Raw genomic sequence first — 71,829 nt, forward strand, 5'->3', positions numbered from 1 at the left:
GGTTTTTTAAAAATATTTTATTTGAGACACAGAGTGGGGGAGCAAAGGGAGAGGGAGAGAGAGAATCTCAAGCAGACCCTGCCGAGTGTGGAGCCTCAGGCAGGGCTCAATTTCACGATCCCAAGATCACGACTGGAGTCAAAAATCAAGAGTCAGAAGGCCAAGTGGCTGAGCCACCCAGGTGCCCCTATAGTCAATGATAGTGTAATAGTGATGTATGGGCACAGACGGCGGCTACACTTGTGAACAGAGTCTAATGTGTAAGCTTGTCTAATCACTATGTTATATACCTGAAACTTATATACATTGTGTCAACTATATTCAAAAAAAAAAAATCTGAAGATTTGAAAAAAAGAGGGAACCAACCCTCTCAACACCTAGATTTCAGACTTCTAGCCTCCGGAACTGTGAGACAATATGTTTCTGTTGTTTAAGCCACCCAGTTTGTGATTCTTTGTTACTAATATATCCTCATTTGTTAATTTGTTACAGTTCCTTGTTACTAACACAGTTAATTAAATAACTAACACAGCAACTCATTGATAAGCTGCCTCCACTCCCAGCCCCTAATAGAGAAGGTAGAACACCCTTGTAACCTCCCACTTGGGTCAAAGCTATGGGGAAGAATGCAAGGAGTTCTGAGCCAAGAATAACCAATCTTAAAGTTGACGGGGACCTAGGATTGCTGCAGCCTGGCTCAGTGAGTGACACAGGACCATCAAAGCAATTCTCAGACAGTAAGAAGCTGTCATGGATGCTAAGTTAGGAGCCCAGGTAGACCCTAGCACGTGGTTGCCCTTTTGGGTTGTGTACAGGATGAATAAGCAAAAAAAGCTGGTCAAGAAAAGGTAAGAAGAACGAAGAGAGGCAAGCTGACGAAAGAGACTGAAGAGAGAGACAGAGACAGGGAGACTGGCTGCACCTTGGAGGTGTCTTGTCTCTGCTCTTCCTGAAGCCAAATTTCTCTGGGTTCCCTCATGCATACCCTTTAATAAATTCCCCCCTTCACCCTCTGGTAACTTGTTATTCTTTTCCTTGGACCTAGAGCCAAGTGAGTATGACAGCTCGGAAAGGCAACTTCAGTCCCTGGAGAAGAACACACATAGCCAAGTAGTGACTGGGACATTTCACTTGGTCCAGCTGCCCATGTTCTCCTGTCTTAATCTGAGCAATAGCAGAGTGAGTTAAAAACTAAAAAACAAACAAACAAACAAACAAAAAAACCCCCTGCTTTTTCTAAAAGCCCTAAGATATTAGACACAAGGTAGAATTGTTCTGGAACCCTGTCACAAACCATAGTCTAAAAAATGGAGAGAAAGGTGGGGGCAGGGGTAAGGCAACGAGCATAGAGATGGAGCTAGAGCCAGGAAGGGTTCTGGGGACCCGGTCCTGAAGGGCTTACAGATCTGCTGAAGCAGTTTGCTCTTTTCCCAGAGAAGACAGAGTGGCCCAAACTGGTAGGCATTTCAGAAACACGAGGATACCAAGAGCGTGTGGGGATGGATTTCAGGGGAACAAGACTGGAGGTAAGGGGACGCCTGGGTGGCTCAGTTGGTTAAGCCGCTGCCTTCAGCTCAGGTCATGATTCAAGCGTCCTGGGATCGAGTCCCACATCTGGCTCCTTGCTCCGCAGGGAGCCTGCTTCTCCCTCTGACTCTGCCTGCCACTCTGTCTGCCTGTGCTTGATCTCCCTCTCTCTCTCTATCTCTGTCAAATAAATAAGTGAAATCTTAAAAAAAAAAAAAAAAATTTAAAAATTAAAAAAAAAAAAAAAAGACTGGAGGTAGGGAATATGACTAAGAGGCTGTCGCAGGATCCAGCCACGAGGTGATTCAGGTGGGCTGAGACGAGGACAGGACCCCGGAATTGGAGAGAGGAAGGGACTGAGGGAAGAGACGCTGAGGGGATGACACTGAGCCCACCCGGTGACCGCGCTGCGGGGGGCGAGGAATCGATAAGGACTTACTCACTGAGGTGAACGGCGGGCAGAGAGGAGTCCCTGGGCCAGCGACCAAGGCCGCCCATTGACCCTCATCCCTCTGAGAACCAGTTCCTCACACTGGAGACCCGGGTCCTCCAGCTCGGCCCGCAGCCCTCGGGGCTGAAGCACACGCTAACCGCGCGGCAGCAGGAAGGCTCCTCCCCGGGCTGCTGCCGGCTCCGAGCCGTGCGCCAGAGCTCTGTGCTTACACATTGTGGAGAATCGAATCTCACATAATCACATGTGTGACAAAGGCCTCAGCTATAAGCAACATTAATGAAGACAAATGAAGGGGCCGAGCGCGGCAGCCCGCAAGGCGGCTCCCAGGGCCCTGCCAGGCCCCAAGGCTGCTGGGGCGGGGGCGGGGCAGGGCGGCTCACTTTGGGCTCCTGCCTGGTGGGTAGAGATGGCGGAGATCCCTGTCATGTAGGGGGCGCCTCAGAGGCTGCTCGAGAGCCTGGGCTGGAGGACAGGTCGTGGCAGGGGGCTTTGAGGGAAGTCTGAGGCCATTCCAAGAGCATGTTCACACAATTTTATGAAAGCTATCTTAGGGCAGATATGCGAGGAGAGTTCAGTCGGATATGGCCTCATCGTGTGAAATAAACGAGCTCCCTGCATCCTGGTGGTTGCTGTTTGGGAGCGTACCTCTCAGAATTTTAATTCCAGCCGATGAGTAACCATACCCCGACAGGCATCCAAGGGAGTGCCACGAATCGGTCCTGCATCCAGGATGGGGGTGGCTCTTAGCTCAATTCCCTTCTCCCCTCTAGGGCCACTTGTATCTGCCCATCCATTCTTTTTGTGACAGAACAGAAAACATTCAACTTTGGGAAGGTTTTTTTTTTTTTTTTTTTTTTAAGTCTTCTATTTTTTTTTTTTTTTAAAGATTTTATTGATCTATTACAGAGAGAGAGAGAGAGGGCACAAGCAGCTGGGAGAGGGAGAGGGAGAAACAGACTCCCCACTGAGCAGGGAGCCTGATGCAAGGCTCTATCCCAGGACCCTGGGATCACCAAGTGAGCAGAAGGCAGATGCTTAACTGACAGAGCCACCCAGGCATCCCCAGCTTTGAGAGTTTCGCTCCCCGCCCTCTCCTGAGGGGATCACAGCCAATAGACAAAAAAGCAGACATTTACAAATCAAGCAGCCTGTGACTAGGGCTGGTGAAGTGGCCATGGCTCTGTCCTAGCCCTGACTGAAGGGAAATGGGATGGGGGTGTGGGTAGGGGGCGGCCCCACCTTACAGGCTGGGTTTTGATACCTAGAACCAGCTTAAACAACTTCTGGAGGTGGAGAAGACAGGTGAGAGGACATAAAAACTGCCCTATCCATAGGCAGAAGTGTCTGTTGTGAAAGCATCCAGACCTGGCAGCAGGGAGAGTCTCACCACCATTTCAGGATCTGCTCTGTGAAATTCAAGAGACTGCAAGGAAGACAACCTCTCTCCCTAGGGAGGGCTCCAACAGGACACTAAAAGAAAGACCCCTCATCAGAGTCCAAATGAAACATTCTCAGAATTCCCAACATGAATTAAACAAGCCGATTTTATTAGATCAATATGAAGGGATTTGAAACTAATTAATCAGTGTAGAGATCAGATCAGCCGCTGACAATGAGACAATGGAATGAGGACTTGGCATATCCATAAAAGGCCTGCCTGAATTCAGACAGTGTAATAACACAGGGTCTCACCCCTCTGTGGAGGAAATTCCAATTGCTCAGTGAAAGAAAGTAAGTTGGGTGACAAATCCACTGTCACCAGCAATCTTCTTCGGGGAATATCCTCTTAATGACATTCAGATTGATTTTCCATTCCTGGAAGGAACAGAAGGAAGAAGAAGTGATCAGAAAACATAAATATCTTTTAATAAAGCCAGGCAGGCTGCTGGAAGAATACATGTATACAAGAGAAATAAACAAGAAAAATAATGCACTTGGGAAAATGAGTTTCCAGCATCCACAGGGTGGCGGAATCAATAAAACTGGGGTGGGAAACAACATGGAACCTCTTACCACATACTTACCTGGCAACCACACCCTCAAGGCAAAGGCAGGGGAAGCTTACGTGTGGAGGGGCCAGTTTCTTCCTCTCCTGAAACACATATTTGGGTCAGATGAACTTTAAGTTCCCTTCTGTCGCCAAGATGCTATGATTTGTGACTACAGTAGTGCCCCCTTCTCTACGGTTTTGCTTTCTGAGGTTTTTGTTCCCCTGGTCAGCAGCAGTCTGTGGTCAGCAGCAGTCCAGAAGCACACAGTTCTCCTTCTGAAGGTCGACAGTATCTTCTTGTAGACTTACTTTCTCCTGTCGCTGAAGGTCAGTAGTACCCTAACACTATGTCACAATGCCTACATCGTTCACCTCACTCATCTCATCGTGTAGGCGGTTTACCATCTCATGTCATCACCAGAAGAATGAGTTCAGTACAATAAGATCTTTTGAGAGAGACACCATATTCACATCACTTTTATTACAGTATATTGTTATAATTGCTCTATTTTATGATTACTCTCTTACTGTGCATAATTTATAAATAAAGCTTTATCACAACTATGCATGTATAAGAAAATATATATAGTTTTTGATGCTTATATAAGTATTTTATATATATATATATATATATATATATATAGTTTTGATGCTTAGATAGTACTGTCCATGGTTTCAGGCATCCACTGGGGGGCCTGGAACATATCCCCTGTGGATCAGGGGTGACTACCGCATTCCAGAGCTACCCTGAGAGAGGCCCAGGTCGGCGTTGACAGAGAACTGGTGATCTCTGCATTGTGGGAAGACAGAGTGAGGACTCTAAATCAGGGCTAGACCAAACTTCCACCCACTCTCTTCACTTCATTCATCAGAATCTCCTCAGGACCCAGTCAGGTTGTAGTATACTATTTTATATTAGCCCAGCATTGTGCTGTCCAGGCAGTGACTCAAAATGTACACATTCCTCATGTCTCCTGAAGTGGTGAAAAGCCCTCAGCTTTTGGAATCAAAAAGAACTGGACTCAAATCACTACTACATCATCAGCTGGTTGTGTGATTCTAGACTAGTCACTTCCATGTAACAGAATATTAGGCAGCTCTGTAAGAACTCACATGGAAAAATGTCCACAATGTGTTACTTAATAGTACACCAAAAGTGGAAGCAACCCAACTGTCCATCAATGGATGAATAGATGAACAAAATATATATACACTCAATGGGATGTTATTCAGCCTCTAAAAGAAAGGAAATTCTGACATATCCTATAACATAGATGAACCTTGAAGACATTATGTTAAGCGAAATAGCCAGTCATAAAAGGACAAATCTTGTATGGCCCATTTATATGAGGTGGTCAGATTCATAAAAATAGAAAGGAGAGTGGTGGCTGCTAGAGCTGGAGTGGAAGGGGAGACTATGGAGGCAGTGTTTAACTAGTAGAGCATTTCAGTTTGGGAAGACAAAAAGTTCTGGAGATGGATGGTGCACATTCCACAACAACGTAAATGTACTTAATGCCACTCAACTGTATACTTTAAAGTGGTTAAAATGGTAAAAATTTTATGTGATGTATGCTTTCTACAATAAAAAACATAAATAGGAGAACAGTAAATATGATATGATCGCATTTTTGTTACAGTTTTTTACATCTCTCTATATTGTCTATGAAGGATACATACCACACTGGTCACAGTGGTTACTTTGGGGGAGTAGGGTTGGAAAGGGCTGCTAATGGATAATATGATTTAGAAGTTACATGTGTCTCAAAGCCCAAGAGCTTGCATTCTGATTTGACAGGGCAATGACGATCAATTCCGACTCTCAAAATTCCTCTGTTTCCAGAAGAAGAGGTATTATTCATCATGACTCAGGTTACTCCGTGGAATGGGGTCTGTGGCTTTCCACTTTTTACCAAGTTCAGCCCAAACCCCTTAGCCTAGTATTTAAAGCCCTGCAACCAGCCTCTTATCCTTCCCTTTTAACAGCCTCCATGCACCTGTACTGCAACCATTCCATGCTCCCCAAGCAGTTCTTCACCACCATGCCTTTGACCAAGTCGCTCACTCTCCACTGTAGTTCCCCTCAGTCTCTGCCTCCAGATACCTCGTCCATTCTTCTGGGACACAGAGGCTGAATCCCACAGGTGGAAGTGATTTCTCCTTCCTCCCTCAAGGCCAGCATGACATCGAGCTCATCTCTGATCTGTTGGTGTATACACATCTTCTCTCCCCCATGGACCCTATGCTCCCTGAGACACGGGACCAGGCTTTATGCAGCCTGGTGTGTAAGGCACTTACCGCAGTGTAATCATATATCAGCAACAATGGGGATGGAGGGGAGAGCTGCACACAGTGCAACCCGCATGACCCCAAGCACAAGTGCCTCCTTAAAAGTCGTGCCCTCGGCACCTGGCTCACCTCCCTTCGTCCCAGCCACTACCACTCATGGCACGCCTGCATGCCAAGCACCGACCTCACCAGATTTCTGTGGGATCAGTGGTATTATCCCCATTTTGCAAATGAAGAAACCATGACGTAGAGATTAGATCACTTGCCTAAGATCATATTGCAAAGAATGGGAATGTGAACTCAGGCTTGACTTTCTAAAACACCCGAGATCCCAGGAATTACAATCGACCGCCTCACCAGTAAGCTTGCATATGCAGCCAGCGCTCAGTACTTCAGTAGGAGAGAGGGCAGCGGGTGGCCGGGAGAGCATGGTGACAATTGAGGCAGTGCTGTGAAAACTGCGGTGTTCTGGGCTCCTTTGCCAGGTGAAGCACTCAAAACATCCGCTCATTCCCGCCAGCTGCACTCAAAAGAAAACTGCATCCTAGTTCTGCTCTCTTCAAACACAGCTTTCACTTAACTCTCTTCTTGATCAGTTCCAACACCCATTTTCTCTCCGACAAAAGCCACATCCTCTCCTTGTAACAGCCAGGCTCTGACCTATAGAACCTCCTGGATCCTGTCCTCAGACGCGCAGACATCATTGGGCCACCCCACTTCCTGTGCTCTCCAGAGCATGGCTGGTACAGAACGTGGGAGAGGCTCTCAGACACTGAGAAGAGGTTCCAGGGCCTCTAGGAAGGGCAGGAAGAAGGAGCTGCCCACTGTGGAGAGAAGTAGGTACCAGTGTGCATCAGCCCCTCCTGAGAAGCCAGAGGCCCCAGCATCTGGGGAACCCAGACCTGTGCTGCGTACCTGCAGCCCCTGACAAAGGTGGCTAGTCTAAATGGAAATATGCTCTAGGTATAAAAACGGATTCCAAGACCTAGCAGGAAAAAAAGACTGCAGACTCTCTCATGAATAATTTTTAATGTTAATCACATGTTAAAATGGTAAGATTTTGGATAACTAGATTCAATATACATATGGCTAAAGCTAATCTCACAGTTTCTTTCTAGTTTTTTTTTTTTTTTCTAAAGATTTTATTTATTTATTTGACAGAGAGAATGAGGGAGAGAGAGTGTGCACATGCAAGTAGGAGGAGTGGAGGGTAGAAGGAGAGGGAGAAACAGACTCCTCACTGAGTAGGGGGCTCAATCCTAGGACCCTAGGATCATGACCTGAGCCAAAGGCTTAACGACTGAGCCACCCTGGCATCCCTCTTTCTGTTTTTTTTTTTTTTTTTTTTTTTAATGTAGCTAGAAAATAGGAAATTACACATGGGACACGTTTCTCGTCCGAGCCCATCCAGACCCAAGACTCTGTGTCAGACCCACACCTTCCTCAATCACTGGGAGGTCTGGCTACCTGGACTCAATTTTACCCCCTTAGACTTCCTGCTTAGCTGCAGCTACAGTGACCCAGGAGCTTAGAAGTGGCTTCTGAAGCCAGTGGCAGAATTTGAGAGTAAGAAATAGCTGGATCTTTGTATATACACTCATATTTCCCTCTCCAGCCCAACTCCCCAGCTTCTTTCATTTAGGACGGCGGTTCTCAACATGCGGTCCCTGGACCAACAGCTTTGCATCACCTCGGAACTTGAACTTGTTAGAAATGCAATTATCAAGCATCATCCAGAAATTCTGATTTAGAGACTATGGGGATAGGGTCCGGCAATCTGATTTTTAATGAGCCCCAATGTTATTCTGATACATGTTAATGTTTTCTATTTTTTGCCCCTTTTCCAAGTTTTCATTTAAATTCCAGTTAGTTAATATACAGGATAATATTTGTTTCAGGTATAGAATTTAGTGATCCATTGCTTACCTAAAACACCTAGTGCTCATCCCAACAAATGCTCTTCTTAATGCCCATCAGCCACTTAGTCTACCCCCACTCACCTCCCCTCCAACAATCTTTCAGTTTGTTCTCTATAGTTAAGAACCCATTTTCTGGTTTGCCTCTCTCCTTTCTCCCCACTATGTTCCAACTGTTTTGTTTCTTAAAATTCCACATGAGTGAAATCATATGCTATTTGTCTTTCTCTTATTTATTTTGCTTAGCATAATATACTCTAGCTCCATCCACATCACTGGAAATGGCAAGATTTCATTCTTTTTGATGGTTGAGTGATATTCCATTATATATCTATATCTATCTATATATATATATAAACACACACATACACACACACACACACACCACGTCTTCTTTATCCATTCATCTATTGATGGACACTTGGGCTTTTTCCATAATTTGGCTATTATTGATAAGGCTGTCATAAACATCAGGGTAAACGTACTCCTTCAAATCAGTATTTTTGTATCATTTGGGTAAATACCTAGTAGTGCAATTGCTGGATCATAGGGTAGTTTAATGCCAATGTTTTCAAACCACTGTCTTAGCTCACTGTTTCTCAAACTTTGCTGCATGTTAAGACCACCCAGGGAGCTTTTGATATGGGTTTTCCCAATGCCCAGATCACATTCCATGGCAAATAAATCAGAATCTTAAGGGGCAGGACCTAGACATCAATTTGGTTTTGTTGTTGTTGTTGTTTTTATTAACATATAATGTATTATTTGCCCCAAGGGTACAGGTCTGTGAATCTATCAGTCTTACACATTTCATAGCACTCACTGTAGCACATACCCTCCCCAGTGTCTATAATCCAGCCACCCCAGCCCCTCACTGACCCCCCCAGCAACCCTCAGTTTGTTTTGTGAGATTAAGAGTCTCTTAGGGTGTGTCTCGCTCCCAATCCAATCTTGTTTCATTCTTTCCCTTCTCTTCCCAACCCTTGCCCTGCCTCTCAAATTCCTCATATCAGAGAGATCATGTGATAATTGTCTTTCTCTGATTGGCTTATTTCACTTAGCATAATACCCTCTAGTTCCATCCACATCACCGGCATCAGTTTTCTAAAAACCCCTCCCTTGATTCCAGTGTACAGCCAGGGTTGAGCACCATTGTCTAATGGTAAAGGACTTGAGAATATCAGCCAGAGTGGGGCAGGCTGCAGTATGTAAGTGAGATAGCCTTACTGGGGGAGTTGGTGGGGAAACACGGGGCTGTACATTTTCTAATGGCATGAGAAAGAGGCTGAACTGCGCACACCCAACCTAGAAGGTCTCTTTCAGTAGGTCAGCCACTGTAATGAAACAGGGTTTAGTCTCTAGATTTTCTGAAGTTGAAATGACATGTGGAAAGGGAACAGATCTTCCTACAGTCCACCAAGAGGCAAGGTGAAGAGAGGCCTGAGTCCAGGTATGTTAAAATGAAGAGATTACTAAATAGGGTTCCAAAAATTGTGGTACATTTTAGAAACTTACATTTATTAAATTAAGGCTTGTAACACATGTAAAATTTAAAACATACCCAAGGCAATGTAATCATCCTATTCACAATGTAATAGCGGGATTTATTTTTAAAATTCATGGGCATGGTACCAAAATTTGGCAGAAGTTTAAAGCTGATGATAATTTCCTTCTTCCAGTCCTATTAGCATATCTCTGGGGACAAAATTTTCAAAAATCCAAGTCTGAGGCCTTCGGCGATCGCGAGATCCATGGGTGAAAGGCCCTCCTTTGGTATGCCTCGGGATAGGAGGGAAGTGGGGGCTCTGCAGGTATGCACAAGCAATTCCAGCCTCTCCCGACCCCCACCTACAGACACACAACCTGGGTGGTATCTGCTGGCCTCTGGTACCCCCTGTCCATAGGCATACTTGGCTGCTGGCCACAGGAAGTAGAGCAGTGACAGTAACAAGACCCCCTCCACTCACCTTATCAAAGTAATTCCTCCAGTTTGATACACAGTTGTCTGTGTTTCTGAATACTTTCTTCAGAAAGCACCTGCAAGCACATATTCTTCTGTTCCAGAGGCTAGGTTGGGCTCAGGACTCCATGTGTCATAATGCAAGAAGAGAAAGGAGTCCCAGAATGCACAACAGTTATTGTCTGAGGAGCAGGCACATCAGTTAGGAGCCACAGTTGGTCTCAGTGGCATATGCTTTCTCCTCTGGGAGGTGAACTCAGAGACGTGTCCACCAAAGAGACCCCTGGCCACATGCATCAGAGGTCTCTAAGAAGGCCCATGGCAAGGTCTGTGGGATCCAGCCTGGGCACCATAGGATGAGGGGGGTTGGGGGAGGGATGGGGCAGGGAAGAAACAGCAGCCCTGTTGTCACTGGCCGGTTTCAATTCTTGGTTGCCACCATCTTCCTGTTTCCTAGAGATACAAGACCAGGCCTCATGCCATCCTCTCTCCTGGAGACCAAAGCTTCTAGGGAAGGAGGTCCACACCCAGACAGAGGAGGGTGAGCACTGGGATTCAAAGTCCAAGGCCAGCTCTTACATTTAACAGTCAGAGAGATCATCCACTGTAAACCCATGGTATCCTCAACCAGAGCAAAGTCCAATCCCCTGGTCTCATTTGCCCCATTACTTTCCCTCTGGGTCCATAGGTGCCTGAGTTTCTTTAGCCTGTGGAAAATATGCAAAGGAGGGGGAAGAAAGAGGAAGGTGGGAGGGGCAAATAAGCACATGGCCTGCCCACAGCCCCAGGGCACCAGGGTGGTAAACACTTGGAGGGAAGCCAGCTGTCTTGCACCTCAAATCTTCTGCACCTCCCCAGCCAAGACTCAGACTTGTATATCCTGGGCTCTTTCTGCCTCATTTCACCCAGGCCTTAACTTACCCAGAGCTAGGTCTAGGTTATTCCGTCCAAAACTTTACTCTGGAAATCTAGATTGTAATGCAAGATGTACGTTCTCAGAATTAGATTTCTGAGACCTCAATTCAGGACGGCGCGGGTTTAGCAGTCTGGCTACATTCCATTTCCATCAGCCCATCCGATGAATACCAATGAGGTGTTCATTGCTTCCGCAGGATTCAGGAGACTGCAATGGCCCAGGTAAATCGGAAGGACCCAGCCAGAGCTCAGATGGTTGGCTATTTAGGGAGCATAAGGAGGGCATAGAGGGTCTGACATGATTGGAGGAATCAATCCTGAGGCTGTCATATTGCTTTTCCATTGGCCGTACAGCTACAGGTCCTAAAATCCACCCCTTGATTCTGTAGGATGGAAGAACTTTTTCAAAAGACAACCCGAGACAAATCCCAGAGCGTCTTGCAACAAGTACTACAATAATAATAGTAACATTAGTAATCATGGTTGACATGCATTGCTTCCTGTGGGCCAGGTATGATTCTAATGCTCTGCACGGAGGTGCTTGGCATAGGATCTCTGGGGCAAGGTAAGGACCAGCCTCTCCAAGGTGGCCCCAGGCAGCTCCCTGGGGAAAGTCCCTTCCACACTGCTGGGTCCCTTTCACACGATGGGTCAGTGACTCTTCAACTTTAACCTGTTAACTCAAGGCTTAGCCTGCTGTAGGGACCTGGGCGGACCCCTCATCCCAGGGAAAGGGGAGCAAGCACCTGACAGCTGTGCTAAATGAGCTGGCCTTTTGGAGAAACGCAGGAAGGAGGGTGCGTGAGCATCTCCAGGAAGCAAACACTGTCTGCTCCTTGCTATTGCTCCCCTAAGGAGCTGTGGTGGGAGGAGGTTGTCTCGTTTCATGAAAATATGATATATAAAAAGCCTAAATTAAAAGGATTCAGGAAAGTATTATTATCTCTATAAAGCAACCTGCTCTGGAGTACCTTTTGGTATTTCCCTAAGTATATTTCAAGCAAGATTTCAACATTAGGCTTATTGAAACCTCAGCTAGCACACATACGGTGCACGCCGCGCAAGTGCTCCTAAACCACTAGTTAGCAAGAACCTTATTTTTCGAGGAGTGTGGCCCATAGTGGGGAGGGGAGAAGGGAGTAAAAACAACATCACCAGCTGCTGACCGCGTGTTGGACCTGGGCGTTTTGGCATCAACATGTGGTCATCACAACACGCCTGTGGGGGAGGTGCCACCATCTCCATTTACAGATGAGGAAACCGAAGCTAAGGGTTCGAATGCCATCCTCTGTACTGCACAGCCTTTCATAGCAGAGCTTTGTTGGAAACCAGGCTTTTCTGACCCTGATGACCAAAACTACAGACAAGGCGCAAAGCCAGACGAGGTCCAGCCATTCTCCACAGTTAGTCCTATGGCTCCCTAATTACAGATGTGGTTGCAGAATCCCCACACACTTTTTTTTTTTTTTTTTAATTTCCCTTCTTTTTGGCCTTCTTTGTCTTCTCCATCCAGTCAGAATGAATTTTAGCTGCTAAGAGCAACTTGGTCACTGGGACCAGCCCAGCTGGTAGGTCTGTGAATAAATGCGAGTTCTGGAACCATTCTTCAAAAACCACAGCTTGACTAGGAGGATTCAAATGCCTGCGCCTGTCCGCAAGGGCCATCCCACCAAGGTGCCAGGTTGACCAAGAGGGGCACTGGCAGTGGAACCACACAGGTGCTCTGGGGTTCAGAGGAGCACAACAGGAAGTTCTCAGGAAGCCCCCCCCCCTCATTCAGAGGAGTTGAGCTCCACGTGGATTCGGCATCCTGACGTGCCAACAACCATCGCAGACCTGGCATGTCTAAGAAATGCAGCGCTCGACCCCAAGACGCCGAAATTGTTACCTCATGTTGAAACAGACCCAAAGCTGCAAGCAATTAGCACTGCATCTGTGAGGCTAAGGAAAGACAACCAAGAGAACGGGGGCTTAAAAGAACTATTTTGGTCCACATGGAAAATTGATAAATTTTGTGCATGGTAAAAATCCTTTCAGATATGTTTTTAAACCTTAAATTTTAAAATTCAGGTTTTAAATATTATTCTGGGAAAAGCAGCAAGATTCCCTGAACATCAGGAGATCTGTAAGTAAACTAAAAAGCAGTTGGAGTCTTCAGTAAAAGAATTAATGTAATAAATGAACTCAGGCGTTGGTGCAAATTAATCAAACTGCATAAATTACAAACTTTAATCAGTCATGGAATTTCAATACTCGAAGGGATCTTGGAAATCATCTGTTCCAAGAGCAGGAATTAGGGGAAATAGTCAAGTGTCTCTGCCTGGAGAGACACACAAAGAAACAAAGAGATGCAATCAGGAGGCAGTGTGTGCAAGGGTTTGCAGAGACAGCCTGGGTTCAAAGCTCACACCTGCTTCCTGATGGCAGTAAAAACCTGGCTGAGATGTTTGACCTTAGCAAGCATTTATACCTCTGTAAATCAGGTAGGTCCAACACAAGGTTACTCTGAGGCCTAAGGGAGACAATGCACAGAAAAGGCTTAGCATGGTGCTTGGGGCGCCATATGGTGCCTAGGACAACAGCCCTCTGTAAATATTAGCTCCATAGACAAGGCAACTCTACAAACAGAATCTAAGTGTGCCAAACTAACACACTGTGTATCACTGGCCTTTCTCTTATGTGTTTATAAAAGAAAAAGCAATATGCAGTAGACCTAAGTACTCAGACCTCTGGCTATGAGAACAGGACATGGTACCCAAGGTCTTCTTTGAATTAAAAAAAAAAAAAAATGATCTTCATAGAAGGGATCCACATCTCTGTTAAGAAAGAAGCCAGGGGCGCCTGGGTGGCTCAGTGGGTTAAGCTGCTGCCTTCGGCTCAGGTCATGATCTCAGGGTCCTGGGATCGAGTCCCGCATCGGGCTCTCTGCTCGGCAGGGAGCCTGCTTCCCTCTCTCTCTCTCTCTCTGCCTGCCTCTCCATCTACTTGTGATTTCTCTCTGTCAAATAAATAAATAAAATCTTTAAAAAAAAAAAAAAAAAAGAAAGAAGCCAGACCCGATAAGCAAGGCAAGAGGACCCATGAAGATGGCGACTCTCCTCTTTTATAAGGGTAAGTGAAAACTTCCTGCAATGGCCGTTAATACAAAGCTATCCCAAAGTTACGTAACTCTGGGCAAGGTAAATACCTGAGGTCCACAGTGAGCCTCAGTGGTGTTCAGTTTTAGCCTGGAGTTGAACCAGTGTTGTACAGTGGACTGACTGCAAAAGTTAAAGATTAACCAATAAGACATAAGTCAGAATTCGTGTGTCTTTATGTCTTTACATAAAGTTAATTTGGCCTTATCATGTAACATTTATTAATTATGCTGAGGAGGGCAGCATAAAATCACAGGAGAAATCCTGGTTCTATCCATTGGTACTGTGAGATCTTGGATAAGAGATATAATCTCTTACCCCTCAGTGTTCCCATATGTAAAATGGGGATAACCATGCCTGCCTCATGGTGAAGGGCCGGCACAGTCTCTGCCTCATAATTGTAACTAACAAGTATTTATTAGTTTCATCAGTGGCTCTATTTGTGAATGAAAAAGAGGGCTGTCCTTCCCTTACTCAGTTTCCCACACTGATAGGAAATCTAGCTACTTCAGACCAAAGCCAAGGAATAGACAGCACTCTTTTCAGCAACAATGCACCTGAATTATACACATGGTATTTTTGAGGGGATGTGCTCTGGAGTATTTAACTTCCCAAATCTGAACCTACAGAAAAGACAGCCGGACTTGAAGCAAGAGAAAGAGTTCTCACCCCCTTTCCACAGCTAGCTAGTTTTCTGTGTTTTGTTTGCTTGGTTTTGTTTTGAATTCAGGTGAGTCACTTAACACTTAACCGGTGTCTCCGGTTCCAAATCATAAAATACGAGGGATTGTTTTTAGACTAGACAGTATCCGAAGTCCCTCAGAGCTTTAGAAATTCCATGTTGCTATAGCTGGTTCATGCTGTTTGTTAAACTGTGTGACTATACTCTGCACCAAAAGCCACAGGGCCCTGCTCTGTCGTGGTTTGAGTCACAATTTGTTTCTTCAGTTAGTGGTTCCCTGTAAATAGCAATGGCACAAATAGAATCACAGTGAACCGGATGCCCTTGTGCTCATTCTGGAGTTCAGCAAAAGCCAGGTGAGCTGAGAGGAAACAGATTGGCCATGAAGACAGGATTTTACTATGAAAATGAGTTTTCTGACAAGTTTAAAGCGGCAAAAATGCTCTGAAGACTATTTTATACCTAAATAATGCCACGCGGATTAAAAAACAAAACGCAACCTTCCCTACCTTGGCAGGTTTTCGTTTCCTGGGGCTGATAATATATTTCACTTGATTCCAAACTGATCCCTCACCCTGGAAAAAATTTCGGTCAGAATTAAAAATAAAATGAGGGCACGTGCCAATCAAACCAGTGGGGAGAAGCGCTTCAGTTTTACAGACTGTTCATGTCTCACAAAACTAAGTAGTTGATTTATCATTGTAATTTTCCCAATACTTAGCAGTGTCTTGTACCTGGCAGGCTGGGAGCGCTTTGAAGGCAGAGATGATATTCCCATCTCTAGCACTGCGTCCTGGTGTATTACAGATGCTTGTTTTAATTTGTTAGGGCTATCTGAACCAAGGACCACAGACAGAAATGTATCTGCTCACCATGTGGGAGGCTAGAAGCCTAAGATCAAGGTGTCAAAAGGGCTGCTTTGTTTTGGCCTCTAATCCCTCTGTCCTTCGCTTGTGAAGGATGGTCTCCCTCTTCTGTCTTTATAGGTCTTTCCTCTGAATGTCTTGGTCCAAATCTCCTCTTCATTAAGGACTCGGGTCATATTCTCTTAGGGCCCACCTACTAATCTCATTTTAACCCTATCTCCAAATACAGTCACATTCTGAGGTATTGGAATTTAGGACTTCAACATACATAGAATTGGCAGTGTGGGGTTACACAGTTCTGCCCATGACAGTGCTCGATAATGTTGGATGAGATAATGGTGGAAGGATAAGTTGATGAGCAGATGGACTAGATGGATAAAAAACCAACTGGTCAATAAATTCTTGGTGAATTGAGTGAACTCATAGTCACTTGTGAAGACTGGCTTTTGCTGTAATATCATCTCAAAGGTTCTTATGTTATATATTTTATTCCAGCCTTACAGGCTCTTCTTGGGCTCCCCTGGGCCAAGGATGTTGCCTCCAGTACCCTTTGTCCCTCCTCTATGTGTCCCCATTGCAGAGAAGGGGACTGGGACCAAAGGGGTGGGGATAATGGGGAGCCCCATTTCTGGCCCTGCATCCAACTGGGCTTCCTCTCACCTTCCCACCCAGTTTAATTGTGCTTAGAGCCCTGGAAGATTGGGACCTAGCACTAGGAATAAACCTTTCATAAAAGAAAAAAAAAAATCTAAAAATTACTACTACCAAATTCTATCAAGCTGACAAAAAATAGCTATGCCCAGACTTATGAATGCCATTTCCCCTGTCCCCTGTCATTCTTACTTGTAATGACTTCCTGGACCCAAGAGAATATCAGTATTTGCCTGCAACAAATAACTCTCACCCCCCCCCCCATAATTAACTTCATCCTTAGAAACTATACATTAAGGGAGCAGAAAGAGCTAAGAAAATAGTTTTAGTTAGATCTGTTGCCTGATGGTTCATGGTTTGTGCCTGGTTCGGTTTGCTTTTAATTGAAGAACCTGTCTTGTACTTAGTTCCTCGGTTGTCTTAGCACTGGGATTCCATGACGTAAAGTTCCCTATACAGTTGTAGGGAAGGCAGAAAATGCTCACCGGGGACCTCAGTGAATCTCTCCTCTGATTCCTTTGGTCACTTTGAGCATCTACCACGTCTCTAGTGGCATAGAAATTCACGAGCCCAACCTCTCCTGCCAAAGTTCCTTCTCTATCTTTCCACCTGGCTGTAGAATGAATTTGATCAGATGTAATTCTAGCAAGGTGGTTGTAGGTGTGTGTCTGGATGGAGTCAGCGAGGTCATTGTGCTCCTTGCCTTCCCCACGACATCCTGAGTCATGCTGCTGGCTGCCAGTGTGACTCAGAACTACCCTAGTGTCAGCCTTCATTAGAGCAGGAAGCACAGCCTAAGAACACACCCAGCCTTAATGAATGAGCTGTCTGTGGCACAGCTCGTGTGAGATAGGTGCACAGGTGTTAGGGGACACGCAGCCCTCATTCATTCATTCCTTGCTCATCTCTTCCCAATTGGAAATCTTGTTCAGCAGATAAGCCATAACAAAAGCCTCCCTTGAAACAGTGTATTAATTTTAAAAGATTCCATTATGATTTTTACCAATTCTGGGCTTAAAAATAATAACACAGAGATAAAGGAACAGTGTGAATTCTAGCTGTATAACATGTGAATTAGGTATTAAAATTTAAAGACAAATTTATTGTGGTCCTTTGTCAATGACAGTGATGAATTATCCTGGCTATGACCCTTGAACAGACTGGCTACTCTCAATTTAGAACAAATCCAAGTCCCTCGGCTGCCCTCCTCTGAGGCTTTCTGAGATGAGATAGTATTCATGAGTATTTCCATACATGGCACAAGGCATGATACCATTTATTTTGATTACACGTATATAACGGGCCCTGCTGTCCTAGGTTCTCTTGATAAGCAGAGGTCTTTACCCATTCCCACACACTTAGATGTTTGTATTGGGAATTAATCAAATACATTCATGTGCTATAAAACTTCTTGTCAGGAATTCAAACCAAGTGATTTCTGACCTCTCTCTGTCTGCCTTGCTTTTTAAAATGTGTTTTAACTGTCCTGTTTTAGACATGTTTTATTGTAAACCATTTTATATTCTATTCAAGAATAGGTGGCATATAAATCATAGTTGAAGAAAAACCTTCAAAACAACATAATATTCCCAGAGTGTGAAAAGCTCAGTGGGGAAGCAGCAAGATGGAAGTTCGGTTCCCCTCAGGCCCACCCAGCTAGGTGCACCTGTCACTTGACCATCAGGCCCTATTTTCCATGGGCCACAGAATGATGGCTGGACCATTCAGCAGTCTGTTTGGAACCCTAATCTGCCAGAAGTACAGCATGTAATTCATTCAAGTCTTGCTCTGATGACAGTCACATGACAAAAGGACAAGGACCTATTTTTAGCCAATGAAGGAGAACTACATGAATGACAGTGTGGAGGTGACTGGCACTTGGAGAGACAAGGAACATTGTCATCATACGATTTGTAAAAGCCAAAGAAGGAAATATAAGCATTTTGTGTTCCTGAAACTATAAGCAAGCACAACTCCACAGGTCCAGAGAGAAGAAGGGGTGAGTCAGTGGACTTAAACTTGGAAAGCAGCATACTGTGGAGGTCAAAGGGCAGGCTAAGGAATCTGGACAGACCTGAATCAGGCTCCTGACACTGCCCTCACAGCTATGTAGACGTCACTTCCCTGTATCTCAGGTTCCCCAGTAGGATCATGAGTAATAGGACCTACATTCAATGTTGGCCATGTGAAGTCAATGAAGTAAGATATATAAAAGCTTCTAGCATGATGCCTGAATCAAGTAAAGACCTGCTATCATTGTTGATGTTACCACCATGATTGCAGGCCTTCTATGTGGAAGGCATTAGGCTAGATGCTCTTTGGTCTGACAGTCAGAGACTCTACTCATATAGAAATTGACTCCAGAAATACTAGAGGCTCCATATAATTTTGACTATCCACTCACACATAATTCCAGAGAGGAAGAAGAGAGGAAATGATTCAAAGAAACCACTGTCTTCAATTAGCTTATATTTTATAAGTATAGTTACAAAGGCAGGAAGGAGGAATTTGTAAGAGCAGATACAAAGGAATGGCACCAAATGAAGAATAAAGTCAAGAGGCTGGGGCCTGGGACTAATGCATTACATTGAACACCCACAAGAGCCACTGGGGTATGCTCAGAACAAGAAAAAAACACAAGAGAAGAGTTGGCCTACTGCTTGGGGCAGATGATGCAGTTACCTTAGAAGTGATAGAGTGAAACAGAATTACTCAATTCCTAGTTTGTTCCATCTTCTCTATCAAGAATAACAATCTGCAAGCCTGAAAGGAGAGCAAAAACATGGCCAAGAGGAAATTAAAGTCTGAGATATGGGGAGATAGGAAGAGAGCACCTAGCTGCTGTCTTTAAGTCTCCAGGCTCTGGTGAATTACATCCCAGAGCTATCCATTTGTGCACCCAAATACTCACTGCAATGGGGACAGCAAAGTAAACAGCCCTAGTAACCTAAAAGAATGTGACTTCATGATTATGACAACTAAAAAAAATGACAATGAGATAATATATGAGAGTTTATGAGGAATGGTAGAACTTCGAGAAACTTGCAGAAAGACAAATGTCTCCATTTTAGTAACAGACACTTTTGGCAAAATTGTAGCAGAGATTCGACACGTTGCATCGACCCAGGAAGATGAATACTGGTCACAGCAATGTCATCTCTTTCATGGGTTTCTTTGGATGGGAACAGTGTGCCATAGGTATTGTAGAGCTAGGAAATGGTAACAAACAAGGCTGCGTAATTTGTTAGTGAACCAGGTAGGGAGAAAGTCTCCATGGAAGTACAGTTAGGAGAACTCAGAATGGCTCAGCTCTAATCCCCAAAGAGGACTGGAGAACAGGGTTGCATAAATCTGGTGACAGATTTTAATGGCACTTGACACAGTCTTCAGTGCCTCTCTGTTCACCTGGTGATCTTAACTTTCAGGACAAGGAAGTTTACTGACATCTGCTGGGAGAAAGACCAGGAGGCAGCCAGCAGGTGGAGGAGGGGTCGAGAGCCCAGCTGTGGAAGCAGGGAGCCTGTGTTTGGATCCCAGCTCCACTCCTCACAGGTTGTGTGATGTTAAGGAAGGTATGTATATCCTCTGACTCAATTTTCCCATCTAGAAAATGGGGATAATAATTGTACCTACCTCACTAGATGAAGCAGATTAAACTGGCATGTATAAAAGGACATAGAAAAGTACCTGATTATAGGAGTTACCAGGATCCCAACCACTTATGGCAGGCTGAAATGGTGGGATCCTGCAAGATGAAACCTAGAAAGATAAAATACTTATGATAAATTACAGAAGAATGATGAAGGCAATGGAGAAAATGAGTCAGGGTAAGGGAGAGGAGGTGGTGGAAGCAGAGGCACTCTGGGAAGGTGGTCTCTAATGAATGGTATTTGACCAGGGACTGAAATGAGGGGCTGAGCCACATAGTGCTGGGAAGAACAAAGGCCTTAAGCAGGAAAAAGCTGGGGCCAGAAGCTAGTACGTGAGGCGGGAACCGGGTGGGCATGCTGCAAAGAAGGAAACTGAGGTTAAGAGAGGCTTTTTCACACGCAGCCCTGCCAGCCGGGAGAAGGATGGGGTTCACCTTATATGACATGAGAAGCCACTGGAGGGTTGTAAGTAGGAGAGAGTTATGATTTTAAATGATCACACTGGCTACTTTTTGAAGAATATGCCAAAGAGGGGTAAGAATGGAATTAGGGAAATCAGTTTGGGGGAATAGCAGTCTAATGGTTTTGTGGCATTTGTTAAAAAGATTTTATTCATTTATTTTGAGAGAGAGAATACAAGTGGGAGGAGGGACAGAGGGAGATGGAGATAGAGAATCTCCAGCAGACTCCATGGTGAGCATGGGGCCCCATGCAGGTTTCAGTCCCTTGACCCTGAGATCATGACCTGAGACAAAATCAAGAGTTGATTGCTCAACTGACTAAGCCACATGGGCAGCCCAGTTTTGTGGTATTTTAAGAAAGAGATGATGGTGTCTTAGGCTGGGAGAAATGGTAAAAGGTGGCAGACTCAGAATATATTTTGAACAGTGTGATCCTGATTTTATAAAAAAGAAATACACCCACACATATACTGGAAAGACACATATGCAGATATTAATAGTGATTATCTCTAGATCATGCTATTTGTGGTGACTTTAATTTCCTTCTTTATGATTTCTTCTGCATTTTTCAAAGCTTCCCCAACAGAAACATGGTATTTAAGGAATTGGGGGAGGGGGAGGGAGGAGGGCATTTTTGGAAAAGAAATAATCAGTTATCCAAGGACAAGACAAGTCAGTGAGGACCAGTACAAGCCTAAGAGATGTCGAGGATTAGACTGGCAGCAATTTCCATATCTATTGACTAACTAAAAAAGTAATGACTGCAGGTAATAGGATTTAATTTTCACAGGTACCTCTCTCCCCACTAAAGTGACTGTCCCTTTCTGCCCCCACTTCATTCCAGCCCACCTGGTTTATCATATGCAGCCCTGAGCAGCATAATCTAGGATTTTAAATGAGTTAAAGGAGAACAATCTGGGTAGGGAGGGGACTTCAAACTACACATGGTGACAAGAGGAGTAGTTACCACCCACTGAGCACCCACTCTATGTCAAGCACTTTCAAAATGTGAAGGAGTTAAACTAGGAGATGATTTGAATGGAAGGAGAAAGATGATGAACGAACATATTTTTGAGCACTCATGGAACTACTGCATTGAGCACTTTATCATACTTCATCACATCTAATCCTTACCATGATATTCTAAGATAAGTATTATCCCTGATTTAGAGACCTGAATTGAATTCATGAAAGAATTAAGCTCATGAAATTGAATTAGGGAAACAACACTGCATCACTAGGCTTGGGAGCCAGATAGCCAGAGTTCAAGCCCTGGGAGCTATACATGCCCTTGGCCATGCTACTAAGCCTTCCTAAACTGCAGTTCCCTTATCTACAAAAGGGGCCTATCTCATGGTGTTGCTTGAAGATTAAATTAGTTAATACATTAGAGCACTTAGCACAGTGTCTGGCGTATAGTAAGCTCAATAAGAATCAGCTATTACTGTTGAGAAAACATACCTAAGATCACCCTGTAATTCACCAATAGAGAAGAAAAGAATCCGAGGGGCCTGGGTAATTACTTTATAGTGGTTGAAGTTCTGTCATAGGGAAGGAGAGAGGCTTATACTGACTTCAAGAAATAGAGCCAGAGGGGCGCCTGGGTGGCTCAGTGGGTTAAGCCGCTGCCTTCGGCTCAGGTCATGATCTCGGGGTCCTGGGATCGAGTCCCGCATCGGGCTCTCTGCTCAGCAGGGAGCCTGCTTCCCTCTCTCTCTCTCTCTGCCTGCCTCTCCATCTACTTGTGATTTCTCTCTGTCAAATAAATAAAATTTAAAAAAAAAAAAAAAAAAAAAAAAGAAATAGAGCCAGATTCAGGGAATTTAAGTATAATAGAGCGTTAGGTAGAATGCAACCTGAAATCAGTTGGCTAGGTAATGCCAGTGACTTTTCTGCCTAAGAAGGTACCTATCTCCCTCCTTCAGGGAAAAGTCATTAAGCGGTTCTTATGATGCTGTAAGATACCATGCCCTGTGGGTTGAGAGAGAAAACCTAATAAAGCTTCTTGTAGCTCGACAAAGCCTGCACATCTAATACCCCATTATGCAGAGCTAGTCTCTGATGAGAGGTGGGAAAGCACATGGAGTTCAAGAGTCTTCCTGATGGGTTAGAACAGACCCCATAAGAAGCCTTTTGGGAGAAAGGGGCCCCAAAGTCCCCAAAGGGGTCCCCCAAACTCACCACAAGGAAAGGGGCATTCTGATTCAAAGGTCTTGCCTACCAGCAGGGATTCACAGTAATCCCTGTGGGAGTTGGAGGAGCCTGGTTCCAACACAGTCCATGACTGTGACAGGAAACCTTCTGGATATGGGTGTGAGTGGAGTATAATGACTACTGAGCACTATAAACTGAGAGAGCTGTCATCTTGGAGCCCAAGCACATGCACTACTTGGAGGCTCTAGGCAGCAAGGGAATCCCTGCAGCAGGGGGGAGTTGGTGTTGAACTATGTGGGCCAGTTTATAACAACACTGCAGACCATTCACACCCAAGACTGACCCTTTGGAATGAATTAAGACCAGTGTGTTCTTGGTGTTCCTGGATGTTTAGAAGAGGTGGGAGGTGGTTGGGGCCTTAAGAGGGAAGTTTTGGAATCCCTTCTAAAGTGAGCAGGAAGGTGTTCTGGCAACTGATCGGATATACTATTGTTTGTAGCACCCCCCCCCAACCCAAATCGGTGAAATATATTAAATCAGTCATATACAAGTCATAAATAAGGCTTGATTAAACTCAACACTTAGGACTTTCTAAAACTCAGAATTAATAGCAACGGCTCATTTTGATTTGACGCTCATTATATGCCAAACTCTATACATGCCTTAGCTCATTAATCTTCATAAAACCCTATGAGATGGAGATGATTTTCATCACCACTTTATAGGAAACTGAGACTGGGAGAAGCTAAAATACCTTGTCCAACATCACATGGTAGACACTGATGGAACAAGAATTAGCTAATGGGGTGCCTAATGGCAGAGTCTATCCTTTTCACCAATGCACCACTTTACCCCCTGTTCAGATGGAAAGGGAGATGCATGGCCACATGGCAATGCTGCTGATGGGATGAGAATAGATGAGTGGGCTACAATACCCGTAAACTCTTTCCTATGCTGCCACACTGAGATTTTATGTTTCCTTGCAACCTTAAGAATCTGTGTGCTTCATTTATCTCTACAGAATTGCTATCAAAATGAGCTGTTTGTTATAAGTGGAAAATAAGCATAGGAACTATGGCTAAGGAATATAAAGATAAACCACATATCGAGACACATTCTAAGTCTGTAGGTCAAATTTCATGACAACGACCTTCAGAGGAGTATTTGTCCATTCAACAAATATTTATTACATGCCTTTGTGTGCATTGTTTCAGATGCTGGGTATATCGCAGGGAGCAAAACAGACAAAATCCCTTTGTGGATTTTACAGTCTTGTCGGGGGAGAGAAAATAAACAGTAATCCTAATAGCTGAGTAAATTAGATGGTATATTAGAAGGCTGTAAGTACTCGATCACAGTTGCAGTTTTAAATTAGGCTGGCAGGGGAGACCTCTTTGAGAAGTGACACTTAAGCGAAGGCTAGAAGGAAGAGAGAGACAGTCTCGTAGGTATCTGAAGGGAATACATCTGAGGCAAAGGACATAGCCAAGGCAGAACCTGGGACAAGAGCCTTGCCTGAGTGGAGGAGACACAAGGAGGCCCCCTGTGACTGGGGAGGGGTAAGGGGAGGAGTAGGATAAGGTCCAAACAGTGAGGGGAGGGTAGCTGGTCTGCCAGGCTTTTATACCAAGTAGAGAAGTGACAGGATCTAACTTGCACTGAATATATTAAAATGCACCATATTTTATACTGTTTTGACTTGAACATATTCTTTATCACGGAGATCATTGCTCGGGAGGAAACATCAACATGAGGTACAGAGAACCCCACAGGCCTTGTGATTGGACTGGAAGGGGAGGGAGTCGGTGGATTTGAGTAAAAATAATTTTGTCATTTAGTTCAAAGAGTTGCTGGGAGGAATAACTAATAACAATAGTTGTAAAGGTCACTGCAAATATGAAGGGCTAGCAAATGCTAACTACTACTTAAACATAAAAAGCCTGTCATTATTCTTTGGTTTCAGAGTCAAGACCTCTAACAGCCATGGCCATGCCGGTCAACAGTTTGGTGCCTTTAAAGGACTTCTGCCATAACCTGTGCTATCTGACTGCTGGATCTCCCATCTACAGCTCTGGTGGAAGGAACAGAGCCGTTTACTCTATGTACTCAGCCATAAAACACAGAGGTTGATAAACATTTGTTTAAAATATATATATATTCTTAAGCAGTGCTTACAAGACTCCCTGAAAAGCCTTGAGTTTTCAAATGAGTGACATGGGGATAGATGTAAAAAGCTCTTGCAAATGAGTTGTTTACACCAATCCATCAGGTCATGGAAATTTTGCTCGAGATCTGTTTGTGTGGGAACAACATTGGAATACTAGCTTGCCGGTGCCAGCTTTGAAACCGACACAATGAATAGCTATTGTTCCGACACAGTATCCGGCTGCTCATGTCTACACACACTGAAGACGACCTTCCTCTTCAGAAATAACTTCCAGCCATTATTTAGTTTTTTTTTTTTAATTGTTACCGGTGTACCCGATGTTCTAGATGCCTGGGGAAGAGGGAAATTGCATAAAGACATGTCAGATTCTCTTCTAAAAGGGTTCCACAACTTCTCTATTTTGTTCAGTCAGGTCACCCAGGTTACAGCATTCCTAGCGTAATGAGAAATGGTGGAAGAGACACAAAATAAAGGGCGAAGAAGGGAAGTAAATTATTAAACACGTATTAAGTACCGGGCTCTGTGTTATATTTTATTTCACCACCACAACCCTGTGAAAATAAATACTATTCCCTATTTTGCAGATGAGGCAACTAAGGTTTAGAGAGATTAAGTAATTTACTTAAATTATTTAATATGCCTCAGAGCTGGGGTTTGAACCTAATTCTGCTGACTACAAATCCTCATTTTCTCCCACCACATGGATTTGCCCTCGAGAAGACTGTCATCTAGTGGGTGAGGCAAGACTTACACAGGGAAACCAACTGGAGACCCATATCAGCAGTGCATAATCAGATGCTTAATTCACGTGATCAAGACTCCTGAATTCAATTTTACAAACAAGAACAAATAGCCACAAAGAGCAAGGCCCTAAGCAAAATACCGGCAGGGACAGTAAAGGAAGCATGACTTTTGTTTCAATGACATACACGCCTCAGATAATCTGAGATCCTCTGAGAATTAACTGAGAATAATTCTATAATAAATAATTCTCAGAGAATCTCAGATTATCAGAGAAGATAAGCATGAGGCTATAGGAACAAGATGGCATTGCCCTCCTTTTGATGTGCCTGGGCCCACTCATGTCTTTTCCCTAAAGTTCCAGGGTCTGAAGCATAATAGACTTGGGATGGGAGGTGTCAGAGAAAAACCAGTAGGTCCCAAGACACTGAAGAAAATGTGAATTAGAGGGCACAAAGAGAGCTGATAGCACCCCTCATTTCATTAGGAACAAAAGCCTCAAAGGTGAATGATTACCTGCTAATGTTTCAGGAAATGTTTAGCTTCTAGGATGCCTGCCTGGTTTCTTTCCATCCACTGGTATCCACAGTCCTGTGGGAACGGCAGTTGTGCTCATCATGAAGCTATAATAAATAGCCCCAAACTCACCCCTCTTTGCTCTGCCTGGCAGTTGGGGGCCAGGACTGTGTGGCATGCTGCCGTTAGGCTGTGCCAGGGAGGAGAGCTGGATGGAGTCCACAAGGCCACAGAGGGAAGAAGGGGCCAGCTCTCTGCCGAGTGCTGACCGTTTGCTTCCTATTTATCAGCAGCTGCACAGTCTCAGGGCTTTGCCTGGACTGGCCTGTTCTTCCGGTAGCAGCAGGTGATTTCAGTTGGCTGTTGTTCCAATACTCACAGAACAAGCCTCGTGGTACGTGACCACCAACCCTCAAATCTTCTATGTTTTAAAAATGCTGACCTCAGCCGTAGCAACATCTTCCTAGGAACATTGCCAAAGGCAAGGGAAGTAAGGGCAAAAATGAACTATTGGGATTTTATCAAGATCAAAAGCTTTTGCACAGCAAAGGAAACAATTAACAAAACCAAAAGACAACTGACAGAATGGGAGAAGATATTTGCAAATGACATATCAGATAAAGGACTAGTGTCCAAAATCTATAAGGAACTTAACAAACTCAACACCCAAAGAACCAATAGTCCAGTCAAGAAATGGGCAGAGGACATGAACAGACATTTCTACAAAGAAGACATCCAGATGGCCAACAGACACATGAAAAAGTGCTCCATATCACTTGGCATCAGGGAAATACAAATCAAAACCACAATGAGATATCACCTCACACCAGTCAGAATGGCTAAAATTAACAAGTCAGGAAATGACAGATGCTGGCAAGGATGTGGAGAAAGGGGAACCCTCCTCCACTGTTGGTGGGAATGCAAGCTGGTGCAACCACACTGGAAAACAGCATGGAGGTTCCTCAAAATGTTGAAAATAGAACTACCCTATGACCCAGCAATTGCACTACTGGGTATTTACCCTAAAGGTACAAACGTAGTGATCCGAAGGGGCACGTGCACCCGAATGTTTATAGCAGCAATGTCCACAATAGCCAAACTATGGAAAGAACCTAAATGTCCATCAACAGATGAATGGATAAAGAAGATGTGGTATATATACACAATGGAATACTATGCAGCCATCAAAAGAAATGAAATCTTGCCATTTGCGACAACATGGATGGAACTAGAGGCTATCCTGCTTAGCGAAATAAATCAATCGGAGAAAGACAACTATCATATGATCTCCCTGATATGAGGAAGTAGTGATGCAACATGGGGGGTTAAGGGGGTAGGAGAAGAATAAATGAAACAAGATGGGATTGGGAGGGAGACAAACCATAAGTGACTCTTAATCTCACAAAACAAACTGAGGGTTGCTGGGGGGAGGGGGGTTGGGAGAAGGGGGGTGGAGTTATGGACATTGGGGAGGGTATGTGCTATGGTGAGTGCTGTGAAGTGTGTAAACCTGGCGATTCACAGACCTGTACCCCTGGGGATAAAAATATATGTTTATAAAAAATAAAAAATTAAAAAAAAAATGCTGACCTCTTCCCAGCTCCTCCAGCCCTGAGGCTGGCTGCTGCTTCCTTCAGTTACCATCATGACACCTTCGTGTACTCTTTGTCTTTTCTACAACACCTAGCAAAGAGTTCTGTGTGCTACATCCTCCCTATTAAAATAACTGATGTGGGGGTGCCTGGGTGGCTCAGTCCATTAAGCAGCTGCCTTTGGCTTGGATCGTGATCCTAGGGTCCTAGGATCAAGTCCCACATTAGGCTCCTTTCTCACCAGGGAGCCTGCTTCTCCCTCTGCCTCTGCTTTCCACTCTGCCTGCTTGTGCTCTCTATCTCTCTGACAAATAAATAATTTTTTTTAAAAAATCTTAAAAAAAAATAATAACTGATGCAATTTCTGACTCCTGATAGGACTCTGATAAACAGTTAATTTCACTGTTAATTGAATTGAGAGCAAATTAGAAAGCTATTTCATATATGCTAAGCTCTGATACACATTTAGTTCATCCCTTGTACCCACATAAGGCTGCTGGTTCTGAAATGCTAGTCTGACCATGTCCCTGTCTGGTTTGAGGTCCTGCAATAGCTCCCCACTGTTTATGGGATAAAATCCAAGTTCCTAGCACCAGGTCATCCGTAAGGCTCTATTCCACTTGCAGACACATCCCTACCATGCCTGTTCAAACCCACCATGCTGTTTTTCACATCCTATGCCCTTGCCTAGTTTTTCCCTCTGCTTAGAACTTGTCCTTTAAAGCCCAGCTCAGATGTCACCTCTTCCCTGTTTCTACCTCTCCCTCTAGCAGCTGAATAGCCCCTTCTGAAATACGAATCAAAATCACAGTGAGATACCACCTCACATGGGTCAGAATAGCTAAAATTAACAAGTCAGGAGACAACAGATGTTGGCAAGGATGGGGGGAAAAGGGAACCCTCTTATAGTGTTGGTGGGAATGCAAGCTGGTGGAAACAGTATGGAGGTTCCTCAAAAGTTAAAAATAGAACTACCCTAGAACCTAACAAATTCACTGCTAGGTATCTATCAAAATGATACAAAAATACTGATTCAAAGGAGCACCTGCACCCCAGTGTTTATAGCTGTAATGTCCACAATAGCCAAACTATGGAAAGAGCCCAGATGTCCATTGATAGATGAATGAATAAAGAAGGTGTAGTACATGTACACAATGGAATATTACTCAGCCATCCCAGAGAATGAAATCTTGCCATCTGCAATGATGTGGACAGAACTAGAGGGTATCTGGCCAAGAGAAATAAGTCGGTCAGAGGACAAATACCATATGATTTCACTCACATGTGGAATTTAAGAAACAAAACAGATGAACAAAAGGAAGGGAAGGAAAAATAAAATAAGATAAAAACAGAAAGGGCGGCAAACTATAAGAGACTCTTACCTATAGGGAACAAACTGAGGGTTGCTGGAGGGGAAGTGGGTAGGGGATGGGGTAACTGGGTGAAGGGCATTAAGGAGGACACATGATATGATGAGCACTGGGTGTTATATCATATAAATCACTAAATTCTGCCCCTGGAACTAAAAATACATGTTATATGTATTGTATATATGATATATATATATATATATATATATATATATATATATATATATATGTTAAATAACTGCATTTAAATTTAAAAATTTAAAAGTAAATAAATATTTGTTTATTTACTCCCATCTATATACCCCTCGTGCTCCTAGGTCTAAATGTACTCTCCTATTAGACCATGAGCTTCTGAAGGCTAAGGCAGACATCATATTCTATCATTATGTCAATACCTAGAACCATGCTGGGCACTTAGTAGACCCTTAACAAATATTTGAACTTGAAATTCTCTGTTATATTTTCATTATCCAGGTTTCTTACTACCCACTTGAGGCATATAATTACAACCCCCCCCAAAAAAAACGCAAAAAAACCCCAAACCTCAATACTCAAAGAACTTTAAAACTCATTTCTTTCTCTTCTGTTTGGATGGAATCTTCATCCAGATACAAAGCTGTTTCTATATTTTTGCATTAGGTAATATCCATAAGAGGTAGCAACATTATAATTTTCTTCATTCAGTGCCAAGGAGGGCTGACATCATCATTAGTGCAAAAGTTGCAGTTGACAAAGGAGTAAAATGGCCACTGAGGATTTTGGCTAAAAGAAAGTGGTTCTTCAAGCAAGCCAGCACTGTGCTAAATAATGCTCAAAAAAATTCCACTAAAATCAAATACGTGTAAGAGGTTAAGTGATTTACCTACCTGAAATCCAGAACTCAGCTCTCCCATGATACCAAACATGGGATGAAGGTTGTTACTGTCAGGACGAACTGCTCCAGGCATCCCAGTGTGGCCAGGGGTCCCTCATGGATTTGGCAGTGGGAACACTTTCAAGTTGACTACATTACCAGGGCATAGGATTTTTGCTGTCCCACACCTTGAAAACCATTTCCATCACTGTTGGCTACCACACATATACTCTACCACTCTGATGATTCCTTAAAGTCGGAAAGTACTGAGCAGCAGTAGAAAGCTCTGGGACCCTGGAGGCAAACAGTAGGCAGCATCAATTCAACTCCAGTCAAGGTGGCCTCAACATTTTGGAGATGGAGCTGGAAAGAAACAAAGGCAAAAAAAAAAAAAAAAAAAAAAAAAAGGTAGTTTATCTTTGTTCTATAACCTTTTGATCCTTTGATAAGTAATAAGCATCTGTTCTTGCATGGTGAAGGAACATGAGTCAGTTTGGTCAGAGATAACTGTGACCTAAGATAGTGTTTTACCCACAGAGTTGCTAAGAGAGTTGTTTTCACACTTTAGACATCACAAGGATTCAGCTGAATCTTACTGAGAATAACTGATTACATTGTCTTACCTCAGGAGTAATTACATCTGTTTGAGTTTCTGTCACTTTTTTTTCAGAAATCTCTGCTGAACAATCACACACCTATTTGTTTTGTTTTATTTTTTATGATTCTAATATTGACATTTTGTGTAAATCTGATTGTGAAAAATCCATTTGAGAGGGGTGGCTTTGGTATGGTACTGAGCAGAACCTGGAGAATGAAGTTAGTTAACAAAATAAGAAGTTATGTTTCCTAATCTAAAATTGTAAATTCAAAGAAACAAGCTAAATCTCTCATATTTTTTCCTTATGAAGTACCTATTTTGAAAAATTCCACAGAAGGACAACAGTTAGATAGTGCGCTGGGTGTCTTTCTTTCACCCCTCCAGGCAGGCCCTCCCCTCTCCACTCTGAGACCTGCCCTGGGAGGCACAACCCACAGATCATGTCCATGGACTCTTGGACCTCTTCACTTCCTACTAGGTTCTGTCAGTGAGGAACTCAAAGGAGATGGGCCTTCTGAGAGTTGTCTGTGGCTAATCAGAATCTCTGCCTCAGGACAGCTTTGGGTTGACTTAATGCTTGACCTAAGATCACTTCCCTCTTCCCTTCACTGGAACCCAGGATGAGGGTGGTTGTACTGCTTCTGGCCCTTGGTTATTGTGCAACCCCTGGGGATTCCCTCTCCAGCTGCCACCCCACTCTCATCTTCAGAAATAGTTCCCTTATAAGTTGATTTTCAACAGATTACCTTCACTTGGGTATGCCATCTCTTTCCTGCTAGGATCCTGACTAGATAATGTTATAGTGCTCAGTATGGATGGGTAGAAATTCCAGTCTTTTATGGCAAGTCTGCTTTCCAGAGAGCTAAGTAATATGCGCAGATACTATTAAAAATATTTAACATACTGCCCCAGTAGAGTCCTGCAGACCCCGCTGAACCAGGCATTATCCCTTAAGTTGTTGGATTATATATAGAAAGGCATACAGAGTCCCCAAGGAGGGGGGCTGAGGCAACCAGTGTTTTAACAGCTGGTGCATTCCAGCTAAATGTTAGCCCAGGTAATATGCCCACCTATCTATTTTCACCTTTAGGTTAGCAAATTTCAACACGAAGTTCATTTTTATGTTTATTTAACAGACTCTGAAGGGAGAAATGCAGACAAAAAATGAACAGAGAACAGATGTTGCCTTGTACGTATAATGAATGGGCAACAAATTTTGCATTCCTTCACCCCCACCCCAAGTGAATCAAGAAAAGAACCAGTTTTAAGCCTCTGGCAGAATGGGTAGCATATCGACAAGTTCAACATATGAACCATATTTCAAAGGCTGCCCAGTGCTACTAGGGATTTTTAGAACTGTGACATTTGCATCAAAGATTGTGTCTGTGCTAAGCATTTTGCATCTCTTATGACAGTCCTTTTAATCCTGGACTGTGGTTTCTCAATTTGTTTGAGCCTATAAAATAAAGCAGTGTTTGATCCTTAGCCACACACAAGAAGTTTCTTGATTCTTTTTAGAGCTGATTCTGTGTAATATAATTGGTTATTCCTCCTCTGAAACATAATTATATTACATATTTTTATATTTCCTTCTGCTGCTTCTATGGTGACACCATTTACATATCTCCAGTGATTAGTCATGAAAATGGGCCATATGCTTGTAACACATACTATCTAGGTTTTCAATCCTGTTAGTTTAAGCTGTGGACAATTACATAAATTCCTTTCTTACTCACTGTGCTGCAAATGCTGAATAACTAAACTATCTTACTAATGGAGCATCAGGTTCAAGAAAACGAGACACCTAATGATTTTGCCAGAATTTAAAAGGCAATCTTTAGGAGCGCCTGGGTGGCTCAGTGGTTTAGGCTGCTGCCTTTGGCTCGGGTCATGATCTCGGGGTCCTGGGATCGAGCCCCGCATCGGGCTCCCTGCTCCGCAGGAAGCCTGCTTCCCTCTCTCTCTCTCTCTGCCTGCCTCTCTGCCTACTTGTGATCTCCGTCTTTCAAATAAATAAATAAAATTTAAAATAAATAAATAAATAAATAAATAAATAAAAGGCAATCTTTAGCTACAGATCAATGGCTGGATCTGAAAGACTACCCATCTCAGGAGATAGCATTTCAAATACATTATTTTTCCTTTGCCCCGATAACAACTGGCAATAACAGCAGAGAACATAACAGAATTAGTGAGAAATCCATTTCATGGAATGTGTGCATGTATGTACAGGGGGCCAAGGGATAGAGGACAGATTAAGCTACAGAAGAAAATATTCTGGTGATCATAAAATGTATATAGTGCTGTAAGCCAGCCCTGTATTTAATATGCATAGTGGTATATCATATGCATTATGATATCTATTACGTAATGCATAAATTAGTCTTCTGTTTAGTCTTTAATACACAAGGCTAAGTGATCAAGGAAATATCCTATCTTGATACAAAGAAATGTTCTTTGAAGTTTATTGGTTAAGTTTCTGTCCTTATGTGACATATGAGGTTTATGAAACACTTCTCCTTATTAAAGAAAAATATTATGCCACAAGCCTTCAATTAAACAACCATCTCAGGAAAAAGGAAGATAAAGAGAAATACAGTTAATTAATCATGCCAACCATTCTCTGAAGATATTAGCCAGGACTTCAGGAATTAATTAGAGTAATATTAATACAAAAAAACTATTAAACTACATCCACGGCTTTTACATCTGATAAAACATTCCTAGTCAAGATAGGTTATTTTGTCCAGTTAAGTGAGCAAGCACTGTTTCTACACTTGATCTCAGCCAAAAGGCCAAAAAGTGATTCTTCCAGGGTTTTTAGTACTGTAGACTGTGTCAGAATTCCCAGAGAACCGAGGCAGCTCTGGGGTCATTGTTTGTCTGGCCTGCCAATGTATCCCACAACTCACTCCACAAAAGATCCCAAGGTGTGGAAACAATAAGTAATCTTCTTGGTTTCTAGTAAAAAGTTAGTTGTTCTGGGAATAAAATGCACCATTATCCAATCTCCAAGTGGGAAAACTCAATAAAATGCAGTAAAAGTATAATGTACAAGAGGAGGCCATAAAGCTTCATGTCTAATGCTGCTGACCACCCACGGAGACAACTGCAGAATCCCCCACAATCCAGTACCTCAGTCAAGTGAATTTACTTTACTACTAAGGAGCAGATGCTATACACTTTCCTCTAAATGTGCTGCCATAGCAAATCTGTGACCAGAAAACTCCAACAACATCACTTCAGTGACAGCTTTGGCTCCCCCATATGATACCCCTTCTGTTTCAGGCCACCTTTCTAGAATGGCCTTAGCCAGAAATCAGACAGCAACTGTTTTGATCATGTAAAAGTATCAAACCAATTCACTTTCAACTAAAAAGAAAAATACTATTGATATGACAGTCTCAAAAGTCTAGATACTGACTTTTGAGATGGTCTGAGTCATCTGGAATCTCAGTGGGGACTTAACCATTCATAACAACAGAAGATCATGGAGGCACAGAAGACAAAGGGCCCAGGTCTTCTAGTGGGATGGCCAGCCCCACAATGAGATCACTTACATGGCATTTGTGGCAGATAATTCTACTGTCGGAGAGGCTTTTTTGCAAAGAAGTCCACAACTGCTTATTTTGAATTGACAGTTGTTCAAATGAATCAAAAACTTCATCTCTATAACACTTCCTTTGATTCAGACTTTTTGTTTTTCCGAGGAAGTAGAGGAAGTCCAATCCCCGTCTGCCTTACAGCTCTGCATGAAGTGGATGACTACCATGATGTCTTCTTTAAGCCTTCAATCCTCAACCCAGACAGGCAAATGCTTTTGGCTGCTTCCATTGGATTAAATATAAGGGATTAAAAAACGAGCCAGTTGCAGTACCACACAGACATATAATTAAACTTCCTTCATTAGGATGATTGTTACACTCATACTGTAAAGTAACTTAGAAAGGTATTTTTTTTCCTTTTCCCCACAAAGATGTAAGCTTTTTCTCAAACCAGTCTTACATGAAACACAATACTTGAATCAGACTGAGCAGAGTGGCTCTGCCTGAAGTGAAATGGGGGACCAGAGCCTCATCCACGTGGCCTCCCTCTCTGCCCTTTGGAGGCTCTAGAAACAGCCCCAGGGAGCCTCTGGGCCCTGAGCAACACAGCATAAACACCAGTGCTCTAGAACTGCAGAGAAGCTTTCTTCAAAAGGAGACTGTGTATAGAAAGGGGAAGGCTCTGCATGCTGAGCTAAGGAATTTGGACTTTTCCTAAAAGAAAAAGCCATTGGAAGCTTTTAGGCTTTTAGCTTTTAGGGGAGTGATACGAGAAGATTAATGCTTTAGAAAGTTATGTGGTGGTGATATGGAGTTTCTACCATGGAATGGAAGAAGAGCTAGAAATTAATAATGAAGTTGTTGTACTAAATGACAAGATGATGAGAGCTCTTTGGAAGGGTATTTTGAAGATAGAACTAATAGAACTGCCTGCTCGTGGACTAAAGGACAATTCTGAGGTCATGCTAGAATTCCTTGTTTATTCTTTCAACTGACAAACATTTACTGAGAACCTACTGTGTTCCAGGCACACTTCAAGATGAGAGATGAACAAAAATAGTTTTGCCTTCAAGATGATGACAGGCTGTTCAGGTGAGACAGAAATGTAATTAAGCAATTAAGGAAAATATGAGTGGAAGGTATTACTGCAGAACTGTGTACATGACAACACGAGAGCACAAAGGGGGGAGAGGCAGATATGCAGATCAGCTCCCTCTGCTCTCATCCACCCTCCTTCTAGCCTGCCTCTCTGCAGTGAGGGATGGGAAAACTAAAGACTACATTTCCCCGTTTCCTTGAAGCTCAATATCCCCAAATGTATTTACCCTCTAGAAAAACTTAGAATGTGGGTGTAAGTACCCCCAGAGGGAGGCCACCTGTTAACCACTGACACTCTTTCTACTGATAGGCAGTTGTAGTGGTTTTTGATTTTCCAGTGGCAGTGATACTAGTGTCTAGTTCCCAGCTTCCTGGATACCATGCTGACCTGGATCATGGCAGAGGCAGCTAAGAATTTTGATGGTCCCTTCCTTATTTTCTGGTGTTCTGATAACAACAGATGTACTAATCCCTTGGTTGGCCAGTTGTGCAATGTTAGCCTGGGAGTCCCTTCTGGAAACTCAGCCTAGAGTTTGTTCCTCTAGTAATTTTAAGAGCACCTGTTCCTCTCTACTCCACTTTTTCTTCTTTTTTTCTTAAGTTAGCTGAATAGATCATTAGCTACATGGAATTCCTAATTATGTCATAGAGATATTTAACATAGGCTGGAGGTGGTCAGAGAAGTCTTCCAGGAGAATATAAAGCCTGGATGAATCTTAAAGGTTGAGTATAATCTGGTCTAATAGAGAATGAGGAAAGACGTTCCAGACAAATCCAGGAAGGTAGGGAGAAAAAGATATGCTCAGGAATTGCACAACATTAACAAAGGGGAATGCTACAAGGTGAAGACAGAGGGGCAGGGAGAGGTGCATTCATGAGAGCCTTGTGGCAGACTAAGCAATTCAAGTTTTATCCATAGGAGTTAATGGAAACTGTAAACAACAAAATAATATAAGCAGGTTGTATGCTATAAAGACATACCTGTAGAATTGTGAAGTATAGGCTGGCACAGTAGACAGTAAGGTGAGGAGGCTGCAACTGGAGGGAACTGTAAAAATGAAACAAGATGGGATTGGGAGGGAGACAAACCATAAGTGACTCTTAATCTCACAAAACAAACTGAGGGTTGCTGGGGGGAGGGGGGTTGGGAGAAGGGGAATGGGGTTATGGACATTGGGGAGGGTATGTGTTATGGTGAGTGCTGTGAAGTGTGTAAACCTGGCGATTCACAGACCTGTACCCCTGGGGATAAAAATATATTATATGTTTATAAAAAATAAAAAATTTAAAAAATTTTTAAAAATTTTTAAATGATTCCTAAATCATTTACAATACTTACAATAAAAATATTTCTCCAAAAAATATTGAAATATTGAATATTGAGAGATTAGCTGAGAGACAGTAGGAGTGGAGTGGTGAGGACAGACTTTAGAGGCAGGAAGTACAATCTCCAAGATTTTGTGACCATCTAAATATCAGGGTAATGTGAGCAGAAATGTGTTGTTGAGGGTGATACTCCATATTCCGGCTCTGGCAATAAGCAGTTGATGGTGCCATTTAAAAAGATATATAATAATGGGGAGAGTCTGGGTGCCTCAGTCAGTTAAGTTTCTGATTCTTGATTTCAGCTCAGGTCATGATCTCAGGGTTGTGAAATTGAGCCCCAAGTCAGGCTCAGAGGTGGGTGTGGAGCCTGCTTAAGATTCTCTCTCTTGGGCACCTGGATGGCTCAGTTGGTTAAGCTTATGCCTTAGGCTCAGGTCATGATCTCAGGGTCCTGGGATCGCGTCCCGCTTCGGGCCCTCTGCTCAGCGGGGAGCCTGCTTCCTCCTCTCTCTCTCTCTGCCTGTCTCTCTGCCTACTTGTGATCTCTCTCTGTCAAATAAATAAATCTTAAAAAAAAAAAAAAGATTCTCTCTCTCCCTCTCCCTCTGCCCCTCCTCACTAACCCTGCCCATGCATGTGTGCTCTCTCTCCCTCCAAATGAATAAATAAATAAATAAATAAATAAATAAAAATGGAAACATATGGAATAAGGAAAGGAAAATGTGTTTGATGGGGAAGATGAAGAGTTCAAGTTTGGGCATGATAAATTTAATGACCCTGAGTACAACTAAGTAAAATTATAAATAGGCCTTGGAATAGATGAGTTTATAAGTCAGAATTCAGTTTAAGAGACCTGTCACATAAGCAGACACTGAAGATGTGGGTACAGTACTGGAGAGTGTGTAGCCTGAAAAGGAGGCAGGGCTGCTGACAGAGTCCTGGAGACAACCACCATTTATAAGAGAGGCATGGGGAAAGACGGTAAAAGATAGTGCTAGAGAGATCAGAGAATGGAAAGAAAATGGTGTCGTGAAAGGCCATGGGGGAGATCTGAAGGAAGAAGGTCCCAGGGGGACCTCACACAGTATAATGTGTGAGTACACACATGTATGTGCACACACGCATTGGTATTTGCAAGGCCTAAGCAAAAGCACTTTAATGGGAGAGTTGAACAATGCATTTGGCACAGGGGTAAAAATAAGCCCCAGAGCGAGGGACAACAAACATATCAAAGGACATTTTTTTTTCAAGAAACTTTTATGTGCAAGGAAAAGAGATATGGTAGGTGCTAGAAGAAGACACAAATGTGAAAGTTTTATGTGCTTTTTTAGATTGGGATGCCTTACAATAACATACAATTATTCACAGCCTGCTGTTTGCCAGGACTGTTCTAAGTGTTTTACATGTAGTAATTCATACAACCAGCCTATGAGATAGGCACTGGTATCCTCCCTATTTTACAGAAGAGGAAACCGAGCAAGAGTGGGTTTAAGTAACTTATCCAGGGCCACAGAGACTGGAAACAGCAGCACTTGAGGATTCTAGGGACAGGACTACCTGCAGAGCCCACTATGTTTGACTGCCCCCGCATGGAGAGGATGAACAGAAGCAGCAGAGAGAAGAAGGTTAAATATGCAGAGAGTGTGGCATTCCCAAAGAGCCCAGACAAGATAGAGAGCCCCTGGGTGGGAGATAAGGGTGAGGATGAGCATCAAAGGGGGGTCACAGCTGCAGGGTCTACAAGCAGCTGTTTATGGGAGACCTCCATCTTTTTCCATCTAGCGGGAGATAAGAACGTGTATTTGGTGTGGGGGAGGACATGGTAAGGAGGGGCCTCAGTATGAGAAGGGAGGAATTGAGGTAGCTGCTTGTCAGAGAAGATATGGTAGTGCTGAGGCACACCTGAAGGACTGGCTGTCCACCCTGGGTCCCTTGTTCTGGCCTCCTTTTGCTGGTGTGTGACTTCATGGAACAGCAGAAACTGGGAGTTCCTGATGCAGAAGGGAAAGGTAAAGGAAAAGAATGACATTACAAAGAAAAAAATATCAATTTATTTAACAAATATTAAATAGTCATTACTATGTGCCAGGTACTATTCTAAACATTTCTAAATGTTAACTCATGTAGGAATTATCATTAATAGTAATCATTTCCATTTGCTGCTCTATTTATGAGCTAAATATTTTCTTAAATCTCACGCAATCCTCACAACCTCCCTTTTCTCATTTTATAGTCAAGATTCATTCACCCAAGTGGTGGTTAGCAAGTAGTGTAGCCAGGCTTTGAACCTATGTCTGTGCCTCCAGGGCCTCTCCTTCCCACCACTATACTACATCTTCTCGGGATAGAATGAGAAAATGAATCAGCTATTTAGACTGGATACAGAACATAAAGCCAAAGCATAATTGTTTGGCTGAAAATGGAGGCACATAGGGTGGATGTCTCAAATAGACAAATAGAAAGAGTATAAATTGAAAGTGTAGAAATTTTGGGTCAAAGATTGGTATTCCAGAGTTTGTGATTTCAAAGGTAGAGTGAGAGCCAGAGGTCTAAATTGAAGGTGGTAGGCTAAAGTCCTGGATGAATGCAGGGTCTGAAAATGAGAGCAAGGAGGCATCAATATGAATCGGGTACCAGTAGGCTCAGGAGAGGAAAGGTTTTTACAAGAGGATGAAGAACCAGTGGGTGGAAGGGACTATGGAGTGCTAGGGACGTACCTGCCAAGCTGTCTTCCAACACCTATTTGATATCCCCACCTGTCCCTTCCACATGTAACAAAGGTAAGTGATGAATTCAACACAACTCAGATGAGCTCAGCTTTGCAGAAGGTGCCACATGGACAAAAATTGTCCTGTACTGGCCTTAGGAAGACTGAGAATTTGATAAAACCCGATCAAGAGTATGTATGTGTTTAATAAATGTTTATTGCACTCCTATTCCATGCCAATAAATTCTACAAAAATGTTTAAAAATTCTGCATTTGACAGGAAATAAACAAGTGAAACAAGGTAGATGGTTTTAAGTACTATGGAGAAAGGTACAAGCTGACTAAAGGGGATGGGAATAAAGGAGTTAGGAGAGGATGCATATTGCCTTTGGTATATGGCAGTTGGGGAAGGCCTCACTATAAGGTGACATTTATATAGCCTTGCAGATATCTAAGAGAAGAAATGCACATGCAAAGGGTCTAAGGTGGGAACATACTTGGTGTGTTCAGTGAACACTGAGGAGGCTAGTGTGGCTGCTGCAGAATGAGTGAAGAGAGCAATAGTAGGAGCAGAGGTCAGGGTAAGAGCAGAGAATATGGGTCCTTAGAAAACACTGAGTTTCTTTTTAGCAGAGGATTAATAAGATCTGACTCATATTTTCAAAGGCTCATTCTCTGTATGTCAAGCAGTTTGTGTATGGTAGGGATTAGGGAGGAAAAATACCATTTAAGAGGTGATTGAAATTAGCCAGGTGAGAGACAACAGAGGGTTGGACCAGCGAGCTAGTTAGAAAGGTAGTGAGAAGTACTTGGACTCCACACATATTCTGGAAGTAGAGATGACAGAATCTGTTGTTGGACTGTGTGACTGGCAGCCTTTATCATGGCTCCCAATGATTCCTACCTTGCTGTGAGTGTGGGCTGGACCTAGTGACTCACCTCCAGTGAAAAGAATGTGGCTAAGTGATGGTATGTCAGTTGTAAGATTAGGTTACAAAATGTGACTCCTGTCTAGCTTCTCCCCTTCTCTCTCTCTCTCTCTGGCTAATTCTGGAAAAGCCAGATGGCACACTGTGATCTTCATTTCGAGAGGTCCATGTGGCATGTTACTTGTCTCCAGCTAACAGCTAACAAGTACCTGAGACCTGCCAATAGCCACGTGAGTGAGCTTGAGAGTGATCCTCCTAGTCAAACCTTGAGATGACTGTAGCCTTGGCTGACACCTTGACTGTAGCCTTGTAAGAGACTGAGGCTAGGGACGGCTAAACCATGCGCAGATCCCCAACCTATAGAAACTGAAGTATGACAATTTGTTGCACAGCAATAGAGAACTAATATAAGTTGGACATGGGATATAAGAGAAGGAGTACAGATGATGACTCTAAGGGTTTTGGCCTATACAGCTGGCATCTGGAGTTGCCATTTACTGAAGGAGGAGCAGGTTGAGAGGGAAGGGGAGGAAGCAGGCATTCTGGATGGGTTATATTTAAGATACCTATTCAGTGGAGATTATGAATATGCAGTTATATATTCAAGGCTGGAATTTAGAGAAGAGATCTGGGCTGTTCCAGCCTTTAGCCCATTTTTTCTATTGCTTTGTCTATCTTTTTCTTATTAATTATAGGAGTTATTTATATAATAGAGATACAGGCCCTTTGTTGGATATATGCATTATAAATATCTTCCATTTTATGGCTTACCTTTTCACTTTCTGAATAGAGTCCTGATTTACAGTCTAAATTTTTTTTAAAAGATTTTATTTATTTATTTGACAGAGAGATCGAGAGATCACAAGTAGGCAGAGAAGCAGGCAGAGAGAGAGAGCGGGAAGCAGGCTTCCTGCAGATCAGAGAGCCCAATGCAGGGCTTGATCCCAGGACTCTGGGACCATGACCTGAGCCGAAGGCAGAGGCTTTAACCACTGAGCTACCCAGGCGCTCCACAGGCTAAATTTTTAATAGAGCTTGATTTATCCATGTTTCTTTTATGCTTAGCACATTTTATGTTCTGTTTAAGAAATCTTTTCCTACTCCCTGGTTATGAAGATATTTAGAAGTAGAAATCTGAGGACCTTTAGTGTGCAGGATAAGATCACCTATGAGTGACTGTAGTAAGAGAAAAAAGCTTGGGTGCCGCAGGGCATGTCAATGCTTAGAATGCAAAGGGGTGAGAGGAATTGGCAGATGAGAGTGAGAAAGAAGGGGTGTTTGGGTGGCTCAGTGGGTTAAAGTCTCTGCCTTCCATTCAGGTCATGATCCCAGGGTCTTGGGATCGAGCCCCACACTGGGGCTCAGCGGGGAGCCTGCTTCCTCCTCTCTCTTTCGGCCTACTTGTGATCTCTGTCAAATAAATAAATAAAATCTTTGAAAAAAAAAGTGAGAAAGAATAAATGGTCAGTGATGTAGGGGAAGACATAGTTGAGACAGAGTGGAGTCCCAGAAGTTTCCAGGTGAGGTCATTAACGCTGCCATATACTCCTGGTAAGCAGAAAGGGCAGAGACTCAGGGAAGAGCTGGAATTGGGAGAGTGGAGGCCACCAGATAAGCACGATTTTAATGAGTATATGTGTGGGGCGCCTGGGTGGCTCAGTGGTTAAGCCGCTGCCTTCAGCTCAGGTCATGATCTCAGGGTCCTGGGATCGAGTCCCGCATCAGGCTCTCTGCTCAGCGGGAAGCCTGCTTCCTCCTCTCTCTCTCTCTCTCTCTGCCTGCCTCTCTGCCTGCTTGTGATTTCTCTGTCAAATAAATAAATAAAATCTTAAAAAAAAAAAAAAAGAGTGTATGTGTGTATGTTGGGGAAGGACAACTATAAAGTCTGACTGAAGCAGAATGCAAAAAGAAGTGAAGACAAATAGAGACCAGTCTTCTGAAGAACTTTGCTGCAGAAGACAAAAGTAGGATGGTAGCTGAAAGGAAATGTACAATCACAGAAGGGATTTTTTTTTCCATGAAAGATATTATAGAGACCAGTCTTCTGAAGAACTTTGCTGCAGAAGAGAAAAGTAGGATGGTAGCTGAAAGGAAATGTACAATCACAGAAGGGATTTTTTTTTCCATGAAAGATATTATGGCATATGTAACATTGAAATATGTGACCAGCTGGTGAGAAAAAAACGAACTGAGGAAATAAATTGAGGACACAGGTGGTTTTAGTGCTGGAACCATGTTCCTGAGTTGGTGAGAAAAAAACGGGGTCTGGGGCACCAATGGACAGGACACTCATGGATGCAGCAGGCTGGTCGGTGTGGTTGTGGAAGTAGCTGGAAGGCCTTCTCTGACTGCTTTGGTTTTCTCCGTGAAGTAAGAATCAAGGTTATCAGTCAAAAGAGGAACAGGGAGAAGTCTGCGACTGTAAAGGAATATAACAGAATTGTTGAGTCCAGACTGTGAGCCAGGCCACCTGGGTTCACATTCCAGCTCTCCCATCTAACAACAACTATGTACCTTGGGCAAGTTCCTTAACCCCTCTGTTTCTTCAGTCTCCATGTCTATGAAATGCAGATAATGGTATCTACCTCAAAGAGTTGTTATGACGATTAAATGAATTAACACATGTAAAGCAAAATTTTACTTATATTATAGACAATATTGAGTTTCTGGACCTATTAAGGAATTAACATGGACTATATGAAGTCAGCAAAGTGGTACCACAGGCATTTCCCTGAGGTCTGTCTGCCTGTGGGTCAGAAGAAAGAGAGGTTTCAGACAACCTATGCTCCATTTCTCAGCTCTCGCAGTCTGTTCCAATCTTCTAGGGAGATTAACAAAATTATCTATGCTTGGGCCCACCTCTGTAAATTCCAATTTGCTGATCTGGAATGGAGCCTATGCTGGTATTTCTGAAAAGCTCCGTCTGTTGCTGGCGAGGATGTGGAGAAAGGGGAGCCCTCCTACACTGTTGGTGGGAATGCAATCTGGTGCAACCACACTGGAAAACAGCATGGAGGTTCCTCAAAATGTTGAAAATAGAACTACCCTATGACCCAGCAATTGCACTACTAGGTATTTACCCTAAAGATACAAACGTAGTGATCTGAAGGGGCATGTGCACCCGAATGTTTATAGCAGCAATGTCTACAATAGCCAAACTATGGAAAGAACCTAGATGTCCATCAACAGATGAATGGATAAAAAAGATGTGGTATATGTACACAATTGAATACTATGCAGCCACCAAAAGAAATGAAATCTTGCCATTTGCGACAACGCTGATGGAACTAGAGGGTATCATGCTTATCAAAATAAGTCAATCGGAGAAAGACAACTATCATATGATCTCCCTGATATGAGGAAGTAGTGATGCAACATGGGGATTAAGGGGATAGGAGAAGAATAAAGGAAACAAGATGGGATTGGGAGGGAGACAAACCATAAGTGACTCTTAATCTCACAAAACAAACTGAGGGTTGCTGAGGGGAGGGGGGTTGAGAGAAGGGGGGTGGGGTTATGGACATTGGGAGGGTATGTGTTGTGGTGAGTGCTGTGAAGTGTGTAAACCTGGCGATTCACAGACCTGTACCCCTGGGGATAAAAATATATTATATGTTTATAAAAAATAAAATAAAATAAAAGCTCCGTCTGTGAATGTAAGGTGTAGCTAGGGTTGGGAAGTGCTGGTCTCTTAGCTATATACTTGCTGTGGAGATGGGTGATGGGCAAGTGGAGTTATGTCTAATAAACATCCTATTCATCTAATAAATGACCCTCCCACCCATCTACAAAGCAACATGCTAGATTTATTCTGGTTCTCTAAATGGTTTCTCCATTAGAGGATGGTGCAGTGATCACACAATCAGAGTGTATACTCCAAGTGGTGGTCACCTCACCAAAAATGACTAAAGTGACTTTGTTGTCATATGCAGTGGTGTGACTCTCTCAGGGCATAGACAACACTGTTTTTAGGCTTTGAAACACAAGGCGCTGGATATAGACCAAGGGAAGTCACTAAGGAGATGCCATCTTCTCAGGCTCATCTGTGGGCACAGCTTCTCAGATCTTTCCCTGAAGATACTTCCAGCTGAAAAAAGTGAGCAGCCAGATTTGCATACCACATTTCAGAAGTGTGGTGAGAGGGAGAGTAGAGAAGGCTGGTTCAGCTCTCATACCTGTGATTTTGGTAGAAACACTGGACATAATTTCTCACAGTCAACAGACATGGCTCCTTGTATATAACCCATTGCCTGTATCAAAACCCCCTGCTAAATTATAATATCTCTGAAATGCTGATAACAATTATATCTACCTCATAAGGTTACTGGAGGTAGTGTCTGAAATCTATATTCTAATATTCTATATTCTATAAAATCTATAAAATCTATATTCTATATAATCTATAATCTGTTGTTTCTGGGAAAATACTATGCATGACAAAGCAAAGGAATCTAGAGAGTTTTACCTTCCATGAAGAAAACACCTGAACAAGTCAAATATTAAGTTAGACCTTACATCTACTGGCTCCTTTTCCACCCCCCAGAGACAATACCTTAAACTCTTAATATTCTTATTTTTGTTATTTTGGAGGTTATCCCCACTGGGTAACTTATTAGATAAAATTAAGAAGTATTTATATTTCTTAACCTATCAAATAAAGTAATTTTTATTGACTCCCTGATATGAAAGAGAAGGATTTTGTTCATACTACCATATTCCTTTCTCCTCAATGCTATAATTGCTTTTTTTAAATTTTTCTATTAATGGCCGCTGTAACAATAATATTTAACCTCTATTTCTTTTTACATAAAAATTGACATCCATCCTGTCTTGACTCCCCACCCCTCCTACTCCTTTCCTTATATCAGATATATTTTGACTTCTACCCTAATAGATTCTTCAACAGATAAACCTTCCATACATGTATCTGCTTCCCTCTGCCCCTGCTGCCATTTTTGGTCTCACCCCTCATATCTGCCTTCCATAGATCTGTTGCCTCTCAACCCAAAGCTTTCTCCACTGGGCAGATGGCTCCCTCATCCACTGCCACTGATACTAGGCTGTCACCCTTCCCTGCCTTCTCATCAGGCAATTGACTTTCAACCACTTTCCACCTTCCAGAAATATGTTGAAGTCTCTTATTCTTCTGTGAACCTCAGTTCCATTCTCTCCCATGGTCTGTGTTTATTCCTTCTGGTACTTCTATACTTTCCTTTTGGTTGATCTGGGGAGTAGTAGAAGGCGAATGTGTGCACCCAGTCCACCTCCATGAAACAGATGTCCTAGAACTCACTTTATAGAAAAATGGACTGTATGCTCATGGTCGTTGTGCATCTCAGTTTCTATTCCCTCTTAATTGTGTTTGTTCTGCTTTTTCTTATTTGAGAACTATTCTTTTTTTTTTTTTTAAGATTTTATTTATTTGACAGAGATCACAAGTAGGCAGAGAGGCAGGCAGAGAGAGAGCGGGATGCAGGCTCCCGCAGAGCAGAGAGCCCGATGCAGGGCTCGATCCCGGGATCCTGGGATCATGACCCGAGCCGAAGACAGAGGCTTTACCCCACTGAGCCACCCAGACGCCCCTTGAAGACTATTCTTGAGAGAATGTGCGTCAAGCAATTTTTCTTTCCTTTTTCATCAGTTTATAACATGCTTTTTTTCTAGTGTTATACTCTTTTAAAATCTACTTTATTGCCATTGAAAGGATTTCTTCATAGACCTCAGCTCATTCCATCTATAATTCCTGGATGTTTATCCCACTCCTGGGTATTTAGCCTTGGCCATACTTCAACCTCTCCTTTCATTTTGAATCTAACTTTTAAAAAACAAAGTAAAACCTCTTTTTCAAAAGTAAGTAAAAATACAAGAGTGAGCATCTCATTTCCAAAGACAGCAACTCTGCTGCTCTATAAGCCAGCACTTAAGGGAGTCAGGTTTTAAACCATTTGTCCTCTGTGGTGTGAATATATCTAGCTCCCCTGTTACCATGTTAGCTTTGGAATGGGGTTGACCATATTCAAATCCTGCCCTGCCACTTACTTGGGTGTGTGATCTCCAGTAAGTTACTCCAGTGGGCAGAAGGTAGTGAACCATTCTCCAAATCCTTCCCCCTTTCCTCCTGAAGATTATGATCAGGCTCTATCTCTTAGTCTCCTTTGCAGTTAAGAGTAACCATGACATTGAGTTCTGGTCACTGGAACATGGGTGGAAATTCTGGCTCACAAAAAAATAGTCCTCCATTATCTCAATTACCTCCATTATCTCAATCACCCTGGCTGCTGGCCTGATTCGAAAGTCCAGTGCAACCCTGGAAGACAACAGGGTCTCCCTCTGTGCCTGGAGTAGAAATTCCACCCCACCCTCCACCGGTGCTGCCAATGGGATGTTACATGATTAAGAAATAACCTTGCATGATTAAGCAATCAGCTTCCCTTTCATTAATCCAATGAGATTTCAGGTTTATGTTACAGCAGTTTGCTTTACCCTAAACATATACCTATACTTAAGTTACACTTAACTTCTTAACTTCTCTAAACTTCACTTGCCTCTTCAGGATCACTCTAGCACCTACCTTCCATAGGGCTGTTAAGAGGATTAGAAGAGAAGCAATGAATGCAAACTACACTACTGCACAGTGCCTGGCAAAAAGTACACAAAAAAAATTCATTCCTATTATTCTGTGAAGGCTGTTATTAATTATTGCTATTATGTCTGATGTAATAGAAGGCTCTCTCACACACATTAAAATGCCCATTCCTTGCTACCTGAAATTCCACCACAGCTTTCTATAAATCAGTGTCCTCTCTTTTAAAAAGTAACTTTGCCTCCTTTAATTATAAAATAAACATGTTTATATATTTAATGCAAAAACAATATAAATAATACAGAACTTCTAAAGAACAACTATTGATCATCTATAATCCTGTCATCCAGAGATAATCGCCACTACCATTTAGCATATGCCTTCCCAATTCTTTATCTATTAAGACAGGTATGCACACATGTAATACACATACATATTTATAATCCAAATAGGGATAATACTAAACACATAGTTGCTTTTTCCACCTAACATTTTATCTTGTATAATCCCTTATGTGTTCAAATAGCCTGAAAAGATGATGTCTCTTTCATGGGTAATTTTTTTTTTAAGATTTCATTTATTTATTTGACAAAGAGAGACAGTGAGAGAGGGAATACAAGTCAGGGGAGAGGAAGAGGGAGAAGCAGGCTTCCTGCTGAGCAAGGAGCCTGTTGTGAACTTGATCCCAGAACCCTGGGATTATGACCTGAGCCAAAGGCAGATGCTCAACCAACTGAGCTACTTCATGGGTGCTTATTGGTGTATAAAAAGTTGTTTAACTATTGTATGGGTCTATCACACTTTATTTAACCATTCCTTATGTAGCATATTTCTGTTGCCTCTATCAGAATAACCTATGTGGAATAAACCTCCTTGAATATAAAATCTTTGCCTCTGATTATTTGCCATTTCTGCTTTTATTTTCCTTTATTTGGACCTTTAGAAATAATATTTGACCCCCCAAAATGATAGAATAACTGATACTTATTTCATTGTGATTTATGTTTTCTCTTTCCTACTTTTTTTCCTGTGGTTTTTAAAAGCAAAAATTCCCTGGAAAAGGCTGCAGATCTTTCCCTGAAGGTCTCATACTAGTAGTTTATCAGATTGTTTTATTTGCAGAAAGGACAGAGGAGCTGTGTCTAAACTGTGAAAGTTCTAGGTAGAGTTTTGAGATGGGGAAAGAGACAGGAAGTGAAAGACTCAAGATAAAATCTCTGCCTATCTCACAATTTACATGTGAAGAGACATCTCCTCTTCCGTCATTCCAACCTTCACCAGTGGGTGGGCTACCATAGTTTCTCCTTTTTGCTCAACTAGATGCAAAAAGAACTCAAAGCATTAACAAGCAAGGATCTTGCTTAATTGAGTTTTTGCTGAGTATATAGATAACATTAACAATAAGAGTAAACAATACCATCAATGAAGCGTAATCCTTGCAGGACCTCCTGTTTATAGAATGGCTTGGGCCAGTGTCTGTAGATAAATTAATAATGATTCCAGCTTCCTCTGTCTCTGGCAGCTAAATCAATGCCCACTCTTCAGATCAAGGAGACGCAATATTTCTCCACTACATGTATCTTGGCAAAATGGTTGAAAATATATAGGAAGACAGTGTGCATCCTTCTTGGAAGGTCTCATCACTTGCAATTTTATACTCCCACAGCTGGAATGAACCACGTGAGTCCACAACTGGTTTGGCATGTCCAGCAGAGTTGTTATCTAAGGTAAATGCTCTCCTATCTCATTTGCATTTACTTCCAAATTGTTATCTATCCTCTTGGGTGAAGGTCTAGTCACAGATATTTATTGAAATTACTATGTAGCTCTGCTTTCCTCTCAGGCTTCTATCAAAGTGTAACATTAAAATGACAAACACACATCTGCCTTTCTAACTGTCCTCACACAAAGAATGGTCATTTGCAATAACATCCTCTTGAAATAAAAAGGGCAACAGTATGAGGTACAATCAGGGTCCCAGCAGGAGACAGATGACACACTTACATTAGAATAATTCATGGAGGATTTAAGGGAGGGACTATTTATAAATAATTTATTTATATTTATTTATAAATAAACAAAGGTGTGGGCAGGGTGTAGGGAAACCACAAGTGATAGAATGATACACCCAAGTCTAGTAAACATTGAGGTAGTGAGCAATCCTAGGCCCTACAGGCAGTTACCAGACCCAGAAAGAATAGAATCATTTGAAATGTCTGTTAGCTTACTTCTGATAGAGGGATGCAGCCAGCCCTGGGTGACCCTGTGGGGAAGGAGTCCAAGAAATAAACACCTGGACCTCACTTTCCTCAACCTCTTGGTTTCCCACTGGAATTTGCATTAGTAGAACCCAACCAGAAGCCCAGTTACGGAACAGCCCATACAAATCAGTCTTCCAGGGTAGTGACTGGAAGAGAAGAGGGAAGGTGAAGAATGTATATGGAGACACATGGGAGATACCTGGCAAAGGAGGAAGGACTAAGAGTTTGGCTTGTGTTAGGCCCCAATAATGGGTCCGTGATTAAAGGAGCGAGACTGATACAAAGCGAAGGTCAAGCAAAGCTTTCTTTTGCACCAAGCATCAAGAATCTAACCGAACGTTTGGGGACACACCTCTTGCAAGAGAGGGCGACCCTTCTCTGTTTCACAGTCTAGCGTTTAAGGGCAAAGGCCATGCGGTCAGGCCTGGCCACACACGGGTGACCAATAGATTATAACACACACAGGAAACTCCACAGTGATGCTAGCTAGGTGACCAATTGAGTTACAATTTACCCTAGTAGACATTTTAACCAGCCTATTACACCTTGATTAGGATTGGCGCCAGAAAGGGTTCCAAAAGGTGGGGCCCAGTCTCCTTGGTAACCAGGGAGACAGTATGCATCCCCCCCACTGATTGGATGTCTCCACCTGGCCTAACCCACCCTTGTATCTGGGCTTTTGTTACCTGGAGCTGGTTTCCGGAACTTGTCTCCAACTAAATCCCCTGGGGGAAGGGGAGCAGGGACAGTTTCTAAATAGGTCCTGACAGCTTGCATATACTATTATGAGGCACCTATTAGACATCAAGAGGTGGTGTCAGATAGGCAGCTGCCTATGTGACTGTGGTTCAGGCCGAGGCCTGAGCTGGAAATAGACACCTAAAAAGCACATAGATGCTTTTTAAAGCAATAGACTAATGGTGGTCATGAAGGGGTGTGTGGAGACACAAGGACTGTGGGCAGAGATCTAAGTCTCTTTAAGCGAAGAGGGTGGACAGAAAGGAAAGCTCAAGAGTGATAGAAACTGGAGGGCAGGTGAGCAAAGAGTAGCATGGAAGGCAGGGAGGGACCAAGTGCCAGAGTCACAGGGAGCCTGTGGGTCAGTTTGGAGGAAATGTGAGCCCTGGCTGGCATTACTAGGGACCTCTCTGTGTTGCAGTACGGCCTGAGGGACCAGAGTCTGACTGCAGAGCATGTGGGAGAGAATGGGAGCAGGAGAGTGGAGACTGACTGTGAGCAACTCTTGTGAGGAGTTTCTGTTGCAAAGAGGGGAAAGAAATGGGAGAGAGCACTCAGCAAGAAAAGGTCAATTATTATTATTTTTAAATTAACATATTTAATGTATTATTTTCCCCAGGGGTACGGGTTTGTGATTCATCAGTCTTACACAATTCACAGCACTCACCATAGCACATACCCTCCCCAATGTCCATAACCCAACCACCCTACCCCACCCCCATCCCCCAGCAACCCTGAGTTTGTTTCCTGAGATTGAAAATCTCTTGTGGTTTTTCTCCCTCCCCAGTCCCATCTTGTTTCATTTTTCCCTCCTGCCCCCATGACCCACCCCTCCCCTTCAAATTCCTCATATCAGAGAGATCATATAATAATTGTCATTCTCTGATTGACTTACTTCACTTAGCATAATACCCTCTGGTTCCATCTACCACATTGCAAATGGCAGGATTTCATGTTCTTTTGATGACTGCATATCCATTCATCTGTTGATGAATGAATAAAGAAAATACAAAGGTCGATTATTTTTTTTTTTAAGATTTTATTTATTTATTTGACAGAGAGAGATGACAAGTAGGCAGAGAGGCAGGCAGAGAGAGAGAGGAGGAAGCAGGCTCCCCGATGAGCAGAGAGCCCGATGCGGGACTCAATCCCAGGACCCTGAGATCATGACCTGAGCCGAAGGTAGCGGCTTAAACCACTGAGCCACCCAGGCGCCCAAAGGTCGATTATTTTTAAGAAAGGAGAAACAGGACACCTGGGTGGCTCAGTCAATTAAGCCTCTGCCTTTGGCTCAGGTCATGATCTCAGGGTCTTGGGATCGAGCCCCATATCGGGCTCCTTGATCAGTGAGGACCCTGCTTCTCCCTCTGCCCCTCCCCTTCCTCATGCTCTTTTTCTCATTCTCCCTCTCAAATAAGTAAGTCTTTAAAAAATTAAAAAATTAAAAATTAAAAAAAAAAAACCCAAAGAAGAAATAACATTAGGTTTTTATGCTGATGGGACTAACCCAGGAGAAAGAACAAAAATGATAGCAGAGGGGTAAGAGGGGCCACTGTCACCGCCACAGCCACAGGGAGCACACAGGCCCCTCTGATAGGGAGCAGTTGCCACTCAGTGCCAGCCACTAGTAGCTAGGTCCCTGGTTTCTCAAGAGAAGCCAGACACTGACCTTTTTTTCTTCTTTTTTAAAACATGAAGTCTCCTGATATTTAAATGTTTGCAACTGATTAAAAGCATTTTTTTTTTAATTCTCTGAAGTCCAAACCAAATTCATCTGCAGGCTGCCAGTTGATGACGTCTCCTATATGGCAAAGTTGTGTGCCTTCCATGGCGGCCTCCTGTTTGAGGGATGTCAGGAGGACAGTGGCAGTTTGAGTTCTAAAGTCTTTGAACTTGCATGTGTCCCCACATTGGTGCTTGAGCGGGGCGGGTAATGACACAGTCATTGTCGCCTTCGTAAAGGGCAGAGGAACTGAGGCTGCCAGAGCTGGCTGCATATCCTATACTTAAGTCCTCACAGTTAATGCTTAGGCTTCACATATGCCCTTTACCTCCTCCCATCTCCTCTCACTAAGGAAACTTACTATTGTCTGCAGGCCAATGCAAATAAAGGTCACCAAGAGACACTTTGCAGCCAAACACTGAATGCTGGCAAGGTGGAAGGGCTGATTATTTGTAGGCTCCTGCTAATAAAAGAAATGCCAATCAAACAGGGCCTTCCTCCTGGTCAGAAACTCAGAAAGAGCCTAAGCTGTCAGATAGCCCCAAGCAGGACAGTGCTTGGCTGTCCAAGGATATCCAGCACCTGCATGGAAAAACTGCAGAGCCTGGTGAGTTGACAGTCCCTCATTGACCCACAGAGGGCACAGGAATGGCCAGGCAGGGAGGAGGGAGAACCAACTTCGGCCATATACTGCCTTTCTCCAGAAGCCACAGTGAGGAGGAAAAACCACCTCAGGTGGGCTTCTGCATTTTTATACACACAAAACTGGTCTGTATAACAGGGTTAAAATCCTACACCTCTCCAGTTTTCACCATGTGACTACAAGCATCAAAAACATTTCTGAGGTCATAGCACTGATTTCCCCTAGCAGTGCCTGCCTCTGCCTGGAGGTCAAAATGGGAGCAGGAGAGTAGAGACTGAGATACAGAAAAACTGTATCTGGGGTGATTTCCTCTTATTTAAGAATGAATCACTAAAACTCCAGTTGGGACAGAAATAGCTTTCATCTTTGAAACATTCTGCTGTCACTGACCTTTCGATTCAGTCTGTGGAAGGCAAGTTGCAAAAATGTTCCAAGTAACCTGTCACACTGTTAAGCTTTAAGCATACTTGTTTTCCCCTCTATCCTGCTAAAACTTGCCCAGTGAGGGCAAAGAAGGGTAAATAGGGTTTGAGTAGGCTGAGGAGAAGAGACAGAAGAGAGAGAGTTCTTCATGAAAAATGTTTAATGTCTTTATCAGGGAGGCTAAAATCTCCCTGCTCTAGGTGAAAAAGAAACTGGGGGAACATTTATCAAGGGTTCCTTGGTAGAGGAAGATTCTGGGAAACTGAGTGTATGGCAAGTACAGTTTTTCAATCTCTCCAAATTCCCACATAAAAATCGAGTTAGATAGGGGAGCCTCTGTGGCTCATTCGGTTACACCCCTGACTCTTGATTTCAGCTCAGGGTCATGGGATTTAGCTCCATGCTTGGCAGGGCATCTGCTTAATATTCTTCCTCCTCTCTCTCTCTTTCTCTCTCTCTCTCCTCCCCTGCCCCTCCCCCATCCACTCTCAAAGAAATCAATAATTTTTTTTTTTTAAATGAGGAAGATAGCAAAACCAAAAACCTGTGGACAACAGTTACAACAAAACAAGTTATCCCCATGAATCCCAAAATATAACCCTCACAAGACCTGCATGGTAGCCTGTCTATGTAGGAAGAAGAAGCAAGCAATGGGACCTCTTGTTTATAGACTGAGAACAGAAAAACCACACTGTAGTGAGATATCACTGGAAAATATGGAGGGCCAATTGGAGAACAGCAGCTGAAATTGGGCAGCTGAGCTCTTGCCAAAAGCAAGTGAATGCAAAGGGCGTTCAGTAAGAGGGACTGAAGGGGCTCCCTTCTAGGATGGGACCCTGACTGCAAAGAAACTGATGGGAGTGCAATGAAATCCGGGCAAAATAGGGACACAGAGACAAAGGGAAGAGAAAGTTCAGACCAAAGTGGAGAAGGAAAACAGAGCCAAGAGAGCTGAGAAAGAAAGCTGCTTTGTATTTGAACACAACACTAAAATAACTAGGTGGGGGCTCTGTGAAGTAAGAAATGTTTTGTGAAACCCCTGTCTCATTCTAAAGTCCAGAAAACTTAATTTCACTATGAAATGTGCTATAGAACAGTATCAAAGCAGATGCCATACAAAGTTATTATAAGGAAAAAGAAAATAAGGAACTGAACAGCATCCCACAGGCAAAGAAAGCATGCCAGAAAGACACAACCACAACACAGAACAAAACTGTAATCTAATACTTCACAATGAGTTCAAAGACATTAAGAAAATGATAGAAGACTTGAAAAAAAATCAAAATTAGAAAAATTTGGAAATGAGTTGGCAAGAACAAATTAGAAATTAAAAAATCACTTCAGGAATGAAGAGTAAGCATGAAGGAAAGTAAGAACAAATATACACAACAGATAATACCTTAAGAGAAACTCAATGTGCAAAAGAGAAAACTCTTAATAATTAAAAAGTAATGAAGAAAGAAATTTTTAAAAAGATTTAGGAGAAAATGAGTAAATGTTAAAGATAAGCAAAGGAACTTGAATGTATTGATAAGAGTCCCTGTAGAAGAAAAGCCAAAGGGAATAGAATACTAAAAACTATAACTCAAGAAAAACTTTTCTAAAACTACATGTATATATAAAACTATATATATGAAAGTTTTCTAAAACTATATATATGAAACTAAATGCTAAAAAAAATACTATGAATATCAACCAGAATGACCACTATCAAGCCATACTGGGAAGGGACAGGAAGGGAAAATTGCTTGGGCATGTAGAAAAAGAACAAGTGAATTATAAGGGAAGGATAATTAAACTGCCATTAGTATTTTAAAACAGCAGTGTTTTTTCCCAGAAGGACATGTTGTGACATAGTTAAGGTACTCAAAGAAAGAATAAGCCAAGGATTTAATACCCAGTAAAACTTGTTTTCAAGTACAAAGTCAAAGACAAACTTATCAACATACACAGATGCAGGGAATATTATTCCTAAGAACCTTTCCTGAAGAATGGGCTTCAGAAAACCCTTCCTGAGGAATGGGTTTCAGACAAGATGACTAGGGCAACATTGACATAGGATACTTTGCCTGTGGGCCAAAGACGACATAAGGGCTAAGAAACTATTTGTCTAAACAATTAGACAAAATACAACTATTAATAACTGGGGGGAAAGAGCAAATACAAATATGATCCACTGTCTGCACCCTGTTGCCAGTTTTTAAGAAATAAGAGGACAGGGCAACATGTTGTACTGCACCAAGAGGCTGCAATAAGTCAAATGGCCTGGAGTCTTCCACATAAATTTAGAGGCAAAGAAAGTGATGGAAATGGATAAAAGAAACTTAAAGATATATCAAATTATAAAAATGAGCAAGACTAGGGGCGCCTGGGTGGCTCAGTAGTTAAGCATCTGCCTTTGGCTCAGGTCATGATACCTGGGTCCTAGGCTTGAGCCCTACATTGCAATCCCTGCTCAGTGCGAAGCCTGCTTCTACCTCTCCTACTTCCCCCCGCTTGTGTTCCCTCACTCGCTGTCTTTCTGCCGAATAAATAAAATCTTTAAAAAAATGAGCAAGACTATACAGTGCTAACAATACACATATGCAGAATAACACTATAACAATAAAGCAAAGTGATTACAATAAGAAGTCAGGATATGGTTACTTTTGTGGGGAAGGTGGAACTTCTGGGTGGGTATTCTGTCAGGGTTCTCCAGGAAACCAACAGGATATATATAGATATAAGAGGATATTTATTACAAGGATTACCTCACTTGACTGTGGAGGCCAAGAAGTCTCATCATCTGTCATGTGCAAACTGAAGAACCAGGAAAGAATGGTATAATCTAGTCCAAGTCTGAAGGCCTGGAAATCCCTAGTCTGATTCAACTATTAATCTCTTCCAGAGGCACCCTTACAAACATAGCCAGGAATAATGTTTTATGGGGATAGTACTTAGCCCAGTCAAATTGAAAAGTAAAATTAGCCATCGTGGTAGCTGACAAAGCTCTATTTCTTGACTTGGCAATTTCAAGAATGTTCACTCAGAATAACTGATTGCCATATAATTGTTTTGTATCATCTTCTGTATCTGTGTTTTATTTTATAATAATAATATTATACTGTCACAATAATAGCCCATTTGAAAGGACTCTACATCCTCCGTAGGTGGGAGAAGAATCTGCTGTAAGGGGAAGAGATGGGATCAATTCACCAACAGAAAATGTTGTCTAACCAAGAAGCAAGATGGCCCTTCCCAGGATGCTGATGAGCCACCAGCATATTCTTTGTTTTTCCTCATCCTGTGGGGAAGATCACTCAGCCTTCCCAACAGAACTCCCAATTAATACATCGAATCTTTGCTATTTTTATGTCAAGAGATATGCAGAAAGTACTTTAACTCAGGTCAAAAAAGCTCAAATTAATTTCACAGACACCTTTTAAATGGATTGCAAATGGAAGAGGAATGGAAAGGGGGTATATGACCTTCTAGATAAAGTGGCAGACCCGGTTCCAGCCCTCACTGTCAAATCCTATTTCATCTAGATAGGTTCAATTCAACTGGGTGTAGTTTGGTATGGTTATCTTGTTGGGACCCCAATAATGGGTCCGTGATTAAAGGAGTGAGACTGATACAAAGCGAAGGTCAAGCAAAGCTTTATTTTGCGCCAAGCATGGAGAATCAAACCGACCAGCAGGGGCCATGCCTCCTACAGAGAGCAAGACCCCTCCCTGCCTCACAGACTAACTTTTATAGAGCAAAGGCCATGTGGTTGAGCCTGGCAACACACAGGTGGCCAATGATATTGCAATACACAGAGAAAACTGCACAGTCATGCTAGGTCACACACAGGTGGCCAATTGAACTACAATTCACCCCATAGTAGACACCTGAACCAGCCTATCACCTTGGTGAGAACTGGCGCCCAAAAGTCTGGACCCACACTCCTTGGTAGCTAGGGAGACAGTATACACGCTTTACCGATTGGATGTCTCCACCTGACCGGACTCATCCCTGCATTTGGGCGGTTATCTCTACCTGACCGGACCCACCCTTGTATTTGGGCTTTGCCACCTGGGACCGGTTTCCTGGACCTGCTCCTAAATAAGTTCCCCTGGGGGAGGGTGGGAGGCAGGGTCAGTTTAAGTTTTACTGCATAAACAACAAAATAGCTATTCAACCGAGGTGGGGCCGCTCTGACTAAATAGGCCCTTACAATCTAATTCTTGATGGTTGAATGGCTTTTAAAAATTGGTACAACAGAAACATTTTATCCAATTAAAATTTTTTCCCATCACAATAAACTTATTAGTCACTAGAATAGATTACTAAAAGAAGTTCTGCTATCTCCTTCCCATGAGACCCTAAAAAGTCATCTATTCAGAATATCTAGGGTGTGGGTGCATATGGATATAGGTCCGACAGATGCCCACAGGTGTCTCCTAAGAAGACTGTAATTGCCCGGGTGCGCTGGACATCATAAGAAAGCGGAAGAGCTCTGTGGTTGAAGCCACAGACATGTATCAAGAAGATTTAAATTCACGTCCTGGCTTTTGTCCCTGACTAGCTCTGTGATACTGAGCAAATCAATTAACCTCTCCAAATATTTATTTCCTTTACTTGTAATCACAACTATTTCATTAAGTTGTTCCGAGAATTGAATGTAATGACGGATGTCAAGGGCAAGGTCCCTATCACTCCACAAAAGCTCAGTACGTGGGAGCTATTATTATTAACATTATCATCAGCATCAGCAGAGGGAGGGTCTTTTGAGAAACAAAATACTTCAGACCAGTGACTTCTCAAAGAGAAATCCCCAAAACAGCAGGCTTTGTATCCCCTGGGGACTTCCTAGAAATGCAAATCCCCGCAACTGCCCCCATCTCAAACCCCAGACCTACTGAATCAAAACCTCTGGTTCAGAGTCCAGTAATCTCTGTTTTAATAAGCCCTCCAGCAATTCCAGGCAAGCTAAAGTTTGAAAACCATGATCTAGTACCATCATTTGTTGAAGCTTCTTGCATACTTTCATCACCAAAAAGCTTTAATTTTTCAGGAAGGCTGCTAAAGTTTTGTTTTTTTTTTTTTAATTGACTGAGAACAATTCACTTGAAATCTAGCCTTGATTGTATTCTATCAGCCAGTAGCGCCAAAGGGAGAATCCTGGTCTAAAGTCCCACTAGCCTTTAAGTACACTGAAGGCAAGATTGTGACTTGTCCTCTCTGTCTTCTCCAGCATCTCACATTGTCTGACAAGTTGTAAATACTCAATAAATATTCATTGTCTGAACAATGAATGACAAGTTAGGAGAAAGGCTGGAGATGATTATAGCATTCAACCAGCAGATAAATTTCCATCTCAGGTCATCTAACTTAGGATTTTGTTTAAAAATGCTTGCTTTCTATAAAACTCAGGAGACATTAATTTGTTTGACCTAGTCAGCAACTTAAACATGTCTTATAAAAATGTATGACTTCCAACTGAAATTGGAAGAAAAAAAAAAAAAGGATTAACAGTGATTTTAAAACCTCAAATAACTGAATTCCCAATAAAAGTGAATTTGGGGCAGTACTCAGTTTGCTCGTCGGTTAAAGAGGCAACCAAAAGAAAACAAATGGATGGAAAGGATTTTAGTTGTCATTTTAAATGCAATTCTGAGGCTACATCCTGGAAATAAAGAAGGGACTTGCTTTCTCCTTCTATATATGGATAAATATTATAGTAGAAGCAGAAATGATTGTTTATAGCCTGAAGCATGACAAAATCCAGATTAATCAAAGGAAGGTAAATAGACTGTACTGAATATAATTTATTAAGGCAGGGAAGTATAAAAATTTTGTTTTAGGAAGGTTTTTAATAATTCTGAATTTCAGTTAATATGTATATCTCATTAGACACATACCTGTTAATTAAAGTTTAACATATTTAGAAAGCAGCAGTCATGTTGTCAAGGTGAAGCACCACACCTTCATAAAGAAAAATATCTTTTCCTTTAGGAATTTGTACATAATACTCACAACCACAATTTTAGGAGGCATAGGAAAATTAAATGCAGTCTGGCACTCAACCACACCTACAGACTGTATAGAAAAATATTAAAGTAATTTTAAAAAGTGTCAGAGGCAGTAATACCAGGATCATCCATATTTGCGTCTTGTATTTGACCATCTATCAGTGTGAATAGACCTCAGTAAAAATGAACAGTTTTATCAATATTCTCAGCAAAGCATATTTGGTTTCATCAGTGTAAGATCTACTGCTACCAACCTTGAAAGACTGGTCTCCTGGCCCTGGTAAGCCACCTTTCCTGGAGATTTGAGGCGGAGAATGAATGAAAAACATGTATTATTTGGAGCAGCTCTGTACATTAGAGAAGAAGAAAAGTGAGTGACTGACAGCAATTTCTTGGTGGCACTTGATGAAATAATGCAAAGTTAACTTATGAATTAATAGAGACATGGGATCTATCTATTTTTACTTTTGGTTTAGGAGTAATGGGAGACCCTCAGGCCCTGAAGGAGCACCATGCATTGACTCCTTAAATAGGTTGAGGAAGATAAGGGATATCCCAAAGAGCTAAACTTACTCTCAGGGAGAATTTACTGACTCATTCATCTGTACATTCATTCATTCATTCATCCGTTCCTCCGTAATTCCGTACTGGGTGCACCTTTAGATGTGCTTCAGTATTTAAGAAGTAGAACAACCAACCTGTCCATTTTTCTATATGCTCTATTGATACCTATTTTGGTGACTTTTAACTCTTCAAGGACTTCATTCTGGTAACACATTTAGAGGACTTGTCTTCACTCACCAATCTTTCTGAAATTAATAAAAATTGTTTTTTGAATATCCCTTTTTAAAATTTTTACAATGTTTTCTCCCTTCATTTTTCTACTAACTTGATTACTTAGACCCTATACCAGCATTATTTACAATTGTGTGATGACTAGGGGGAAATACCTTTATTTTAAACACCTTTATTTTAAAGAGTCAGATGTCTGCTGATTTTTTGTACAATTAAGGAAAATATAAATTCCTAATGCTGGAATTAAGGAATCTGGGAGTTGAAGGATACAAGGATATCTAAGAAAGAACAAAGTGCTTCAACTTCCACTGGCATATAATGACTCTCAAAGCTCTGTCTGCAACCCAGCCTCCATTCTGAGCTTCAGGCCAGACCCAAAACTGCCTTTCTGACACTAACCCTCTGACGGTATAGAGGTCTACAAGCCTTATTTCAAAGGCTCAGCATTGAAGTGTGCAGGTGCACACACATACACACACACACCCCCTTGGCATTTGCCATCATGAACACAAAATAGCCTTTTAAAAGTCGGTCTTTATGTGGGAACAAGCCAGGTTCTCAGTCTAGATATAGACTCAAGAGCTGTCTCAGTACGTGTTTTCTTTCATGCCTGTTTCTAATGCCAACCGATGCTGCAAATAGCAGCTGATGATTCCAGACCCTCCCAAATGCCTGCAGTGCAAATTAGGACTGTCTTCACCACCTTCCCCGTCTTGATGGCAATTATATGACCTGCTCAGATGAGTGATGGATAAACAAACAGAGGACTTTCTGAGGAGCCGTATTTAATAATTCTGCAGAGACTACACACTTGACCCAAACAATAAAACTAGTGGTAGGTAACTTTAGAGTTACTCCCTATAAGCTCACCAGGGTCTAGGATGAATTTCAGACAATCAACAGTTAGGCAAAGATGGCAAAAGATTACAGTACATGGGGCGCCTGGGTGGCTCAGTAGGTTAAGGCCTCTGTCTTCGGCTCGGGTCATGATCCCAGGGTCCTGGGATCGAGCCCCGTATCGGGCTGTCTGCTCCGTGGAGAGCCTGTTTCCTCCTCTCTCTCTCTCTGCCTGCCTCTCTGCCTACTTGTGATCTCTGTCTGTCAAATAAATAAATAAAATCTTTAAAAAAAAAAAAGATTACAGTACAGAGACTGACAGATTGCGGATACTGCTGTGGGCTGGGATCTATCTTTGATGTGTGCAAGGTATTCCTGCTGTAACAAGGGTCTTTTCAATTACACATAATAAATCCCCTCTTGTTTAAACAACTAGGGGATCAACATTGTTCCTTTGGTTTTAGCAAACTGTACAATGAAAAATGAACTCACATGGCCTGGAGGGAGGGAATAAGTCAGGCCTAATAAAAACACTTTAAGAGGTCATGGTGGTTATACATGTTCCACAGGTACCTGGGCCTTACTGTGACCAAAATCATTTATCATCTTCCTTTTAAAACACCCTGCTCCTCTTCCTATTGCCATGTCTCTTGGGCAGGCCAAGATCATTCAGATGGTTCAGACAGGGAGGAAGAGCAGCAAGCTGAGATGGTTCATGTTTAACCCCCACAGTTTTCACTGCATAGTAGCAGGTAAGTTCATCTGCTGAGAGAGAGAGAGATTGGGATGTATAAAGGAGTCTCTCTAACTGTAGAGGTCTGAAAGAGTCTCTGTGGGAATGGAGAGAGAATTGGCCAGGGATATACACACAAGCAGCCCTGAGGACCTCACTGAAGCTGGAGAACACTAGCCTGTAGTGCCATTATACCCCAGTGCGTGGATTTCTTCAGTGTTGCCGAACAGTTTCAGGAGTAGAAGCAGTAGAAGCAGATTGTAGGAGTGATACAAACTTTGCCATTAATAGTTACACAACAAGGTAAGGGGAGAAGCCAATTGACCCTGCATGTTTAGAGAAGACAGGTAGGTGTGATGTTTGCTTTTATGTTTTAACTTGATTGGGCCACCAAGATATTTAGATAAACATCATACTGGATGTTTCTGTGGGAAGGTTTTTAGATGATATTAACATTTAAATAAATGGACTTGGATTTGTTTTGTTTCTTAAAATTCCACATATGTATAAAATCATACAGTATTTGCCTTACTCTGCCTGACTTATTTCACTTAGCATAATATGTTCTAATTCCATCCATGTTGTTGCAAATGGCAAGATTTTATTCCTTTTGGTGGCTGAGCAATATCCTATTGTGTGTGTGTGTGTGTGTGTGTACCACATCTTCTTTATCCATTCATCAGTTGATGGACATTTGGGTTCATAGGAAGGGGATAAAAAAGAGAGAGAGGGAAACAAACCATAAGAGACTCTTCACAAGAGCAAACTGAGGGTTGTTGGAAGGAGGTGGGTGGGGGAATGGGCAAAATGGATGATAAGTATTAAGGAAGGCACTTTATTGTGTTGAGCACTGGGTAATAAATGTAAGTGATTAATCACTAAATTCTACTCCTGAAAATAATATTACACTGTATGTTAACTAACTAGAATTTAAATAAAAATTTGAGGGGCGCCTGAGTGGCTCAGTGGGTTAAGCCTCTGCCTTCAGCTCGGGTCATGGTCTCGGGGTCCTGGGATTGAGCCCCACATGGGGCTCTCTGTTCAGTGGGGAGCCTGCTTCCCCCCCCTCTCTCTGCCTGTCTCTCTGCCTACTTGTGATCTCTGTCTATCAAATAAATAAGTAAAATCTTAAAAAAAAAAAAAAGGAAATTTAAGAAAAAAATTTTGAAAAAAAAATAAAGGAGAGCTTTTATGTGAAATGATGTGAGAGCTGCCTTAGAATTCATTAAGAAACATAAACAAACAAATAAACAGACTCTGAGTAAAGCAGATTGTCTTCCATAATGTGGAAATCATTCAAGGATTGAACACTTGAATACAAGAAAAGACTGACCTCCCTAAGGAAGAAAGAATCCTGCTCACGAATAGTTTTTGGATTTGAATCATATCAGCTCTTTGCTGGTCTCCAGCCGACAGTCTTTTGACTGGAATCACAATATCAGATCTTCCATAAGTCTCCATCCTGCCAATCTACCCTACAGATTTTGGATTCACTAACCTCCATAACTGTGTGAGCCAATTCCTTAAAATATATCTCTCTCCATGCAAATCAATCAACATGATATACCACATTAACAAAATGAAGGATAAAAATCATATGATCATCTCAAGAGATGCAGAAAGCATTTGACAAAATCCAACATTCATTCATGATAAGAAAAAATAACTCTAAATCAAGTGGGTATAGAGAGAACATAACACACACGGCAAATCCACAGCTAATTTCATCTTCAATGGTGATCTCTATGATCTCTAAGATCAGAAACAAGGCAAGAATATCCATTCTCACCACTTTTATGCAACATAATACTGGAAGTCATAGCCACAGCAATCAGACAAGGAAAGATAAAAAAGCAAAGTAAAGAGAATGGAAGGGTGGCAAGAAGGGAAGGACATCCAAATTGGTAAGGAAGAAGTATTTGCAGATGACATGATACTATATATAGAAAACCCTAATCTCCACCAAAAAAACCAAAAACAAACAAACAAAAAACAAAAATAAAACCTACTAGAATAAATGAATTCAGGAGGATATGAAGCATATACAGAAATTAGTCAAGAGAGATCAAGAAAATGATTCCACTTAAAACTGTATTTAAAAAAAGGATAAAATACCTAGAAATAAATTTAACCAAGGTGGTGAAAGACCTGTACTCTGAAAACTTTAAGACACTGATGAAAGAAACTGAAGATGACATAAATAAAGGGAAAGATATACCATGCTCATGGACTGGAAGAATTAATAATGTTAAAATGTCCATACTACCCAAAGCAATCTACAGATTCAATAAAATCCCTAACAAAGTATCAAGAGCATTTTTCAAATAATCCTAAAATTGGTATGGAACCATAAAAGACCCCAAATAGCCAAAGCCACTTAGAGAAAGAACAAAGCCAGACATATCACACTCCCAGATTTCAAATTATACTACAAAGCTTTAGTAATCAAAACAGTTTGTGCTGGCATAAAAATGGACACACAGATCAATGGAACAGAACAGAGAGCCCAGAAATAAATTTATGCTCATATTGTCAATTAACCTGACAGAGAAGGAAAGAATATACAAAGGGAAAAAAGAGAGTTTTCTTCAATAAATGATGTTGGGGAAGTAACAGCTACATGCCAAAGAATGAAAAGCAACTATTTTCTTACTGATATACAAAAATAAACTGAAAATGGATTAAAGACCTAAATGTAAAACCTGAAACCATAAAACTCACAAATGAAAACATATGCAGTAAACTCTTGGACATTGGTCTTAGCATATTTTTTTGGATCCGTCTTTTTATACAAGGAAAACAAAAGCAAAAATAAACTGTTGGGACTACATAAATCTAAAAAGTTTTTGCATAACAAAGGAGACAATCAGCAAAACCAAAAGGTTATCTGCTGAATGGGAGAAGATATTTGCAAATGACATATCTGATGGGGGTTAATATCCAAAATATATAAAGAACCCATAGAACTCAACACCAAAAAAACAAACAATCTGATTAAAATGGTCAGAGGACCTGACTAAACATTTTTCCAAAGATGACGGTGAGATGGTCAACAGACACGTGAAAAGATGCTCAATATGACTAATCATCAGAAAAATGCTAATCAAAACCACAATGAAATACCACTTCACACTGTCACAATTGCTAGGATCAAAACACAAGGAATAACAAGTATTGGCAAAGGATGTAGAGAAAAGGGAACATTTCTGCAATGGTGGTGAAAATGTAAATTGTTACACCCACTATGTAAACCAGTATGAGGTTCCTCAAAATTAGAAACAGCAATAACATACAATTCAGCAATTCCAGTTCTAGGTATTTACCAAAGAAAATAAAAACACTAACCAAAAAGATATATGCACTCTATGTTCATTGCAGCATTATTTACAATAACCAGATATGGAAGCAACTAAAGTATCCATCAATAGATGAATGGATAAAGAAACGAAGTATATATACACAATGAAATATTATTTGGTCACAAAAGAAAAGAATGAGATCTTGCCATTTGCAACAACATGAATGGACCTAGAGGGTATTATGCTAAACAAAACAGGAACAAATTCTTAAATACAGAGAACAAACTGGTGGTTGCCAGAGAGGAAAGAGGATAGGGAAGTTGGTAAAGGGGATTAAGAGGTACAAATTTCCAGTTAAGAAAATAATTAAGTCATGGGGATGTAAAGGATAGCCTGGAATATAGTAAATAATACTATAATAATTTTGTACAATGACAGATGGTAACTACACTTACCATGGTCAATATTTTGTAGTGCCACTATACTGTACACCTCAAACCAATATTGTATTTCAATTGATAACTTCAATAATAGGTTAATAATCTATAGATAAATAATAATCAATAGATAGATAAGTAGATATAGCTACATCCACCTTTCTATCTACCTATACATACTCACACCCTATTAGTTCTGTTTCTCTGGAGTATCCAGAGAAGATAAGTCCAGAGAGAGGGGAAGGAATGAGTTAAGAGATATCAAGAGATATCAAGGAATGAGTTAAGAGATATCAAGTCCTGACAAGCAACTTTGTGAGGATAAGGGAACATGAGAACAGAAAGGACTGTTAAATTACTACATTCAGAGTTGGGAGAGTTTAAGATTTCAAATGGAGAGTGGATGTAAATGAGAACAAAGTCAGAGAGCTGAAGGCAGAGAATGTGAAAAGTAAAAAGCCTTTGGGACTCAAGAGCTGCACATTAAAGCAGTACACTCCATGAGCATGGGGCCTAGAACGAAGAAAGAAGGACTGTGAGCCAGGAGACAGGCAGGGCTACTTGCTAACATTTTCCAGTGGCTCCTTATCATCTGCAGAGAAAGTCACCTTCACACGGAGGGAAGCTCTTAGTGACCTGGCCCTTTGCACCTTTCTAGCTCACCTCTTCTCAGCCCTGCTCCAGCCACACTGACCTCCATATCTGTGGTCTGGAAGTTGACTAAGCTCTCAGCCTTCAAGCTTTGCACACTCCATGCTTCTTTCCCTTCTTGGAAGGGCAATCCACTTCTCACCCCACTTGTCTTTCTCCATACTGGCAGTTTATAAGGAAACCAAATGAATCCTCACCTTGACAACATTCTTAAAAAACCAAAGACCAATCTGAGCAATAGTCTCTTAAAAAGATCAGGAACATTTCTTCCTACACTCAGTGCTTAGGTACATCTTGAATGAAACAAATTGCACCTTTCTGTGGAACTGCAGGTTCTACAAATCCTTTAAAAAATTTCAGACCACATAATCCCAATCACATCCCAGAATTTGAGCTTTCTAGACTTGATTCAGGTAGCATCAGAGAACTGTATTAATCACCTGCAAAGACGACAGAGCCAGCAGCAGGTGGCAACAGGTAGACTCACTTCCAAACTCTTAATTTTTTGCATACCATTGTCCATTGCCCTCTCTCTTCCAATTTCAATGTTTAGTGAGGGTACATGCTTTGTGCATTGATTTCTTTTCCTATTCTTGACTTTCCCTCTGCAGCCTCTCTTGAATCTAGTGATTTATTTAAAAAGTGGTAAATAAAATATGAACTTGGTTTTTACTTTTAAAGCATGAGATAGTTCAATAAATAGAAGTTTGGATGGATGTTCATCAGTTACACTTGATTCATGGCTTTCTAACTGATATCTGGATCAGAGACTCTGGCAGTAAACTTTAAGGAACCAGGAACTCTGAATTCTTTCCTTGGCTTGAGAAAAATTTAAGCCCTTTTGCCCATTTTCCTCCTTTCATAAAGATTGTATGGGGATGAGGAGGGACTTTAGGGGACTGGAGTGACTCCATTCTAAGTGACTACCCTTGTGTATTCGCTCACATTCCCAGACCATCCTTCAAGTCTCCCCAGTAACTTCATTAAACGGTCAGGGTCTCCCACAGGTGGCCCTTCTTTCCATAATTAAGGAAGCTGAAGCTCTTAGGGGTAGAAATAAACTATGATTTCAATTTTCCTTAGACTAAATGCTCTCCTTCTTTAATAAGCTTCTCCTCATTCACAGTGAAATTGAAAACACAGCCTTTTCCTGATGACCAGATGGCCCAGCAAATTTAATCACTTCAAGCACTGCATACTTCCTTTCCACCACCCTCCATGGTGGGGAAACCAGAGGCACACTCCTTATTCCTCCCAGATGCCAACCTCTCTTGAGTGCTTTCCTCAATCATTATTTTTTAGAAACTTTTAAAGCATGAGATAGTTCAATAAATAGAAGTTTGGGAGAGTTGGGAGAAAGTAATATTCTTTAAAGTCATAAAATAAAACAAATCCTTCAGAGGAGAAAAAGATTAAGTGAATAAAAGAAATGAGCCAAAGTCATATTCTTCATTAATATTTAACTCAACAAGGATGCCACTTACATTTATTTTAACTTATCTGGTATAGTTGTGTTTGAATTAAAATTTCCCTTCAAATTCATATCAAGGTCTTTGGTGAGTAAAGCAAAGAAATTCTTATGGATAACATAGGGCAATATGAATTGAAGCTTACTCACATCAGTTGATATCCACTTAATACTGTGGACTGTTTCAGCTAATAAAAGCTTACCATGATTCCCGAGTTTCTTTGGGTTCATTTTCCTTTTATAGTCTCACACAGGTAAGTTTATTAAACTTTCTAAACCTGTTTCTTCCACCTGAAAGAAAAAATGGGTACCTTAGGCTTACCAATATATGAAAATAATGGATAGAAATTCGTGTTGGTATGGCACATTCCAGCACAGACAAATTTGTAAAAATATTTTATTTATTTATTTTTGAGAGAGAGAGAGAGAACAAGCATAGGCAGGGGTAGGGATAGAGGGAGAAGTAGACTTCCGCATTGAGCAGGGAGCCTGATGGGGCACTTGATCCCAGGACTCCAGGACCATGACCTGAGCTGAAGGCAGATGCCAAACAACTGAGCCACCCAGGCGCCTTCCAGGACAGGTGAATTAACTATACCAAAGGAGGTCCCCCCCCACCACAACAGTTTCCTCTCTCATATCATCAGGAAATCAACCCTCACCTCCATCCTCAAGCCAATTTTGAAGATGGTAGCTAATGCTCTTATTTACATGGGAATTGATAACTCCTTCACTTACACCTTAAAATAATAGCATGTTAAGGTTGCTGTGAACTGTCAAGGAAAATTAGTTTGTAACAGGGGTTTTTATGAATAGAATTTTGTGAAGTGAAACCAGAACTGAAATGGCATCACCTATTCTGCTTTTGGAAAATACGTTCTTAGAAAATGTGCAAGCAAGTCACATCCACACTTGTTTCTAAAAGCTCAGGACACTAAAGTGTTCTAAAAAGCATGGCAATAAAGCCGTCATTCAGAAATAAAAGTGGATTATACAGGTTCCAGACGAAATGCTTAGATGGCAGATTTTCTTCTCTTTCCAGTACATTTTATAAAAAAAGCAACTTGACTTAATAGCTCCTATGTCTTATTCTCTACGAACAGGAAGTGATTATAATGAATCTCCATTTTTTATATTCCTTGCAAAATGTAATTAACTGGAAGCCTCAGGCAGATACAAAAATCTTGTTTATACAAAAATACCTCCCCAGAAAGCATAAGAAATCTCCCTGATTCAACAGGAAACAATTAGTCTCTAATTCAAGTCAGTAAGAACTTTTCTCTCCTCAATACAAAAAGATATAAACTAATGAAAGGTTTTGATATTTTTGCTTGTTGGTGATTTAGGCACACTAGTTATAAAAACTGGTTGGTGTGGAAGGAGACTAAATAATGTTAAGTGTTTCAAGCGACAGTCTGAACACTAATTAAAGAATAAGGAGCTAGGTTCAGAGCCATGTTTTTTCCTCTTTCAAAAAACACATTGAGCCTAGAATTTGAACTAAAGGGTCACAGAATATTTACTTTAAAACTTTCTAGTCAGTGGAAGAAACACTTCCTTGGTGCAAAGGCGCAAACATGACCTAACATTCCCTATAAATCTTGAACAAGGAAAATAGGATGTAATGGGGAAAAAAAAAAAAAGCACTCAGATTTTAGTTCCTAAAATAAACTTTATGCAATCACAGGAAGCATTTAGATCCCTTTTTTTTTTCTCCTCTTGCAGGAAAATGAAACAATCTCTGGGTCACAGGAAATAACACAAGTTTTAGAAAATCCCTGCGGTATGAGAGAAAAAACTTCAAGTAGATCTTTTCTGAGTCCCATAGATGACGCAAAGGACAACAGATGTTCAAAGACTCAGGGACTTCAACAAGAAGTAATTGGTTTGTACTGGCAAGAGGGACAACTCCAACTGAGGTGCAGAAAAATAGGACAGCAGAGTTACACACACAACACTACAATCAATACTGTCTGCACACAACTAGCTCTGGGCTTCATTTTGGAAAAAGAGCAACTGCAAGAAGAGTAATGAGGGCAAGAAATGCAGAAAAAAGAAGAGATGGTGGGAGGATTGGGGAAAGAAGAGAAGGGATGGGACTATTTTATTTTAGGTTCTTGGCAGATTTTACTAAAACTGAGTAAAAATAAAGACATATCAATAATCGATGGGACAATTTCAGAAAAATCAAGAATTCATAACTGCAGATATAACACATATGCAAAAATTCCTATCATCATAATATAACTGGGTAGAAGAAAAGATTTATAATTTTTAAAAAATATTTTATTTGACAGAGATCACAAGTAGGCAAAGAGGCAAGCAGAGAGAGAGAGAAGGAAGCAGGTTCCCTGCTGAGCAGAGAGCCCGATGCAGGGCTCGATCCCAGCACCCTGGCATCATTACCTGAGTGGAAGGCAGAGGCTTTAACCCACTGAGCCACCCAGGCACCCCAAAGGTTATAATGTTTTAATAAAGTTTAATTACAGGTGTCAAAAGAATAAATTCTGTGAAATCTACTTTCCACCTTAAAACAATTTTCTCTTAGAATATCCAGTTAGGAGGGTATTTTTGGCATTGCTACATAGGGCACATTGGTAGGCAAACATTTTTATAATCTCATAGAAGTCTTATCAATTAAATTTTTCTCAGGATGAAAGGTTAAAAGTGGTTTATGTAGGGTAAATCAGGAGGAATTTCAGATTTTGTAGAGATTTCTTCTCCATTTGTGGCTCTTTGATGCAAAAGGAGATTCCACAAAACCTGAAGACCATCTGTGTGGTGACATTCCATGACTACACCCTGGATTTAACAGGTCTTACATAGGATAATAAAATAAATTGCATTTAGTAGATTAAAAATGCAGTTTTATGTGACTGTAGACTACTAGGTTTTGGCAAGAGTAGTTAGGCAGAATGAATTGTTCAGTCATGTACAGTGTCAAAACATATATTTCACTCCCTTATGCTCTTCTATGTATAATCCCACTGCCATCACCCTTCTCCAGACCTGGTTCCCTTATGGTTATACCTGGGATGGTTTACCAGCTCGTCTGTTTTCCTTAATTTTTTAATGTCCTTTCCTTGCATGCCCACCCCATCACTGCCATTACCTCACTTTCTACATGTAGCTGGGTCAATTTTTTTTTAATTAAAAAATTTTTTTTAAATTTTAAATTTCTTTAAAAATGTGACTTCTGGAAGTCACTTCCAGAGTCAAGAACTCATGAGAGCCAGTTTCTAAGTAACCTTACAGAGATGCCTGACTTAAATGTGTGCATGTGCTTTAATGCAAATTGTAGCATTATACACACACTTAACAATACAATCCAGTTGTCATTCCATTCAGAATGTATAGGGTGGCTTTGTTCTTTTATAATAGTTGTACTATACTCTTCGCATAGCTACTCTACAATTTATTTAACAAGGCTCTGAAGAAGGAAAATGGGTGGTTGGGTGAGTTGAAGGAGAAAATATATTTTTTTCTCCAAATTATAATTTTTAAGGTTATATTTTATACAAAGAATATGTACAAGTGGGGCACCTGGGTGGTTCATTTCGTTACATCCGATTTTTAACATCCGATTTTTTAATTTCAGCTCAGGTCATGATCTCAGGGTCATGAGACTGAACCCCATGTCAGGCACTGTATTGGGCATATTGAGACTACTTGAGATTCTCTCACTCTCCCTCTGCCCCTTCCCTGTCTCTCTCCCCTTTTCTCTCTCTCTTAAAAAAAAGTACAAGTGAGCAAGAAATAAAATAATACCTATGACCCCACTCAATCTCCCAACTTAAAAAACCAAAAACAGGGCGCCTGGGTGGCTCAGTGGGTTAAGCCACTGACTTCGGCTCAGGTCATGATCTCAGGGTCCTGGGATCGAGTCCCGCATCGGGCTCTCTGCTCAGCAGGGAGCCTGTTTCCTCCTCTCTCTCTCTCTGCCTGCCTCTCTACCTACTTGTGATCTCTCTCTGTCAAATAAATAAATAAAATCCTTAAAAACAAAAACAAAAACAACTAGTTTACCAAAACTGTAGCTCTCTTTGTGTTTCTTTCCTGCCTCATCCCCCACTGATACCCTAAAAGTAATAGTTACTTGATTTTAATGTTTATCATTCTCACAGGTTTTAGGAAAATTTAATCACAAGTATATAGGACTACTATCATATATTATCATATATTACTTGAGTTTTTTTGAACTTTATAAAATGGTATACCATAGTCTTCCATAACTTGCCATTTTCACACATTATGTTTCTAAGATTATCCATTTTTATAAAGAGCTACAGTTCATAATCACTCCTGCATAATATTCTGCTTTGTGACTATACTACAAGGAATTTATTCACTCTTTTGTTACTGCACATCTGGTTATTCGCAGATTTTTGCTACTCTGAATAGCACTGCTATGATCATTCTCATATGTCTACTGGTGCGCATGTGCAAGAAATCCTCTAGGAAACACCCAGAACAGAGTAGTAAGTTATGTGACTGTAATATTAGATCAACATGTTCTCCAGAGTGGTTGTTTACCACTTTACCAGCAATGTCTAAGACACATCCCTTTCAGCACTTTTTGTAAGACTTTCAATTTTTATAATCCAGTGCCTACACAATGGCACCCCATTGGTTTTGATTTGTATTTTTCTGATTACTATTGGGGTTGAGTTTCCTTTGTTTATTGGCCATTCAGATTTTCTCTTCTGTGAAATACCTCTTTTGTTTCTATTGCCCAATTTTCAATTAGGTCATCCTTTTTTCCTTATTTATTTGTAGTTGTTCTTGCATTATTCCAAATAACTCAATATAGGTGCTGCAATATGTTCTCTCCGTTTATGGTTTATCTCATTTCCTGTATGTCTTTTACTGAAGAGACATTCTGAATTTTAATGTAGCCAAATTTATCAATCTTCTCTTTTATGATTAGGTCACAAAGATTCCATATTTTCTTCAAAATTTTATAATTTTACCTTTCAAAGTTGATTTTATATGGCATGAGGAAGGGATACATTCTTTTCCATAGAGATAACCAGTTGTTCCAGCACTGTTCCCCATCTGCAATATCCATTTTGTCATAAATCAAGTGTTCAAATATGTACAGACTGTTTCTGGGCTCTCTTATTTTGTTCATTTTCCATTCTTGTATTA

General features: G+C 41.7%; 1 protein-coding gene and 2 long non-coding RNA genes across 5 annotated transcripts; 1 reads left to right on the plus strand and 2 right to left on the minus strand.

Annotated features, from left to right (window-relative positions):
- Nucleotides 1-3,507: 3,507 nt before the first annotated feature.
- LOC309868279 lies at nucleotides 3,508-12,096 on the minus strand. The gene is made up of 2 exons (XR_014313616.1): nucleotides 10,144-12,096; nucleotides 3,508-3,796 (listed from the first exon to the last, which is right to left on the minus strand). It is a non-coding gene; the product is annotated as an uncharacterized lncRNA (long non-coding RNA).
- A 5-nt stretch (nucleotides 12,097-12,101) lies between these two features.
- On the plus strand, nucleotides 12,102-25,337 carry LOC309868275 (uncharacterized protein). Of its 3 annotated transcripts, none has more exons than XR_014313611.1 (4): nucleotides 12,102-13,888; nucleotides 14,106-14,162; nucleotides 19,813-19,959; nucleotides 24,616-25,337. XR_014313611.1 is itself a non-coding variant. In XM_082737941.1 (4 exons), exons 2-4 carry the CDS (start codon nucleotides 14,132-14,134, stop codon nucleotides 24,780-24,782), a joined length of 345 nt encoding a protein of 114 aa, XP_082594067.1. In that variant the 5' UTR covers nucleotides 12,102-13,896; nucleotides 14,116-14,131; the 3' UTR covers nucleotides 24,783-25,337. The 3 variants fall into 3 exon arrangements, 2 of the variants coding, with proteins under 2 accessions (XP_082594067.1, XP_082594068.1); XM_082737941.1 differs by having other exon boundaries at nucleotides 12,102-13,896; nucleotides 14,116-14,162; XM_082737942.1 differs by lacking the exon at nucleotides 12,102-13,888 and having other exon boundaries at nucleotides 14,098-14,162.
- Nucleotides 25,338-29,905: 4,568 nt separating this feature from the next.
- On the minus strand, nucleotides 29,906-38,452 carry LOC309868283. Its single transcript, XR_014313620.1, has 3 exons — nucleotides 38,361-38,452; nucleotides 36,114-36,180; nucleotides 29,906-30,254 (listed from the first exon to the last, which is right to left on the minus strand). It is a non-coding gene; the product is annotated as an uncharacterized lncRNA (long non-coding RNA).
- Nucleotides 38,453-71,829: the final 33,377 nt, after the last annotated feature.

Source organism: Mustela nivalis, assembly GCF_964662115.1.
Source record: "Mustela nivalis genome assembly, chromosome: 6".
Lineage (NCBI taxonomy): Eukaryota > Metazoa > Chordata > Mammalia > Carnivora > Mustelidae > Mustela > Mustela nivalis.

Coding starts and splice junctions, on each gene's coding strand:
- LOC309868275 (XM_082737941.1), top strand. CDS start 14,132: ATGAAGATGGCGACTCTCCTCTTTTATAAGG. Junction 14,163..19,812: donor GACTCTCCTCTTTTATAAGG/GTAAGTGAAAAC, acceptor CTTAACTTTCAG/GACAAGGAAGTTTACTGACA. Junction 19,960..24,615: donor GTTGTGTGATGTTAAGGAAG/GTATGTATATCC, acceptor CTTTGGTTTCAG/AGTCAAGACCTCTAACAGCC.